Genomic DNA, 71,296 nt, shown 5'->3' with positions numbered 1-71,296 from the left:
TTAATTTCTGTCAGCCTGTGTACTTTGATCTATGTAAATAAATTTTTCACTGAATATTGCAGCTCAAATAGCTGGAACCACACAGGATCACTTGCAAATATTTAATATTGAGGCTAAGACTAAAGTTAAGTCACACCAGATGCCTGAACAGGTAAAATACTAGATTATTCTACATTATTTCTATTTTTTGTTTAAATGACAATGTATAATTCTACTCAATGCGTTACCATTCATGTCTTCTCTTCCCCAATTACAGGTTGTGTTTTGGAAATGGATCACACCAAAGTTGTTGGGTTTGGTTACACAGACATCTGTTTATCACTGGTCAATTGAAGGTTATTCTTTGACAAATCACAGTTATTGTCTGTTTAAGTACTTCTAGGTTCCAGCTTTGCATGATTTGGCTGCTACGTATACAAAACCAAGATAATCATTGGTTTCTTTTGTTGGAATGCAGGAGATTCTGAGCCAGTTAAGATGTTTGATAGGACAGCTAATTTGGCCAATAATCAGATTATCAACTATCGATGTGATCCAGCGGAGAAGTGGCTTGTGCTTATTGGAATTGCACCTGGTGCTCCAGAGGTATGCTTGTAATGGACATTTTTAATACATATCAAAACATAGTTCATCGCTGTGGTCACACTTGAATGCACTATGAAGACCCTAATTCTTTTTGCGCCCCTTCTTTCTATTCTTTATTCTATTTATTTGATAATTTTGACCAGTCTTGGTGTCTAAGAATATAACTTGCGTATTTGCATAATTCTAAGCAAATCTACCATGGTGATTTATGACAGCATTTCTTTGTAGGAACTTATTAAATGATACCTTGCCATATCTGCTTCTCATATTGACGAGCTTTCCTTTTCACCTATCAGAGGCCGCAGCTGGTGAAGGGAAATATGCAACTTTTTTCTGTGGATCAGCAGCGTAGCCAAGCACTTGAAGCCCATGCTGCTTCTTTTGCAACATTCAAGGTGCTTTTCAGTTATTTAGTGCTGCTTATATAGTTTATCTTCTAGTGTTTAACAACTGTGCTTGGTTTTCTTATCCAGGTTCCTGGCAACGAGAACCCATCCACCCTCATCTGTTTTGCTTCGAAGGCATCTAATGCTGGAACAATTACTTCGAAGCTACATATTATTGAACTGGGCGCCCAGCCAGGTTTGTCTTTTGAACCCTGAAGTTCTACTTTCGATTATATTATTTTTTCCATTTGATTTCTTACTAGAGCAAACTTGGGACAACTAGCATGGCATAACAACAACTGAATGTCTTTATCCACGATATGAGTCCCATCATATTTAGCTACTGAAAAATGGTCTTGTACATCTTATCCTCGTAGGCTTTCTCCAAAGTGTGTTGCACTGTCATTTAAAGCACGTTTAAAAGAATTCATTCCCCTGTTTGTACTTCTGTTGCTGATTCATTTCTTGCAGGGAAACCTGGCTTTTCCAAGAAGCAAGCCGATCTCTTCTTCCCACCAGATTTCCAGGATGATTTTCCTGTAGCAATGCAGGTATTGTTACAAGTCTAAGGTATTGATACCTTGTTAGTTACCACATAGATCTAATTCGTTTTTATCTTCTTTTGATTACAGATCTCTCAAAAGTATGGCCTTGTCTATGTAATCACGAAGCTTGGGCTTTTGTTTGTGTATGACTTGGAAACTGCCAGTGCAGTTTATAGGAATAGAATCAGCCCAGATCCCATATTCTTGACTGCAGAGTCTTCTACTACTGGTGGATTTTATGCTATTAACAGAAGAGGGCAGGTTTTGCATGCCACTGTTAATGATGCAACCGTTGTACCATTTGTCAGCGGTCAAGTATGTTGTTCTGCTTTCTTCTATTACTTTGCTGGAGCGTATGTTGGATAATCCTTTTAAAACTTCAATATATCCTTGTTCCTGCAGTTAAACAACCTTGAACTAGCCGTGAATCTTGCCAAAAGAGCCAATCTCCCAGGGGCAGAGAACTTGGTAAGATCCATAGCTAATATTCTTTCACAAATGATGGTTTTACATTTGCATAACTTCCTCATTTTTCTTTATCTATGCTTATATTTTTTGCATCATTATTTAGTACAGAGTTTTGTTAGTTATTTGTTTCTTTCTAGATTTTTTTAGCTATTCACTGCTAATTTTGTCGTGCTCCATAGGAATTCTGTAGCTGATGTGTTTCAGTCTTGTACATTTTGGCACTTCATTGTGAATGAGCACTATAGCCTTCCAAAGTTGTTTACATAATCACTTCTTAGCGTACTTCTATTCCATAAAAGTTCATGTCGTTAATCATTTTAGCAGTTACCAGTAATTTTTCTCTAGATGGCAATTATCATTTTCTGCCAGAAACTGGAGTTCTTACCCCTGCCCTAGCAGTCATGAAGATGTTAAGCCCTTTACTGGCTGTAGCATTTAAGATGTTTATTTGGAATCAATATTCCTATGTCTCATTTTTATATGTGGAGACTAAGTGTTGAATTTTCTGAATTGCAGGTTGTGCAAAGATTCCAGGAACTGTTCGCGCAGACAAAATACAAGGAAGCAGCAGAGCTGGCTGCAGAATCTCCTCAGGGTCTTCTGAGGACTCCTGAGACTGTTGCCAAATTCCAGGTGCCTTTCTTTTCATGGTGCATATGAAGTTCTCAATGCTTATATACTCAGTGTTTTGTTGAGCTTTTGTTTACAATGTCTGATAAACTCTTGGTTGTTATCATTTTTTTAGAGTATTATTGGATATGAAATGTTCACTTAAGAAAGAAAATATTATCTTGTTTGCACTGGTTAATCTGCTTAAAGTGTTTACTTGCCTATTCCGTATTTGAAATTATTACCTGTTCAAAGAAATAATATTACTAAAAAAAATGTATCATATCTATCTTAAAGTATCTACAGTTAGTCTGCTTAAAGTGTAGGTTTGTTTGGCTGATTTTCTGTTCGTGTTGTTCAAATGCAGAGTGTTCCTGTTCAAGCTGGGCAAACACCTCCACTCTTGCAGTACTTTGGCACACTGCTTACTCGAGGGAAACTGAATGCCTATGAATCTCTCGAATTATCTCGCCTTGTTGTCAATCAGAACAAGAAGAACCTTTTGGAAAATTGGTTGGCAGAAGACAAGTTAGAGTGCAGCGAAGAACTTGGAGATCTTGTCAAGGTAAAATAGTGTTCTGCCATGCTCCTCGGTTGCAGAGTTTGTTGTTTTTCTATCAATTTTGTTCACTGTTGTGTCTAGAATGCTCACTCAGTGTTATGTTATTGCAGACGGTAGACAATGATCTTGCGCTGAAGATATACATAAAGGCTAGGGCAACCCCTAAAGTCGTCGCCGCTTTTGCTGAGAGGAGGGAGTTTGACAAGATCCTTATATACTCAAAGCAGGTATAGTGCTTCGGTACTTCAAATTCTTGTTTTCAGTTGTTAGACCTGTGTCCAGCTTGGATATTAAATGTCGACCTAATACTTTTGTTATTCCAGGTCGGATACACTCCTGACTACCTCTTCCTCCTTCAGACCATCTTACGTACAGACCCACAGGTAAATAGGTGGTTTAAGAAAAACTGTGCTGGTGAAACTTTTTGTGCTTGTTGGTTGGCTGCCTGATTTGCATAAATCCTTGCCTAACTGTATGTCATATATATTTGTGATCAGGGAGCTGTCAACTTTGCTCTCATGATGTCACAAATGGAGGGTGGTTGTCCGCTAGATTATAATACAATAACTGATCTCTTCCTTCAGGTAGCTTTTTTTCTTCATACCATGCTTAATATGCTTTTGTTTTTTTTGTTTTTTGCACATCTAACTACGGAATTTGGCCTTGCCTTATGCGTTTCTGTTGACAGAGAAATATGATACGTGAGGCAACAGCTTTTCTGTTGGATGTACTGAAACCAAATTTGGAAGAGCATGCTTTCCTTCAAACCAAGGTTGGCATCTCTGTTTTTCTTTGAATATAGATGGTTTACATACATTCTTCGTTACTCAGTAGCTTCTGTCTGAATCCATTTAGGTTTTGGAGATCAACTTGGTGACCTACCCAAATGTTGCTGATGCCATTCTTGCTAATGGTATGTTCACTCATTACGACCGGCCTCGTATTGCTCAGCTGTGTGAAAAAGCTGGCTTGTACTTGCGGGCCCTCCAGGTCAGTCTTTTTTGCATGCTTTTGGTTGATTCTCTTTTGCTCTCTGCTTAATTATTCTTATATCGCGCGATGCAGCACTACGCAGAGTTACCTGATATCAAGCGTGTTATCGTGAATACACATGCTATTGAGCCACAGGTTTGTTCTTTTCAGTTGTGATCGGTTATCAGTCTATTATTTCCAGTCCATTTATAACTTTCTTGCACAGGCACTTGTTGAGTTCTTTGGAACCCTTTCTAAAGAATGGGCATTAGAATGCATGAAGGACCTTCTACTGGTCAACTTGAGAGGAAATCTTCAAATTGTTGTGCAGGTAATCCTACCGAGTTTCATTTTAACTTTTCTTTCCCGTTGCTCTTTTTTCTCTCTATTCTAATTATCAGAAAACCTGTGGCACGTCTGCAGGCTGCCAAAGAATACGCTGAGCAGCTTGGAGTTGACGCCTGCATAAAACTATTTGAACAATTTAAATCATATGAAGGCCTCTACTTCTTTTTAGGATCCTATTTGAGCTCAAGGTAGTTACTCCTGACATTGATATGTTTCATTTGGCCTTTTCTTACTGTGTCCTCACCCTTTAATATTTGACTTCGTCACTTGCAACAGTGAGGATCCTGAAATTCATTTCAAATACATAGAATCAGCTGCAAGGACTGGACAGATTAAAGAAGTTGAGCGAGTTACCAGAGAGTCTAACTTTTATGATGCTGAGAAGACGAAGAACTTCTTGATGGAAACAAAATTACCTGATGCCCGCCCACTCATAAATGTTTGCGACCGCTTTGGTTTTGTTCCAGATCTTACTCACTATCTCTATACAAATAATATGCTCCGGTATATCGAAGGCTATGTACAGAAAGTATGTAACTCTTGTAATTCAGTTTTATTTGACTTATCACTTCGAATATGTTGAGTATATGAATGGCTTTTTTCCCCTCCTTTTTGTAGGTGAACCCTGGAAATGCTCCATTGGTAGTAGGGCAGCTACTTGATGATGAGTGCCCAGAAGATTTTATCAAGGGTTTGATCTTGTCGGTCCGTTCTCTTCTCCCTGTTGAGCCACTGGTTGATGAATGCGAGAAGAGGTTTGATTGTTAGCTCTTATCCTGGATGCACATGTACACCTGCCTTTTTTCTTGGTCTTATTTGTTTGATATTTTAATCAGGAATCGACTACGGTTACTTACACAATTCCTAGAGCACTTGGTGAGCGAGGGTAGTCAAGATGTGCATGTCCACAATGCTCTTGGAAAAATTATCATTGATAGCAACAACAATCCTGAGCATTTCCTGACTACCAACCCGTTCTATGACTCCCGTGTGGTGGGTAAATACTGTGAAAAGAGGGATCCTACGCTTGCCGTTGTTGCTTACAGACGTGGACAGTGCGATGAAGAACTTATCAACGTTACCAACAAAAATTCGTTGTTCAAGCTGCAAGCTAGGTATGTAAAAGTTATTTGTACTTCTGATGCCATATTGTTGGTCTGAATCTTTTTCTTTGTTGGCTGTTTTTCTTACATGATTTGAGTTGACTTATCAGGTATGTGGTTGAAAGAATGGATGGTGATCTGTGGGATAAAGTTCTACAGCCTGAAAATGAATATAGAAGGCAATTCATTGACCAAGTGGTGTCTACCGCATTGCCAGAAAGCAAGAGTCCTGAACAAGTTTCTGCTGCTGTTAAGGCTTTCATGACAGCTGACCTCCCTCATGAACTGATAGAACTTCTTGAAAAGATTGTCCTTCAGAACTCTGCGTTCAGTGGAAACTTTAATCTTCAGAATCTGCTCATCTTGACAGCCATCAAGGCAGACTCATCTAGAGTCATGGACTATGTTAACAGACTTGATAACTTTGATGGTCCTGCTGTCGGAGAAGTGGCTGTTGAAGCACAACTCTATGAGGAGGCCTTTGCCATATTCAAGAAGTTCAACTTGAATGTGCAGGCTGTCAATGTTCTGTTGGATAACATCCGAAGCATTGAAAGAGCTGAAGAGTTCGCTTTCCGTGTTGAAGAAGATGCTGTTTGGAGCCAGGTTGCCAAGGCCCAGCTGCGTGAAGGTCTAGTTAGCGAAGCAATTGAATCATTCATCCGTGCAGATGACGTGACGCACTTCCTTGATGTCATTCGTGCTGCTGAGGAAGCAAATGTTTACCATGATTTAGTTAAGTACTTGCTGATGGTAAGGCAAAAGGCAAGGGAGCCCAAAGTCGATGGTGAACTCATCTTTGCATATGCTAAGACTGATAGGCTCAGTGACATTGAAGAGTTCATTCTGATGCCAAATGTCGCGAATCTCCAAAATGTTGGTGACCGTTTGTTTGACGAAGAGCTTTACGAAGCCGCAAAGATCATCTATGCCTTCATCTCAAACTGGGCCAAGCTGGCTGTCACCCTGGTCAGGCTGAAGCAGTTCCAAAGTGCTGTAGATGCTGCCCGTAAAGCTAACAGTGCTAAAACATGGAAGGAAGTCTGCTTTGCTTGCGTTGATGCTGAGGAGTTCCGTCTGGCACAAATCTGTGGCCTCAATATTATCGTCCAGGTATGTAAGCAGGGACATCGTTTTGTATCTATAACATTTGCTAAATGTATGTTCCTTTCAGATTATCCTTTTCCATGTCATCCTTTCTGACATGCCTTCTATTCTTTAGGTTGATGACTTGGAGGAAGTCAGCGAATACTACCAGAACAGAGGGTGCTTCAATGAGCTTATTTCCCTTATGGAGAGTGGTCTTGGACTTGAACGGGCACATATGGGCATCTTTACAGAACTGGGAGTTCTCTATGCTAGATACCGCCCTGAAAAGCTCATGGAACACATCAAACTGTTCTCCACCCGTCTCAACATACCTAAGCTTATCCGTGCTTGTGATGAACAGCAGCACTGGAAAGAGCTTACATACCTATACATCCAATATGATGAATTTGACAATGCTGCCACAACTATCATGAACCACTCACCAGATGCGTGGGAACATATGCAATTTAAGGATGTTTGTGTTAAGATTGCTAACGTTGAGATATATTACAAGGCAGTGCACTTCTATTTGCAAGAACACCCTGATCTCATCAATGATCTTCTCAATGTGCTTGCGCTTCGTTTGGATCATACAAGAGTTGTAGACATAATGCGCAAGGTTCGTATCTAATGGTGGCCTTTATTCTTATACGGCAAGGGCCTTCTGTTGGTGTCCCTGTTTTATATACCATGGCGAAAGTTTGAATTGTTCTGTTATTTTTTATGCAGGCTGGTCAGTTGCATCTTGTGAAACCGTACATGGTTGCAGTTCAGAGTAACAATGTCTCTGCCGTCAATGAGGCTTTGAATGAGCTTTATGTCGAAGAGGAGGACTACGAGAGGCTCCGTGAATCTGTGGACATGCATGATAACTTTGATCAGATTGGTCTTGCCCAGAAGGTAAAAGTAGATGAATATGGAATGATTCTTTATGGTGTTACTGTTTTGTAACCAGTGTCTTTAATTCTTGATCAGCTTGAGAAGCATGAATTGCTTGAGATGAGGAGGATAGCTGCCTACATTTACAAGAAGGCTGGCAGATGGAAGCAATCAATTGCATTGTCGAAGAAAGATAACATGTACAAGGATTGCATGGAGACATGCTCACAGTCTGGTGATCGTGAGCTCTCGGAGGACTTGCTTGTCTATTTTATCGAGCAGGTTTGAATTCTTTTCGAATTGAGTTATGCCTTTTATTCTGCTTGTTTTAGCAGCATGAAATTCCATTATGGAATTTTCAACTTTGTCCTTTTGTGGCATGACGTCCCCATCTGGTTTCTTTAGTCAGCATACTAACCAAGAATATATAACTCTTTAGGGTGCAGGAGTTGTCTGCGTAATATTGCAATTCTTATCACTAAACATCTCTGGTTTTGCTGCAGGGAAAGAAAGAATGTTTTGCTTCCTGCCTCTTCATTTGCTACGACTTGATTCGTGCGGATGTTGCTCTTGAGCTTGCATGGACGAATAACATGCTTGACTTCGCTTTCCCCTATCTGTTACAGGTATTTATATATTTCCATGTGAATGTTTGGAAGTGTTCTTTATATGTACAATTTGCTATAACAATATCCTCTATGCATGCAGTTCATCCGTGAGTACACTAGCAAGGTAGATGATTTAGTGAAGGACAGGATTGAATCACAGAAGGAAGAAAAGGCCAAGGAGAGCGAAGAGAAGGAACTAGTTGCTCAGCAGGTAATCTTGAAGTGCCTTTCTTTTGGTTGAAGGGCTTATTAATCAATGCTTAAGCAGCCAGTATGACAAGTTGCATTATGTTTTGCAGAACATGTACGCTCAATTGCTTCCTCTCGCCTTGCCTGCTCCGCCCGGTATGATGGGTGGTCCACCTCCAATGGGTGGTATGGGCATGCCTCCGATGGGTGGAATGGGTATGCCGCCTATGGGTCCTGGTCCGATGCCAGCATATGGGATGCCTCCAATGGGAAGCTACTGAGTGGCTCCATTGGCTTTTGAAGAGCATAGAAGGATGTCAAATATTTCAGTTCACCCAGAGACAGATGAGGTTTGATCCCAAGCGAAATTGGTTCGTTGGAACTGTTAGATCTGCGTCATTGGTTGTTCCAGTTAATATTCTTTCGGTACCATGACAATTTTGGAGAGCGAAATCTCTAGCCGAGTTTGAGTTAATTACAGGTTGCTATATATATTACGATCGGATAGGATCAGCAGCATGACTGTGGTTAGACCCAGTTGAGTTGGGAATTGCAAGACTGGTACCATTTGTATAGGTGTTTATGTAATGAAAGTTTGTAGATCTCCATGTACACTTGCCAGCGTTGGTGTTGCAAGCCAGCCATAAACACAAACAAATACTGTGTGTATGTTACCTGTTAGGCTTTACGATCTCATGTCCAGTGGTTTGATTTCTTACCTGAAAAAGAACACCTTTTTGAACTACACTGCCTATTTTGAATTTGTTGATGGTCTATATTTTTTTCCACGGTTGCAATTTCACGCCTTTCTGCTACTGCAGAACAAGAGCACCTTCGGCGAAACTAGTGTCATTATCATCTTTGTTGGAAAGAAGATGTTAGAAGCTAGTTAGGCGTGAATTTCCAGAATCGTTTACTAAACTGGACGAGCTGCGTTCTGACACAATTCTAGAATCGTCGTTATATACTGTACCCAGTACTATATTCTTGGAAGGTATGACTAGTTCTGTTAGTGGTAACCATTGAAACTAGCGTGTTCCTTTTCAGCAAACCAGTTGCGTTCCTCAGTCTGAGCTCACAATTTCAGGAAATTCGGTACCCCTCCCTACTTAAACTGGGCAAGCAAGGAAGGGGAAGTAAGCTTGGAGGGTTTTACCTGTGTGCGGCATTTAACAACATTTGTAAGTTACTTTCGTTCCAGCTTTCCAAAAAACCCTGTCTCGCAGAGCACCAATTAACTCTTTTAGGCCAGTCTCAGTAGTTTATTTATTTGAGCCTCTGTCTCGGATAAGATTAGTGCGAGCCACATCCAAATACCTCGGTCAAGTCCTCGGTTCGAATCTGATAGAATACTTTATCTACTAAAATTCATTCACTTTTTTCTTTGTTTTTGAAACTTTCTCCATTTTTTATAGAATTTTATGACTTAGTGCGGGATGCATTCATTTTGGGTCTGAACATTAAATAAAGCAAAAAAAAAAAGAAAAGAAATTGTACTCTTTTTCATCTTAGATCAATCAAATAACTACCTGTACTGAACTAATACTAATATAGATATAGAATCCCTCCTATTTCATAATCCATTCTTATTCTATAACCCTTTCAATAAATTTCCCTAAAAAGTAGGGGATGGTCCATGAATTAATCTAACCATCAACTAAAAAAAACATAACGGAAAAGTAGGAAAAACTCTTTGCTTTGGATCTAGTTATACTTTGCGAGTATATTGACAATTCCAAAAAACAGATCTGCTAAAGATTTTGATGCCTCAGTCCTTGAAAAACAGAGTCCTAAAAAAGGAAGTGGGTTGGGCTCATCTTAAGTGGGATGTTCGGCCATTGGTTTCAGCACTGACCGTAAGTCTGAATCCTGATGAAACTTAAGTGCCTTTTACTTTGGTTCGAAAGATGACCGTCCCATTAGCCAGCTCATATTAGATATACTAAATTCAGCAGTGGTCGATTGAAATTGAGAGAATAAGCTAAATTTGACTTTCTTTTTTTGATTCTGAAATCATCTTCAGCAACTAGTACTCCTGTGAAATAATAGATTAGATACATTGACTTTCTATTCAAAAAATATTTGTTGATTCAATTAAAAGAAAACTCGCTATACCCGGCTCTGCATATTCATGCATTTATGCTCGTAGCCTATATCTGCATCCATTCCATAGTGGTTTTCATTTGTGTGTAGAAAGAGCCTGCCTTGCACATCAAGATGTGCCTTTCTTTCTCGGAAATTCGCGTTTGATCTTTCTTTCTCCTTTTTATATCATAAAATTAAAAATCCTTTGTCTCGCCCGGCTTCGCAAGCAAGGGAAAAAAGCTGTCTAAACGTGGGCGGTTCTTCTAAAACGACAACAATTCGACTTTTGCGTCGAAGCATGTAGTATAAACAACCAACTCAAACTGTTGTAAAAGATAAACTCAAACCCGTGGCACACATTTAGACAACCTTTGTCCTTGCTTTTAGGCGACTGGTTTATTTTCTTTCAGAATCATAGTCAACTTTGAACCATTGGATCACCACGTTTCTTCTTCCCTAGTCAAACTCTCAAGACTCAACCCATAAGGTCTTCTCCCCTGCTCTTGTAGCCTGCTCCATTTCTTTGGCTCCATCCCATGACCCGAACAATGTTTTACCCCTGGCCCTAAATATATGTTATAGGTTAAATGAATCATTTAGGGTCGGAGGGAGTAGTTCATCTTTGCTTCGCTAATTTCAACCACAGCCGAACCATTAATGATCCAACCAATATCTTCTAGCAGTTGCTGCGTCGATGTCTTCTAGTTTTGACTCTTGTAGAGACTCGGTGGCTGCGTCGATGTCTTCTAGTTTCAACTCCTGTAGAAACGTCAATTGCCAAGTTGCAATTTCCACATGGCTCAGGTGATCATCCTCCGCTCGGATGTGGCACAAGATGCGTCGATGTCTTCTAGTTTCAACTCCTGTAGAAAAGTCAATTGCCAAGTTGCAATTTCCACATGGCTCACGTGATCATCCTCCGCTTGGATGTGGCAGAAGATTTTAGGCCTCTCTTGCTCGAGGAATGTGAGTTGCGCAAAATACTCAAAATGAGAGTGATAATTTTGGTGGTGCTTGAGAGGTCAATAAAAAACAATGTGCCCTCATAAATAACTTGCGAGTTGTAGAAATGCTTTCTTTGGAACAATTCAAACAACTTGCATACGGACACGGAATTGAGAGAGAGGGAGTTGTAGAAATGCTTTCTTTGGAACAATTCATGTATGACTCAACTATACAAATCAAACAACTTGCATACGGAAATTTTCTAAGATTTCTATCATTTAAAATTCGTATAAAAATTGTTTGTATTAAAAGGGCACTGAACATGCGAGCCTCAACTTTTCTCCATAAAAAAAATTGTAAAAAGAAGAATAAAAAACAAGCCAGACTCTCACACCGTACCAAGATGCAACATATACAAATGAAATATCTCTATAAACAGATGAAACCCGAAAATAAAGAATTAAAAAATGAATCCAAACCCGATAAAATTCCGTCATTTACGCATTTCCCATCATCATGACCATGAACTCATCAAAGGAGAGGACGCCATCGCCGTCGAGGTCGAACCTGCAGATCATGGCCCGGCACTCCTCCAACTCCATTTTCTCAGCCGACGACTCCAACAGCTTGCCCAGCATTCGCATCAGGCTCGCTGGTGTGATCCTTGCGCCCTCGTCGCCGCCCTCCGCCGCGTACATCGTGAACGCCTCCTTGAGGCACCGGCGCCTCACCTCGTCGTCACCGGCCTCGTCCCCGTGCGCTCCTCCATGTGAGGCGGCGGCGCCTAGTTTGGAGAACTCCTCCTGGTCCAGCAGCCCGTCGCCATCGGCGTCCACCGTAGCCAGGATCGCCGCGGCCTCCTCCTCGGACACATCCTCGCCCAGCGCCACCGTCATGCTGCCGCGAAGCTCGGCGGCGGACACCTTGCCGTCGCCGTCCTTGTCGAAGGCGGCGAACACGGACGATGCCTGCAGCACGGCCTCGGCCACCATGAGTGAATGCTCAACCTTGCTTGCTGCTTCTCTGTAGATAGGAAATGAAACGGAGCTAGCTGATCACAACTTTGCGAAGCCGGCTTGACATGGAGTGGCGTCTCTGTGTGCGGGTGCAATATATATACACGAAGGAACGTACGGACCCGTCGGGCATATTCTGGTACTATGTACGGCCGTGGTATACCGGCAAAGGGTTCGAAAGATCGAGAAGCTTCTGTGGCAATGCGTCAGCAGTGCTATCTTACTTGACATCCATGTGTAAAATTGCTACCGTCATGCAGTGGCGAAGCTAGAGCACATTGTTATTGGGTTCAGCTCTTTTGCTTATGGTAAAATCTATCATTAAAATTCAACCACAGTACTAATTTATTGAAGATTTGGCAAAAATCATTGGGTTCATTTGCACCCAATCTTTCTACACCAGCTCCGCCACTGCCGTCATGGCTATCTTACTACACACTATTGCTACCATCATGGCTACCTCACCTCCGAATGTGACGTTCAGACGGGTTTACTTGGACAAAGGCTAACAGCATGGAATACTCTAGTTCAACGGTTGGGTGATATTCAATTATCCCATGAACCGGATGAATTTAGATGGAATCTTCATGTAGATGGTTCTTTCTCAGTTAAATCTTTATACGATGCAATCCTCCATTCTGATTTACCAGTCGATAACAATAAGAAAATTTGGAAGATGAAGATAACATTAAAAATCAAGATTTTTGGATGGTACCTTCGTCGAGGAGTTATTCTTACTAAAGATAATCTTGTTAAGCGGAATTGGCACGGAAATACACGGTGTGTTTTCTGTCATCACGACGAAACCATCAAACACCTTTTCTTCCAGTGTAGTTTTGCGAAATCTATATGGTCAGTCATCCAAGTAGCGTCTACCCTGTATCCCCCGACTAGTGTGGTAAATGTCTTTGGCAATTGGCTTCATGGTGTCGATGCAAGGTTTAAGTTGCTTCTTAGGGTGGGGGCGCTTGCAGTTATCTGGGCGCTATGGCTATGTAGAAATGACAAGATTTTTAACGATAAAAACTGTTCTTTGTTGCAGGTCATCTACAGATGTACAGGTATTCTCCGTTCATGGTTACCTCTTCAACGGGCGGAGAACCAAGACCTATTTACGGAGGTCTGTACACGGTTGGAGGCTACGGCGAGGGATACTTTTTCCCGACATGGGTGGCAGCATAGTCTACGGATTGAAGCTCCACACTTGCCTTAGGCGTTATATAGTTTATCGTCTCGATATGTATTTCGCCTTTTTTTCTTTTAATGCTCGTTATGGACTGTTGAAACAGCTGTGTGCATCCTGATTATGCAGAGGCTGGATGTAATTGCTTATCAAAGTAATAAAACATCCTTTATCGAAAAAAAATGTGTAAAATTGAAAAGGTTTCTGCTATCAGCCTATCACGCGTCCTTCGTCCTGTGCGCGTGACAAACCCATCGAGGAAGCTTCCTTTTTTCCTTCAATTTGTTCAATTTTATATGGAAGTGTCTAATTCCTAGTCAAATGAGAATTACTTAATTTTCAGTCGAGTGTCCTCATCCAATCTTAATTCTAACTCATAACCGACATGAATCACAAAACAATCTAACAGTTCGAACGGAGAAACTGCGTATTTTTTTCCTTCTCATTTGCTATCTAAGAGCATCTCTAGTCGCGTTCCCCAAAGCGTCCCCCAAACCGCGCCGGATCGAGCGTTTGTGGGACGTGTTTTGTTCGTGCCGCGTTTGGGGCACGTCGCTCCCCAGCCGCGTCCCCCAAACGCCTCCCCCAAATGAATATTGGTGCACAAAAATAAAGGTTTTCATTCAATTTTGATTATATATTACAAAATTTGAATGAAAACACGGCTAGATTTCATCTAAACCTAGACTACTGACCGCCCGGCGGTGCGTTCGACGGCCCCGCCCCGTCGTCGCCTCCCCTACGCCGCACCTCCTCCTGCGCGCGCCTCCTCTCCTTGCGTTGGGCGGTGGCCAGACGCCGCCGCTCCAGCCGCGCGTCCTCCTCCGCCCTCCCCTGCTGCGCCGCCTGGAGGGAGAGCTCGACGGCGCGACGAATCTGCGCCTCTTCGCGGGCACGGGCGTCGTCCTGGAGCTTCTTCTCCGACTCGAAGGACTCGACGAGCGCGCGTTGCTGATCGGTCGTCTCGTCCGGGTGCGGCCCGTCGTCGTCGGACCACTCGAACTCGTCGTCGTCCTCCACCTCGGTCTCCTCCGCCTCAGACTCCTCCTCCTCCACATCTGTTGGCGCCTCCATCATCGCCGCCGCCAACACGTCGGCCTCCGCCGCCAACTGGTCTGCCCGCCTCCCCCAGATCGCCGCCAGCGCCGCCTCCCGCTGCTGACGCTCCTCCACCGCCAGCTGCTGCTGGCTCTCGATCGACTCCCGCCGCCGGCGCTCGATCGACTCCCGCCGTTCATGGTACAGCGCATCCCGCTCAACGCGCTGGCGCCGGTGCTCGTCAACCCACCACTGCTCCATCTCCTCCCGGTACCGGCGCCGTCGCGCCTCTTCTCCCGTCGAGGCGTCGAACGCCGCAACGGTGTCGCACTGCTACTCGTGCCACGCTGCTGCCGCCGTGGCCTCGTCAGCAGCGGGGCCATGGGCGCAGAACGCCGCTAGATCCGCCGCCTGCGCCGCCTCACGGTGCTGGCGGGCCTGCTGCTCCATTGCCTCCCGCCGCTACTGACGGTGTGCACGCCACCGCTCTTCCCGGGCCGCAGGGTCGGTGTCGACCTGCGATTTTGGGACTGCAAGTGGAGGAGACGGCGGTGGAGGGAAGTGGCCAGCGCCGGGGCGGTTCGCCATTGCCACTGGTGGTGGAGGAGACGGCGGTGGAGCGACGAGGGCTGTGTTTGTTGCCGGCGGGGTGTGGTGGCTACCATTGAGCCGGGAGACCTTTTATAGACGTCGGCGTCGGGAAGAAAGCGCGGGAACAGGCGAGAAGAGGCGGGAAGATCGTGCGGGAACGGGTGGTGGCGTGCGAATGCCGGCGACGCGTGGAGGCTGCGCAGCACCGACGAGACGTCTCGTCTGCCCCTCCGTCGCCATTAAGGCAAAGATGCCGCCGTGTGTCACTGCGCGCGAATAACTTCCGTCGCGAGGTAGGCGACGGTTAGGTTAAAATTAAATGTGCCGCTGACGGGTCGGCCCCGCCACTCCCCGCCTCGCTTTTCGTTGTGTCCGGCGTGCCTGGAGCGTCCGCTGTGGGACGGGGACTGGCTCGGGACGCCGGACACCGTATCGGGACGCGCCGGACAAAATTCGGGTTTGGGGAACGCGGCTGGAACGGTTTTTTGGTCCGGCGCGCCCCAAATTGCTTTGGGGGACGCTTTGGGGGACGCGGCTGGAGATGCTCTAAGTTGCAACTCATGACTTGCAAACTAACGTTCTAGAAATCGACTGAGAATTAAGCCAATTCCAAGTTAATTAAGAATTACAAAATCCATTTTATATCTAGCGAAAGTCAAAGCAACATTTCATCAAACTAAATGAAAAAACAAGCGTGATATTTTGCATGCAAATCATAGATTCACAAGTGCATTCAGGAACATAAGAACTTTATTACCAATATATTATAACACGTTACAAATTAATAACTTCAATATCATTACATTACCAATTGTAACAAGTTACCAATTAGAAACTTTCATACCAATACAATGGCAACTTCATAAATCCTCGGATGGCAACTTTAAAGGCGATTTTCTTGTTGAAACATATGGGGTATAGTATTGAAGCTTTCATTGAAACAGACATGACTATGAAGACATATCGTAAATAGGGTTCATGTTTTGAGAGCTAATCATTTTGAATTCTCAAGTTATAAGAATCTCTTTCTACATGCACACAAATATCTCATATTTTTTCTTAGTACATCGTCGCACTCTAAAACCTACACGGACAATCACGTGGTAATCTTGTTCTTTTATTTCCATTCCATGTGTTTTAGGGAACATTTCATGCATGCCATAGATTTGTTTATAATGGTCATATTGTGATATTTTATTTCTCTTAATATAGATTAGGATATATGTTCAAGTTTATATCCTTTCAAGATGTACATATAATTTTGTTGCAATAGATCATTTGTTCATATAACCTAGATATATTGAGCTAGAGATTCACAAAATCACCAGAAACACTTTGCTTATTATAGAAGTGATTCACATATAATAATCTCTACATTGATAGGACTAGAAGAATGATTTATTTCTCCTTAGAGTTCCATTTTTTCTTATGTTGTTATACTATGTGAGTGCCTTGCTTGACGATGATGGGGAAAGAAGGAGTGCCAAAGCCTAGTTTAGTAGAAAACAACCACCCTTGCCTCCGGGGCTTACACTTGGGTATTACCAGGATACACAAATTTCAAATATTTCTCGTAGAACACCATGCGAAGCAGAATTTTGAGGTTCATAATTCGACGTTCTTACTTGGATTTGCACTTAGGTGTAACTATTTTAGAGCTCTTATTATGTAGTAACTGCAATTACTTCCAGGACAAATTCAACCAGCTTCGGAGCTACGATGCACCATTGACGTGCTACACCAGGGTCCAGGCGAATAATACATGCTTAATTACAAGAGACCTTGGATCATGTCCCCCCCCCCCCCCCCCAAAACTAAAAATTCTAGCCTCACAAGAGAGGCCACCCCACCTTGACCAACCGTGCTCTCTACTCCCAAAATTGATGCGAAACTAAACCCGACAAATCTCACTCTCACCCATTGGTCATCTATTAATAAACCACCCTCACAACTATGATCAACACTGTAAGTCCACGCAGATTTCTATTCAGACACCTGGGTTTTGATATGCTATGCAATTCGGAGTATGTTGTCCTGCCACGGCCCTATTACACCATAGACAGGCTACTCTCACGCCCGAGATTAACCAAAACACATATGTAACATAAACATGTGACCCCTCCTATCCTATTAAGAAAGATGACCCATGACCTCTTATGAATAGTGTTGCTTTATAATAGCTTATGGACGTGCCGACACATTAGTTTAGGAGCTATGTGGGACAATAAGGATCGGAGCGTTGGTTTCGCTGGCCCAAGATCGTGTAAGACCTAGCATATGGACACACTCACAATCTTGCTCATGCTTATCTATAAACATGGGCAGGCATCTGTGTCTCCTAGCAGTGCAGTGCACGGTGAGCTATAGCTTGTATACCCTTCAACCTTATAATACTAGAAAGCTTTACATGTCGCACAGGTGTAGTTTAAGGTTTAACTTCGTCTATGAATTCACCAACAAAACATGGGTCATGCGCTAAAAAATTCTAGCTACAGACCATTGCGATTGTATTCATAAAAGCTTTGCAATGGCCCAATTTTCATGCCGTATATAATAGAGGAGGCTGCTTACCAAAAATATCGACCACACGATCAGGTAAATATAAACAATTAAATGAAAGCAATTCAACTAGAGATAGCTTAGTCTCCGTGTTGTAGTATACTACATCTACTTCTTGCTCGAAGAAACTGGCAAATTCTAAGGGAGGATGTGTGTTTGATCCTAATCCAAGCGCCGCCTCAGTGACTAAGCCAATAAAGTCTCCGTGTTCAATATTCTTTTACTATAAATATAAGGAAGATGATCAACAGACGAGAAACTGCACTAAGTACCTAGCATACAAAGCTAAGGGTGAGAGTATGACTTTCGACTCAGCTACACTTGTGTTAAATGTTGTAGACATTTTTTTGGTCGACACTCCTAACAGTACTTGGGTACATAATAGTGGATCAGTTACTAACATATGCAACTTGATGCAAGAACTGATAAGGTCTAGGAGCATGGCGAGAGATGAGGCTGACATTCGAGTCGACAACAAAGAAAGAGCCACCACGTTAGCAGTCGGCACAATTCAAATTCATTACCTACAGTTATACCTATGTAATTTATTTGCTCCGCGTGTCATACGCGTATCAAGTTCCCTTAATTGCATCAACTAAGCAGAGCGAGTTAATAATAATTGTGAATAGTTAATTATCGAGGAAGGGTCTAGCTAGAGACACATATATCATGCTCCATATATGTGAAAGCAAATGAAGCTATTAACTATTGAGGAAGGTTAGAGGAAAAAGTCATGCACAGTGCACGTTAATATCAGGATGACATGGTTGACGAATAAATTAATTCTATATACATGTTAGCTAAGATATGAGCATCTCAGATGTCAAATAATGTGGTCCTTGTTCAGCAAGATTTGAGGTCGTCTTCTTTTGTGGTTCTTGTGGTGCAGATTGGTCCAGGTCGAACCAGAAGAACTTGTTCACAGAGATATAGTAGAAGGTAATCATGCAAAAAATAAAAAAAGATAGAGGGAAACTAACAAGGCAACAACAACACTAAAATCAGAATGAAGAAACAGTCAAAGATTGATTGTACCGGAATGGATGGAATAATTCAGTCAACCAAAGAATTTGTAGAATTGTAAAGATATGGCTAATTAAGCGGCAGTGATCCATCACTGCGTATGCACAAATGGCATGCACGAGTCATACATGCATCGTCAACGGCGGCATGAACATTGCCCATCTTCATTAGCATCAGTAAAATTGTATCCTTTAGTTAGTAGATTAATTAGTTTAAGCACGATAGGTTCAAATGCCTCAATTATAAATAGACTAGGAGGGTCAAATGCTACCACCTCATGTACCTCGCAAAAAAAGCTAGCTCATGACAAGCCTGACCGATCGAAGAAATAACACTATAGGAATCGAGCTAGACGCCGACGGCAGCCCTCGGCGTATCGCCTCGGCGTCCAGGTCCCTCGGCACATGGCACCATGCCGTCGGCGTAGGCGCGGCTGTCGGCGTACGCGCTGACGGTGCTCGTTCACCCGTGGGACCTACATATGCCATCTACGAATTTTTAAAAAATAGAACCATTTTGACATAATTCACACTAGTAAATAAATAATAGAAATATAATATAAAGTAATATGAGAGAGAAAAATAAAGAAAAAAAAACGCTATATGCCGACTGCCGAGGGTGGCCGTCGGCATAGGAGGGGCATGCCCTATGCCGAGGGTGCCCCTCGGCGCTGGCTAACGCCGTGAGCGGGCGGTGACGGTGCGGGCTGGAGCAGGGGCGATGCCGGTACTACGCCGAGGGCCAGGTAGACGCCGACGGCTGCCCTCGGCGTATCCACCTCTACGCCGACTGTAAGTATACGCCGACGGTCGGCGTTCTGAGCGCCGACGGCCCCGACATTTGGCCGTCGGCGTACGCTCTGGCCGTCGGCATATATTGCCATTCCTGTAGTGTAACAAGATAAAAAAAAATTACAGGATATGAAAGAAAAACATAGTACAATGTCATGTTTATTCCTATCATACATGCTTTTATTTGCACCAAAGTTTGTTTAATGCGGCATAGGGAAAACAAAATATTTTTACCAAGAGAATTTATTAGATATTAAATTCTTTATGTAGCCTACTCCCACGTCCCCGGTTCACAGGGCTCATATGATTTTGCATCATGACCAATGCAAAAATTTGATTGGACGTTAAAACTCTGGCCAACGCTTACCTCTCTCCAATCAGGTATACTCTCTATTTAATAGGAATGCTAACAGTCTTGTGCTAAACTGGAATAGACCTACCACGTTGCATGGAATCCAATCTCACGCGAGCTGTGCAGGCATGCATAGGCCAGTTTTGTTTCTTCTTTGGTTTCCCACCCCACCCGCATGCACTAGCTTGTTTTAGTCAGCTAAAAAAGGAGAAAAAAAGATGGAAAGTAATTAGAGGGGGTTACTACTTCTAATTAAATGCATGCATGCTTTAGGCTGCTCATAGTGGGAGTAACATAGATAGTAACATCACACACCCCAAAGCATTTTGGTGACATGGCATATCAATAAATGAAGAAAGAGAGTGGGGTGGTAACTAGCTATGTTACAATAACATCACACTTCTCAAGACAAGATGAGTCTACAATCTAATAAATATAGCATGCATGACACCATATATATGTAACAACCCACTATGAAGGTAGTAACATAGGGTAGTAACATACACCATGTTACTACTTTATGTTACTCCCCACTATGACTAGTCTAAGTAGAAAGGTATTATGAGACAAATATTTTTTTAGATTAGGCCCTGTGAACCAGACGGAGGGAGTAGGAAATATGATTTTTTTTTTCTCCAAATGGGGAACAATCTCGAAGGATGGAAAACTTACATTAGTAACCGTAGGCGGAGTTACAATTTACAAGGACTTCAAAGAAAAAGAACGTTACAACCATGTCATGATAGTTCGCGTAGAGAACCTTAGACCTAATTTACACAATGCAACAAGTCATGTTCCATTTTCACCAAGCTTCAGCCTAGGCACGTACATTCGGGGAACAAGCCACTTGAGGCACAGCAACGGGAGCAAAAACATTCCTGATCTTAAGGGCCTTAGACATGGCACTTCGGCCTGGAGGTTGTAGACCTTTCGGGGCAATCAGATGGCAGCAACAAGGGGAGCAGCTACTTTTCAGCCATGATAGTCGACAACGGATTCGCTTTCGAGAAATCGCCCCCAGGCACCGAAGCTTCGAATTCTGAATGAATCAAATCTCCCCAAGTAGGATTCGAACCTACGACCAGTCAGTTAACAGCCGACCGCTCTACCACTGAGCTACTGAGGAAGAACGGACTTAAGGAAGCTGACTCTCGTTCTTTGGACCAACCAACCGCAGACCGAAAATCCAAAAAGTTCGTCACTTTTTCTCTTTCACATACACCGGGAGAAAGGGTGACGATAGCAATCCCCTTTGCCTCCCCGGCCGGGGAGCCTCCAGGACAGGCAGTCGGTGGATGACAAAGACCTTGGGCATGATCCTAATAAAAGGTCTTACTGCGGTGGGCGATAAACAACAGCTAGGGCAACAGAGTGCGATGAGTCTGTGGACTGCAAAGAACACGAGTGGGACTCGACCACTGGTTGATAATAAACTTTCTCCTTTGCAATCAGAACGAGAGGAAGAAAACTCCGATTTAGCTTTCAAAAGCGTAAACAGATAGAGATTTATGCCTCTCACCCTCCTCCTACGGGTCGAATTGCTCTCCTCGCCTTTCTCAAAAAGAGTTAGATTCATAGCGTCATGAACACTTCCCCACCAGACTCCAAACTTGTAGATGTAGAGTTACTCTGCTTCTTCCCCTCGTCACCAAGGCCAGTTGGAAAGAACTTCACAACACCACACCACATAATGAGAAGGTGGTCAGGACCACCACTATTTGAGGGACTTCTGGCCTCTGTAACTCTTCCGCCAACCTTTACCTGAGGAGCTCGCCACGGAAACTTGAGGACGGCCAACCAGTATCGGGCGGCAGCACTAGAAGGAGCAAGCCCAAACCCCAAAGGTCTTTCTTCTCTAGCTTCGCAAGATGCCGCACGTACTGCAATTCTCCTCTCCCTCAACACAATGGCTAGCCACGAGAAAAAGCACATAGGCAAAACTCCAGGGTGACGGATCCCGCTATGAAATGTCTCCTTGTCACATCAGACTCCAACCGATGGAGCAATGCAGCAAGAAAGACCACTGAGTAGCGCCAGATCTGGCTGAGGGAGACCCATGTTTTACTCCAAAAGTTCAAATAAAGGGCATAAAGCCTACTAGCAGGATCACGCCGAACACCAGGAAAGCAAGAGAAACTATAAGCCTAACCCTACTACTATATCTACTTGGGGAGCCAATCACCTAAGTAGCTGAGCCTCCGGAGAGAAAGAGGGAGATGGGCAGAGACGGAGCTCTCGAGAAGCTTAGCGGCCACCTATCTATATTGATTTCTTGATTATTCATATACGAGTATGATTCAATTTTACGGATCAAACAACTCACATATGGATATTTTCTAAGGATATCAATTCTCTAAAATTCGTACAAAAACCCATTGCATCAAAGAGGCTCTATGAATGCGACCATCAAAATTTTCTCCACAAAAAAGAAATGTAGAAGAAGGAAAAGGAACAAACAGCCTTCTTACACCAAAAATCAACATACAAATGAAATGTCTATATGAACAACTTGAAACCGAAAGAAGATTTTTCCTAAAAGAATCTGAAACCGATGAAAATACGTCCTTTACACATTGCCCATCATCATGACCATGAACTCATCGAAGGAGAGGACGCCATCGCCATTGAGGTCGAACCTGCAGATCATGGCCCGGCACTCCTCCAACTCCATTTTCTCTGTCGACGACTCCAACAGCTTGTCCAACATCCGCATCAGGCTCGCTGGTGTGATCCTCGCGCCCTCATCACCGCCCTCCGTCGCATACATCGCGAACGCCTCCTTCAGGCACCGGCGCCTCACCTCGTCGTCGTCGGCCTCGTCCCCGGCGACGCCCTCCGCTCCTTCTTGCGAGGCGGTGGCACCTAGCCTAGAGAACTCCTCCTGGTCCAGCAGCCCGTCGCCGTCGGCGTCCACCGTAGCTAGGATCGCCGCGGCCTCCTCCTCGGAGACTTCCTCGCCCAGCGCCGCCGTCATGCTGCCGCGAAGCTCATCGGCTGATACCTTGCCGTCGCCGTCCTTGTCAAAGGCGGCGAACACCGACGATGCCTGCACCACGGCCGCGGTTGCCATCGGTGAATGCTCAATCTTGCCTGCTGCTCTAGCTTCTCTGTAACCTCCGTGTGCTATGCGGGTAAATTGCTGACAATTTTGCGTGGCATGTGGGTGCGCTATATATATAGGTACGGCTTTGTACGGTAAACGGGATTAGGAAGCTTCCCTAACCTGCCCGTGGCAACACGTCAGCATACATCGTGCATCCTTCATTCCCCTGCATTAATTATTAAGTATTATCAGCGCCCGAAGTAAGCTTTAGTTTCTCTGTCATTCGATGTCATTGTGCAGAACATCAATCTTAATTTATTTATGCGGAAAACAAACTTTCTTTGTTCTCTAAACTATTGGCAGAGATGGACGACATAGCATCCAAGTCATCCAAAAAAGATACGAACTTAAAATAATTAGGAAAACCAAGAAAACCAATTACTCCCTTCGATTTGTATTCTCGAAAAAAATTACTCCCTTTCATTCATAAATATTATTTGCCACTAGTATGGATGTACCTACAACTAAAATATGTCTAGATACATCTATATTAGTGGCAACTAATATGGGTCGGATGGAGTACATTCTTTTGGGATTTTTTTGACACATATTTTTCATTCGCTAAAAATTACAGGGATCTGAAGGTAAATTTTGGAAAATCCAAAGTAAACATAAAGGAGATGTAGGAACATAAAAAAATAGAAATGGCTATTTCACCACTGCTCTGGAATAATTTTTGAGATTTCACGAAATTTATAGATTTTACAGAATAATTCCTATTTTACATTGTAATGTTCGTTTCTATTATCATATTTTTTGGTTAACTTATTTGAAAATATTTTTATTTGCTAATAACAAACCATTTTATTTTTTCTAATTTAAGTTTTCTTTATAAAAGTTTGAATTATTTAAATATACATTTCTTTAAGATTTTAATTTTAAGATTCTTGGGTTTTACCTTTACATCTATTTGAATACCACAAACGTGAAATCAATGATTATATATATGAGGGACATCTCTCGAACGCTAGCTCACAAGCGTTCGCTCAATAGCCTTTCGAAGTGACACTTTTTTTACACACGCCATCCCTCTCCGGCTTCCGAATTTTTCTTTTTAAAATTAAGGAGCTCGTCAGGCCCTGAATTTCTTTTCCCAATAAAAATGTAACACATTCACATGTCACAAAATGGAAGGAGCACCCGCCATGGTACACCACAGTGTCACAACGCGCTAAAATCATATGTACTTCTTTTACATTGGACAACTCTAGGTCAACCTCGCCGCCATGCCCTTGATCTTCCAAAACCACCAGCATGGCATCCTTCGGCGAACCTCCTTCCTACAGCACAGTGTTGATTCACTAGTCAGCCCCCTCTCACACCCCTCATCCTCCCTCATTGTCCTCTCCTGACTAGTAAGAAATGTTTTTTTCCTATCAACTTGCCAATGGACGGACTACGTTTGAGTTTATAAGCCGCCCTTGACTTTTATAGTCAAACTAAGAAAATAATAATTTTTATATGATAAAAAATATACCGATTCGTATTTGAAAATTTTCAGTGGGATAATATGTGCGACATAGAACACATATTTTGTTGCTCGAAATCATGGTAGAAGTTGGCCTCGAAATTTGAGGAGGACTTATAAACCCAAACAGAAGGAGTTTATCGATATCTTTTTGTAAACTTGGTCAAACTTCAAACATCTGACTTAAGAAAAAATATGTATGAGAGTAATTAACAATACTAAAAAAAACTAGCCTAAATGAGATCACAATGTCAAAAAAACGTTGACCAACGGGGGAATGATCCCTCCCTTGGCTATACGTTGTTAGGTAGGATGAGACTTTCCCGGTTTATTCGCCCCTGCTGCGAAATTACCGCGCATGAGGATTCGAACCCGGGTGGGCTGGCTGCACACTCGCTTGCCTTGCCACTGAGCTAGAGCTCAGTTCTCGAGATCACAATGTCAAAGATCTCGGACTGACTGCAGGAAATAATCAGTAGATTATATATGACCAGTTAAACGCCAGGTCGATCCATGGCTGGGGTGTACACAAATGGCATGCACGACGCATGAATATACATTGCCAGCGGCGGCGTGAACTGTGCCGATCTGTAATATTATCCTCTGAATTAATCAAATTGGTTGAGCCCGAGACTTCGAGTTTTCAACTCTAGGTAGGTCACGATCGAGGAAATGGTAAGCTGCGCGTACGTCAATGCCGGCACCGCCTGGCTACCCTGAATCCCTGATCCGACATGTTGACGCCGACACGCCGCTAAGCTGGACATGGCCACTCTGACTACCCTGTGGAGCTTAATCTACCCCTAGAAAGACAATTAATCCAAGTTAAGTTGTGCGGTGCAGACCTCACAATTTTTTTTACTATTATCTTTTCTTCACTAGGCTCCCCAAAAACGGGACTGATCATCATTTAACATAACAACGGAACAACAAGAAAAGTTCAGACATTCATGTGCAAACTGAGAAGTAAACTACAGCGCGAAAGTTAACGTTTCGGGAGAGAGAGGGGGTTATCTACTAGTTTAAGCACAAGCAAACCAAACAAAAGAGACCATCCCTACCTAACCAGCCAAAACAGACTATTACAACAAGCAAGCCGCGAAATGATCTGGAGGAAATTTGCAGATGCTATCGGCACCGAACGCTTACTTCCCAGCACAGCATCCCAGTTTTTTAAACTGCGGCAATCCAGGTCTCTTCACACCAGCTACTTCAGTGACCTTCTTTCTTTCTTTTTTAAAAGCGGGGCAAAAGATTTTCCACTATTCATTAATTAAGGAGAAGTATCTTGACAAGACAAAAGCAAAGATAAAAAGTTTATAATGCGAATTACTCTCCCAAAAGTACAATACTCAAGTGCTTGGCGCCCGCGGCCACCCAAAGACTTGCCTCATCCTTGCCTTAAGAAGTAGCGTTGTTGGGGCGGATTTATTTCGGAAGACCCTCGCTTTCCTTTCATTACAAATAGTCCAAGAAGTGAGCATAGTGATGGAGGCCATGGCCTTGTGGTTTGGAGAGTTATAGGTCGACATGCTTGCCCACCAAGCGTGAATGGAAAGATCCGGCGTCCACGAGTTGGTGTCGATAGGCTCATTCCCAATCCAACCTTTGATCATACCCCAAAGCATTTTTGTGCACGTAGAGACAATGTGAGAAAAGGTGTGATGTCGTTTCTTGAGATTGCTTACAAAGAGGGCAAAGGCCACAATTTGTCCGTCCCCTTCTCTCAGGCCTATCCGCTGTCCAAAGCCTATTTTGGATAGCCAATCAAGCAAAAAAAATAATCTTGGGCGGCGCCTAAATCTTCCAAACCATCTTGTTCATGAGGGTGTTAGTGGCACCAAAGAATTGGGACTTACAGGCGGAGGTTGTTGTGTATTCACCGCTTTTCGTTAAGTTCCAAACAATCGAATTGTCGACGTCTTCACTAAGGTTCACATCTTGGAGCTCCCTCCGATCCAAAGGGAGATGAATTCACGAATATGAGGGATTGTCAACTTTCCATCCATCTTGATCTTGGAGATTGTTGGATAACTGTTGGTGTATCTGTTAGTCTATCTTCTTGTTCTCTGTTGTGGTCCATCTAGCCCAGCCCAGTCCTGACCTATATAAGGTGCCTCTATCTCTGTAACCCTAAGCTGAGAGAGTTCCTCCCTGCAGCCACCTTCTACCTCAGGTTAGGCCCTCACCTGTGCCCACATGGTATCAGAGCAAGGGGCAGTGAGGGCAACGACGGGAAAGACTGCCGATCTGGAAGCCTAGGCTGCTGTGGTGGCTGGGAGGAAGAGGAAGGGAGCAGGCTGCTGCGGCGGCAAGGAGGGGAAGGCAGTGACGAGTAAGGAGACGAAGAGGGCATCCTGCGGGTAAGCCCTTTGGTGTTTCTGAGAGGTTAGTTTGGTGTCAAGCATGGGGGACAACGGGGATTTGGCCAAGGCTCTGGAGAAGCTGGCAGAACTTATCACTACCAAAGGAGATGGAGGAGGAGGATCTGCTAGAGGGGGAGCAATCGTTCCCCATACCAACATCGGTCAGAAACTTGAGCTGCCAGCGAATGATATCAAATTGGAAGGAGTGACCAACTATCTCCGGTGGTCAAGGAGGGCGCTGCTGATTTTAAACTCGAAAGGGCTGGATGAACGTGTGAGTGGTGAAGTTGCAGAACCAGCAGACAAGGCCAGTCCGGAATGGAAACAGTGGAATGCCATAAATTATTTTATTGTGGCATGGTTGCTTAATTCTTTGGTTCATAACATTGCTGCTTCTGTAGAGGCACTCACAAAAGCTTCAGAGGTATGGGACACCCTATTAAATCTCTATTCTGGAAAGGGGAACATTATGTTGATTGCTGAGATTGAGGATAAAGTGCATGACTTGCAACAAGGAAACAAAACTGTGATGACATATGTGGCTGAGTTGCAGCATCTTTGGGGAGATTTAGATCATGTTGATCCTCTGGAACTTGCCCATGGGGAATGTGTGAGTGCTGCTGCTAGCTGGATTGAACGTCGGTGAGTCATGAAGTTCTTGAAAGGTCTTAATCAAGATTTTGAGGGGAGAAAGGCCGCTTTACTGCATCAAACCACTACTCCTTCTCTCAAAGCAGCCATTGCAGCTATGTCCAGAGAGGAAGTACGTCTGAATATGACAAAGGGAAGTGATTCTGTCCCTCATCCGACCTTCTACACTACCGAGAGACAAGAGATGAGAGACTGCTATACTTATGGACAGAAGGGACACTTGAAGCATGAGTGTACCTCCTTTGCTACACCCAGTAGGGGGAGAGGAGGATACACACATGGCAGAGGAAGCTACAGAGGAAGAGGTGATGGCAGAGGTGGTGGACAACCATATGGACAACAGTATGGAAGAGGTGGTGGACAGCAGTATGGCAGAGGTGGTGGGCAGCCATATGGACATCAGTATGGCAGAGGTGGTGGACATCAGTATGACAGAAGTGGTGGACAGCAGCACGCTATATCACCCAAGGCACATATGGCAGTAGCTTGAGAGCCAACTACTAGTACCTCTCAGGGACAATCAAAGGAAGAAGGACAAAGTGAAGCAACCTTTGGGAACTTTGCTCACTATGTCTACAAAGATGAAGGTAATATTGATCGAGTTTCTATAGCCACTCATAATGCTAATTTAGATTGGATTCTTGATTCTGGAGCATCCAAACATGTTACTGGGAATATTAGTGAGTTTGAATCTTATACTCAGTATCCTTCCACACATAGAGGCACTATCCAAACAGCAGATGGCACAACACAATCTATAAAAGGGGAGGGGTCGGTGCAATGTACACCCAACATAAAATTGTCATTAGTTCTACATGTATAATAGTTGATAGATATATGTGTTTAATTCAGGAAAGGGAGAGCAGCAAGAAGATTGGGACTGCAACCAGGCATAGAGGTCTTTGGCACATAGATCGTGACAAGATGGGGCATGATGCTAGTTCTGTGCTTGCTGCGATTGTTGGAGGAAAGGAGAGTATGTCACTAGTTCATCATTGTCGAATGGGCCACATGGCGTTTGATAAAATGTTTCGAGTTTTTCCTGATATAATGAATGGAGTGGACAAAACCAAATTATGTTGTGATGCATGCGAATATGCTAAGCATACTCGAACCTCTTATGTTAGTAGAGGGATCAGAAGTGTATCCCCATTTGTGTTAGTGCACTCTGATGTATGGACGTGTCCTGTTGTGTCAGTAAGTGGCATGAAGTACTTTGTGACTTTTATTGACTGCTATTTCAGAATGACTTGGATTTATCTTATGTGTCACAAAGATGAAGTGTTCACTTCTTTTCAGAGTTTTTGTGCCTATGTGAAAAACCAATTCAATGTTCAGGTGCAAGTGATCAGAACTGATAATGGTACTGAATATATCAACAAACCTTTTGCTGCTTTCTTATCTTCGCAAGGTATACTGCACCAGACTTCATGTCCTGACACTCCTCCCCAGAATGGAGTTGCTGAGCGGAAGAATAGGAACATTCTTGAAGTGGCTCGATCTCTTATGTTTACCATGAATGTTCCCAAATTCTTATGGAGTGAGGCAGTTATGACTGCTACGTATTTGATCAACAGAATGCCTTCAAAGATTCTAGGTATGCAGTCTCCTTGCCAACTCCTTCTAAATAACAATGACTTTGTTGTACCACCCAAACTCTTTGGTTGTACAGGTTTTGTAAGGGATCACAGACCATCTGTTGGCAAGCTAGATCATCGGGCTATCAAATGTATCTTTATTGGCTATTCCTCCGCATTTAAGGGTTACAAGTGTTGGAGTCCCACTGACAGGAGGACATTTGTAAGCATGGATGTTACGTTTCGTGAGTCAGAACCATTTTATGACGGTGAGAGTGATCTTAGTGGCTTGTTCCAGGGGCTTGAAAATCTTGGTGATGCTCAAGAGGGGGAGCAACATCAAGGTGGTGATCAAGAGCAGCAAGATGGTGACCAACAACAACATCAACAAATCCCTATTGTTGTGGAGATTCCTGCAATTCCTGGTACACCTACACCACCTAGACCCGACCAACACAAAGATGGCTGCAGAATCCTCTTGTATACTCTAGAAGACAAGTACAAAGGGAACAAGTAGATGCACTAGAGGAACAATAAGACCAGGGGCAGGGGGAGCAACCCATTGGACATGAAAATCAAGGAAGCACAAGTGTAGATTCTGCTGAGGAGAATCAATCTCAGACTGAGTCCAATAATATCCTAGACTTGCCAATTGCAATAAGGAAAGGGATAAGGAAAGTTGGGCCCCCAAAGCGACTGAGTTATGATGACTATGACGTAGGAAATTATATTTCTTACGAGGCATTGTCACCCTCTTCGGGCTTTTGTTGCTTCACTGCAAACTGTATCTGTTCCTAAGGATTGGAAGTCAGCCAGGTTGGACCCGAGATGGTGCAATGCTATGATGGAAGAATTAGAGGCCTTGAAGAAGAATAAAACATGGGAGTTGACAGATCTCCCTAAAGGAAAGAACACAGTAGGCTGTAAGTGGATCTACTCTATAAAACAAAATGCAGAAGGAAAAGTGGAGAGATATAAGGCAAGACTTGTGGCAAGAGGATATAGTCAGACTTATGGCATTGACTATGATGAGACGTTTGCACCACTGTCAGAATATTGACCTCTTGTGCAGCAAATTTTGGATGGCCCTTGCATCAACTTGATGTCAAAAATGCATTTCTGCATGGTGATCTTCAACAGGAGGTGTATATGGAGATGCCACCAGGATTTGCCAGACCTGAAACTAAAGGGAAGGTATGTAGACTGAAGAAATCTCTATATGGTCTCAAACAATCTCCACGGGCCTGGTTTGATAGGTTTAGACAAGTGGTGTGTGGGATGGGATATGGTCAATGCAATGGAGACCATACCGTATTTTACAGACATTATGAGCAGAAAATCACTATCATTGTTGTGTATGTTGATGATATTATTATCACGGGAGATGATGATGCGGAAATCGAAAAACTGAAAGGATGCTTGAGTCAAGCCTTTGAGGTGAAAGATTTGGGAAAACTTAAATACTTCCTTGGAATAGAAGTTGCAAGATCGTCAAAAGGGATATCACTATCTCAAAGAAAGTATACATTGGATCTCTTAGATGATATGGGCATGCTGGGGTGCAAAGTGGCTTCAACACCTATTGACCAAAATAATAAAATCACAGCAGAGTCTGGAGAACCCATACACAAGGAGAAATATCAAATACTTGTTGGAAGACTAGTATACTTATGCCACACGAGACCAGATATATCATTTGCAGTGAGTGTAGTGAGTCGCTATATGCATGATCCGAGGGTTGGACACTTGGAAGCAGCTCAAAGAATCTTGAGATACTTGAAGGGCACTCCGAGAAAAGGATTGTGGTTTAAAAGTAATGGACACCTAAATGTAGATGGATATTGTGATGCAGATTGGGCTAGCTGCTTAGATGATCGAAGATCCACCTCAGGGTATTGTGTTTTTGTTGGAGGAAATTTGGTGTCATGGAGAAGTAAGAAACAATCTGTTGTCTCGAAATCAACAGCCGAAGCAGAGTATAGAGCTATGTCACAGGGCCTGGGTGAAATGTTGTGGGTACGGAACCTTCTAAGAGAGCTGAAAATTTTAAGGCAAGGAAGCTTGAAAGTGTGGTGTGATAATATGTCTGCCATAAACATAGCAAACAATCCTGTCCAGCATGAGCGAACTAAACATGTGGAGATAGACAGATTCTTTATTAAATAAAAGATTGATGCAGGGATTATCTCATTGGCTTAGTGAGATCAGGACAACAAGTGGCAGATTGTTTAACAAAAGGGCTAGGATCGAAGGAGTGTAATCTTACCAGTGCCAAGATGGGGATGATTGACATTTATCACCCATCTTGAGGGGGAGTGTTGGATAACTGTTGGTGTATATGTTGGTCTGTCTTCTTGTTCTCTGTTGTGGCCCATCTGGCCCAGCCCATTCCTAACCTATATAAGGTGCTGATACGTCTCCGACGTATCGATAATTTCTTATGTTCCATGCCATATTATTGATGATACCTACATGTTTTATGCACACTTTATGTCATATTCGTGCATTTTCTGGAACTAACCTATTAACAAGATGCCGAAGAGCCAGTTGCTGTTTTCTGCTGTTTTTGGTTTCAGAAATCCTAGTAACGAAATATTCTCGGAATTGGACGAAATCAACGCCCAGGGTCCTATTTTGCCACGAAGCTTCCGGAAGACCGAAGAGGAGTCGAAGTGGGGCCACGAGGAGCCGCCACCATAGGGCGGCGCGGCCCAGGCCCTGGCCGCGCCGACCTATGGTGTGGGGCCCTCGTGTGGCCCCCCACGTTGCCCTTCCGCCTACTTAAAGCCTCCGTCGCGAAACCCCGCATCGAGAGCCACGATACGGAAAACCTTCCAGAGACGCCGCCGCCGCCAATCCCATCTCGGGGGATTCTGGAGATCTCCTCCGGCATCCTGCCGGAGAGGGGATTCATCTCCCGGAGGACTCTTCACCGCCATGGTCGCCTCCGGAGTGATGAGTGAGTAGTTCACCCCTGGACTATGGGTCCATAGCAGTAGCTAGATGGTTGTCTTCTCCTCATTGTGCTTCATTGTTGGATCTTGTGAGCTGCCTAACATGATCAAGATCATCTATCTTTAATGCTATATGTTGTGTTTGTCGGGATCCGATGGATAGAGAATACCATGTTATGTTAATTATCAAGTTATTACCTATGTGTTGTTTATGATCTTGCATGCTCTCCGTTATTAGTAGAGGCTCTGGCCAAGTTGATGCTAGTAACTCCAAGAGGGAGTATTTATGCTCGATAGTGGGTTCATGTCTCCGTGAATCTGGGGGAGTGACAGAAACCCCTAAGGTTATGGATGTGCTGTTGCCACTAGGGATAAAACATTGATGCTATGTCCGAGGATGTAGTTATTGATTACATTACGCGCAATACTTAATGCAATTGTCTGTTGTTAGCAACTTAACACTGGAGGGGGTTCGGATGATAACCTGAAGGTGGACTTTTTAGGCATAGATGCAGTTGGATGGCGGTCTATGTACTTTGTCGTAATGCCCAATTAAATCTCACTGTACTTATCATGACATGTATGTGCATTGTTATGCCCTCTCTATTTGTCAATTGCCCGACTGTAATTTGTTCACCCAACATGCTTTTATCTTATGGGAGAGACACCTCTAGTGAACTGTGGACCCCGGTCCATTCTTTTATACTGAAATACAAATCTGCTGCAATACTTGTTCTTTACTGTTTTCTTGCAAACAATCATCTTCCACACAATACGGTTAACCCTTTGTTACAGCAAGCCGGTGAGATTGACAACCTCACTGTTTCGTTGGGGCAAAGTACTTTGGTTGTGTTGTGCAGGTTCCACGTTGGCGCCGGAATCTCTGGTGTTGCGCCGCACTACATCCCGCCGCCATCAACCTTCAACGTGCTTCTTGACTCCTACTGGTTCGATTAAACCTTGGTTTCTAACTGAGGGAAACTTGCCGCTGTGCGCATCACACCTTCCTCTTGGGGTTCCCAACGGACGTGTCAATTACACGCATCAGGTGCCTCTATCTCTGTAACCCTAAGCTGAGAGAGTTCCTCCCTGCAGCCACCTTCTACCTCAGGTTAGGCCCTCACCTCTGCCCACAGAGATCCAAGCGCCTCCATGGGTAGCCTGCTCGACATTTCACTTCTTCCTAGGGGAGGCATGGAAGATAAGTGGAGCGATGTCCTTCGGCTTTCTTCCATTGAGCCGAGGGGATTCCCAAAAAGGCGCGATCTTCCCATTGCCAACGTAGATGGTGGTAGAAGCGTAGAAAAGGGCCATGTCAACTTCATTGCAAGGGGTTCCGGAGCCTACCCAAAGCTTCTTGGGTTGTTTCCATTCATACCAAGGCCATCTCAAGCGAAGTGCACAAGCAAATTTATCGATGTGGAGGATGCCAAGCCCTCCAAGGTTTGTAGGTCTACACACCGCCTCCCAATTAATCTTGCATTTCCCTCCGGAAACCTCTTTCGTATCGGCCCAAAGAAAGGCACGCTCAATCTTGTTCATACTAGTTATGCACCCTGGAGGAATAGTGAGCGGTGTGAGGTGAAAGATGGCTTGCGAGGTAAGGACATATTTGATGACGGTTCCCCGTCCGGCAATGTTGATGTTCTTGCCATCCCAAGTAAATAATTTTGTTACCCATATTATCTTCAAGCGGTTGGAAAACAACTCTCTTAAGTTTGCGAATAGATAGCGGTAGACCAAGGTATTTCATGGGAAATGATGCCCGAACAGCCGGCATATCAAGAAAGACGTCGTCAATGTCAACCTCTTAGTAACAAATGGGAGCCACCATGCTCTTTTGGAAGTTAGTCTCAAGCCCGGTGGCGTTCCCGAACAAAGCAAGAATATTGGAAAGATTTTGAATGTCCTCCTTGAAAGGGGCGAAGAAGGCCGCCGCATCATCCGCATAAAGGGAGGTTCTAAGGGCGGTTTCCCTCCCTCTAATCTTGTGAAGCAACCGGTGATCCAATCACGGAATATAGGTGGGAAACCATGCCTCTTAAGTAGCTCAATAATATACTCCCATCTCACGGAGTCGAAGGCTTTGCGAATGTCCAGCTTGAAAAGTAGTTTCGGGATTTTACTTTTGTGGAGTCTTCTAGCGAGGTTGCGCACATACAAGAAGTTGTCATGGATGCTTCTCCTCTTGAAGAAGGCACTTTGCGCATTGGAAACTAGGTCGTTCATGAGAGGGGAAATACGGGTGGCAAGCATCTTCGCAATAATCTTTGCAATGGCGTGGATGAGACTAATAGGCCTAAAGTCGGAAATGTCCTCGGCCCCCTCCTTCTTCAGAATCAACACAATATTCGCCAAGTTCACCCATTGGAAATGCGCCATATGGAGGTTGTTGAAGTGTTGGACGGCACTCATGACATCGTCCTTAATGATTTCCCAACACTTTTTAAAGAAAGACCCGGTGAAGCCGTGTGGACCGGGTGCTTTGTCGGAAGGCATTTGGTTTACCACGCGAAGGACCTCCTCCACGGAGAATTGTGCATCAATTCCCTCCAAGTCTGTGCCCCCAAAATGAATACCCTCCGAATTGAAGTCAAGGTTCGTAGGTGGCCCTCTTCCCATGACCGAGGAGAAGTGGTTATGGATGACCTCTTCCTTTTGGTCATGCTCGGTGACCCGCCCATTGTTTTTCTTGAGCTGGTGCATGTAGTTTTTCCTTCTCCATGAATTCACCCTCAAGTGGAAGAATTTCGTGTTCACGTCTCGACCATCTTCATCTATATCATCATCATCTTGTTGGGAGTTAGAACCAGTGTTACCCAGTTTTTTTTTTTAAGAAGCAAAAGAATTGCATCATTTCATTAATTAAGAAGTGTCATGGCATGACAATGTACTGTACTTAAGTTACACCAAAAGGAATTACTCTCTGGGCTTTCATTATTCTCTTATTCAACAAAGATCTGACAAGGATCATACATCAAAAAACCCGAAGCCATCACACAATACCTACCAACACGATAATGAGAGAAAATTATACCAACAGGGACTTTTTCATGAAAATATACTCAGCCAAAAGATCTGTAACAGATACTCTGGCTCACATTGATGCGTGATCGTTTCCATGGGCTAACCATCCTCGAGAGATTCTTTTTGGCACAAGGAGTAAATAAACCAAACCTGTTCAGACTTTACATGCACAATCATCCCCGATTCTTCAGAAACCTGATGCAAAAAATAACAAAGCAAATTGCAAACAGAGAATTCATTGCCAAGTGCCATCATGCATCTCCTTGTATGCTTGGTCTATTCTCGGACTGCTGCTTGCTCGACAGCCCTCCTCTTCTGGATCCAACAGAGCATAGAAGTCAGTTAGGTCTCGCTTCTTGATTTCTGATTTCCTCCGAAAGCACCATGTTCTGTTCCTGCACCGTGCTGATTGCATTCGGTCAATGAAACAACATGTACTACTAGTTAAGACTGCACACAGTTATCTCCTAGAGATACAAAACAAAAGTTTCCACTAGTATATTAGTAGCAAGGGACTCTGCTCTGTTGTTCAACCAAGTGAGTTTTTCAGTGAGTGTTCAGGCTACGAATTGTAATACAGGCCATTATTTGCCACAGTTTCAGCACGCTGTTAGCAGGCCAGCAGCAGGCTAACCAAAGCTGGGTGCCTGACAAACCCAGGGCAGCTTTTCATTGATCATTATTAGAGGGAAAAAAGAGTTTTACAAGCGCTCTCGGACATAGCTCAACGATGATACAAACAGCTACTAGTTGTCAAAACAAAAAAAAAAGATAGAAACAGCTATTCCATGCGATCAGGAAAAATCACGGTGAAAACTACATGTCTAACTAAATTCAGTCCCGCTCTCAGGATGTGTCTATCAGCTTCCTGGTTCTGTTGCATCTGACCTGATGCCACATTGATAGCTCCTCTATGATTTTGGGCAAACACCTAGAGAAATAGCCTTGCTTCTGAACACCAACTCTCATTACGCTCCTTCCATGTTGACCAAGCCAGACAATGAGGCTCTGGAAGGGAGTAGGCTGAGTCAGACCGTTGATCCAGAAGATTGACGTCGTTGTTTGCTCGCATGGCTGACATTGCCAGGTGGCAGTGACCCAGAGCTCTGATGAAGGAGCACTCAGCAAGGAGGTGAACTGAAGTCTCAGGCACAATTCTCCAAACTGAGCATACGGGATTGCAAGTCCAGCCTTTGCTTCAGTGGGTTATCTGCTGTCAAACACTTGCCACGGACGGCGAGCCATGAGAAAATCTGGAACCCGATTACCCAGCTAAGGACTGAAAAATGAAAACTGCAGCAGGTTGCACCGTCGAACTGAATTGCGCACGCAAAAGCAACCGAAAAGGATCCATCATCCGTCCACTTCTAAGTCACCAAGTCGGGGGCATCAGTGTTCGGCTGAATATGCCAGCAGAGTCCAAATCTCAGTGAACTGGGTGATTGCATTGCCAGAGTGTTCCTGGTATAATGAACATCCACAAGGACTTCTCTGACCAATTGCGTCTTCCTGGTACAATGAGCAGGCAGCAGCAGCAGATGAGGAGGAGGTAGAAGCTGGCAAAGCTGCACAAGAAGCATTTGTTCAGTTTTAGATAATCAGACGTATCCTCAAATAAGAGAAAAAAGCTAAACGACTAGTGCATGCTTCAACCCTTGCATATCATCATTTAGCACTGAAAGTTCTACTGAACCACTAACAATCTATAACTGTAGGAATTGATCTGTTTTCCCCTTTCGAAATGTTGACTGAATAAATTGACGGATTCGCTGGAAGAAATGCAAAGTTAAAACTTAGCTGAAGATCAAACTTACCACGATCTGAAGAAGCCGCCTAACCAAGGTCCCCTAAAACCAGGACCACCTGGAAATCAAGGCCCCCACCAGGTCCTTCAGGCCAATGCAGAGCAGCTGCTGAATGCTAACCACAACTTTGGAAGAACTCAACAAGGACACAATCCATCTTCTGATGGATGAAGCAATAGTTCGTCGAGGTGATGAATTGATATATGTATGTACAGTGAGAACTAGTAGCTGTGCATTCAAGTGCCGTTCCATGGATCACCTGCTACTCTCACCCAGTGGCCTATGTTTCAACCAGGGTCACTAACCAGGTCGATGTCCAGCTACTAGTCTGAATTTTCTGCCTACTCTAAACTCACAACAGGTTCCTAACCTAGCTCAGTAAATCTGGATGATGGTTTTACTTTAGAAATTCTACATTTTTTTCTTTTCGGAATGGGTTGCCCCAACCTCTGCATCAAATATACGTCCGATTACAAATTCTACATGCTGAAGCAAATAATTAGAATGACTATCAACTTATCGTCACACAAGAGGCCTGGTGATTGCCCTGTTTAAGACATGAACCAACATGGGACCTGAGCTAGACGATGTCAAGCATTTCTTGTGCCTAAGAGTAAAAGTTTTGTTTCTAGAATTTACATTCAGATGCATCATAGTTAAACAGTTAGCAGGAAGTAAATAATAAGAAAACAGAAGTCTTCTTTGATAGCAGTAGGAATGGTACCTCTTTATTTGCAAGAATATGATACAATTAATTGCAATTGAGATGTAACCAGAACTTTCTTGTTGCAACCTCTAACTGTACAAATGGTGTTCCTTTACCTGTAATGCACCTGACCATTATTTCCTAAATCCAACATAATGAAAGAGAATGAAATCTAGAGAATGGATAGTTAGGGTGGTGGATAGAAAGACAACAAAAAACCAAGAAAGAAATAGAATGAAAAATAACATTCATCTTGAACCTACATAGCTACTGGCCACCAGGACAATCACCTAATCCCCACTCTCCTAAATATTAACTAACCATATTTTGTAGGTGCTTTGACCGTAAAAAAAACAACTAGATGAACACCTAGATACAGATCTATGAACTGCAGTTGTTAATCAATTAAAATGGAACATGCTAGCATTCATTTATTTCAGGTTAAAGGTGATTCGTGTAACACTAATCTGCGGACAAAAGTCTAAAAAAATCTAAAAACTAAAACAGAAAAAGAACAGTCTCACGAGTTACCCAGTACTACTCAGCGGAATGGGTGTCAAGCTGGAGTTCAGACCTTGACGAGGCGAGGGACATGAGCAAACAAGTGCGCAGTATAAATTGTGTTCACCGGCCCATCATCATATTTCGTTAGCTAATTAATATTATAAATGATCTAACCCACAAACTGTCAATCAAGTTATTAACAATTGTGATCACATCATGTCACTACTGCACCAGTCGAATTTATTCCACTCACATTTTAGAGTGCGAATACAAGGAGGTATTTTGTGTTTGGGAAATGCACTACACCAAGATTACATGCGGAAATATGTGTAATAAATAAATAAAATATAGGAGAATTGTTCTATGGAGGAGACGGGGAGTGGATAATCACATTGAGGAGATTGTGGCCTCTGGATAAATATGTGAAATTTACAGCGGATAACTCCCTAGAAAATGCCACTCAGAGACCACAGAGTGGATAATCACATTGAGGAGATTGTGGCCTCTGGATAAATATGTGAAATTTACAGCGGATAACTCCCTAGAAAATGCCACTCAGAGACCACAGAATGAACCTCCAAGTCTCCTATATTATCTAAAAAAGGCATTCCTACTGAATCAAAACACTGAGTCAGAGCTTCTCTGAGAGCAGCATGCTACTTTGCAGTTCTATGCTTTTACTTCCTACTTTTTATTTGAGGGCACTGTACGTGCACTTTTTCTTCAAGATGAAATAGATTTCAGAAAGTTGAAAGGGAAATCAAAATAGTACCGTGATTGAGGAGAAATTAGGATGTAATAACTTATGAGGTGCTTAAAATGATAACACTATTACATATAGCTAGAGTGATTGCTAAGAAGCGAAACAAGTATATTGCTGTGACATTAAGCCTAACCGGAGTAAAAACGATCTTTTATTAAAAAATAATAAGCATGCTACTCATCTCTATATATCCAGTGATCGGATTCTTAGATCAATATAATTCATGTGTAAATAATTATCACATTGCAAGGCTACAAAACAACCAACTTTCAGCTGCAACAAAAGTTTTCTGTTGTAATTAATCATGAGCAGGAAGCATATATGCCACTATATGATCAGATCTACGATAGCTAGAGAAAAACAACTTATATGACCAGCTTTGAAAGAAAACAAGCTGTACATCTGCAAGCACACTCATCAGGGTACAAATCTGCGTATTAAACATTAGGAATATTGATCCATCTCTGCATGGAAAACTAACCTTAAGCATAATAATCCAATAATAAATCACTACTCAATAAAGAGCCCACCTCAAAGGGTATGATCAGATCCCGATCAAAGGTAGTATGCCCTAACCGAAACTCGCAGTTCATCAAAGAAGAGGGCCCTGCTGATGCCCTGTCCCGGAAGCTGAATTTTACACAGATTGATCAAAATATCCCCATCGCAACCACTATTCTTAAATTGGACACCATGGATCGCAAAGTAAATGATGTGAAGTCAGCGCAAACCCTCAAGAAGTAAGCAGAATCAGGTAATCACACAGACCAAATTGCATGGAAGAAACAGGTCTTTTATTCTCTTACCATCCTCGCTTGCCAGAGCTAGAGTCGATGTAGGCAACGGATACGACTTCGGTAGTTCAGGACCGAAGATGCAGTGCGAGATATGAGGTATGAGGGGTGAGGTCTTTATCGCTTTGGCCTTGCTGCCATGGCCAGCCAGCTTGTGAAGTGACCTGTAATCTGCACATATCAAAGCACAACAAAGTCATAGCAAAGGAAAAGAAATAAAGCTTAAAGAGTTCTGTATCTATACGAAATGACTAAACTGCAAAAATTTGCAAAGAAATTAGTGCATAAGACTTCTTCACTAATTAAAGATACTTGCTGGAAGCATTTAAATATTAATATATGGGTTTACAAATCTATTAGAATTACCAAACTATCTTTAGATCTTTTTCACCAATGAAAGGTAGCATTTAGATGTCAATTAACAGAAAAGGATAAATGTGCTTTGGATCCACCTGATTTGAGCAGTGGCTGCTCGATATGGTCAGCCATGACCATCAGTGGTAGCATCCAAGTAATCCCACTTTTAACTTTGGTCAGCAATTATTTAATTTTAATCAGGAACTGATGAAAATTAGAAGACAAATGTTGCTCGATGTTGAAGAATTTCGCGGAGAAGAAGGATCATAATTAAATCAAACCTTCTATTAATATCAATAATTCAGACACCAATTACATAGGATAGCTAATTGAGCTAAGCCATAGGTTTCGGTGGCTAGATCACCGTAAGAATGAACTAAGCTAATGCTAGCTGGGCCACATTTGATTCCAGTGACCAAACCAGACCAAGCTAATATCTAGACTGAGCCTGAAGTCACAATCGGTGGCGCAACTAATTCAGTTGGTCCACAAGAAGTAGGGGCAGACGGCTCCCATGGTGGGCGTCCAGTTGCCACACCCCCAGAAGCACCTCCCCTGTGTCGGCCCTGGCACCGCTACAACGCCTCCTCGGCTCGCCACTCCGCAGTAGCAGGCGCCCCCGCACAGACTTGTGTGAGGCTGCTGCTCCTTCTCCTCCTTGTACTGGATCGGCGGCGACGCCAAGGAGCCGGTAATGGCGATCTTGGCGCCCCTGCGCATGATCTCGACAAGAAGACGAGCGGTATTGCGAGCGTCATCGAGACCGCAGTGCAGCCGACCCTCCCAGTTTAACCCCGCGGCCCGGACGGCCTCCTGCAGGTTGACGCGCCCTCCGCCCCCGAGCACCGCCTGGAAGGGAACCCTGAGGTTGACCCAGCGATCGAAGTACGCCGGCTTCTCGATCCCCTTGAAAACGCACTCCGATTCGAGCATAGTCCGGCAGTCCCAGTCCCCCCACGTGACGACGGCCAAGCTGCCGCCTTTCCTGGCCCCCGCCGTCGCCGCCTGCAGCCAGCGGTGGTGCAGCAGGAGCGCCTCCCTGAGATCCACCCCTCCATCGACGTCCTCCTGCCGGATCCCTGTGAGGTCCCTGCAAAACGGGGTCAGCACGGGATGGTACTTAGGGCGGACGTACCTGCGGAAGGCGGATTGGATGCGGCCGGTGGCGCCGTCGACGAGCACGGAGGGGAACTCGATTATCTCTTGCGGGTAAATCCGCTTGTCCTTCTCGCATGTCGCCTCGAAATCCACGACCAGGAAGAACTCGAACTCCTGCAGAAGGTGAGGCGCCGCGCTCGACATCGTCGTCCGCCGCAGAGGGAAGCACGCGCGCGCGATCACCGGGAAACGGAGCGCTGAGAAGCTAGGGTTTGTCGAGAGCTGGATCAGATCGCGATCTCGGGAGGAGGGAGCTAGGGTTTCGATCCGGCGGGCGAATCGCGGGCTTAAATCCACCGGAAGGGTCTCCGTCTCCGACATGAATTCTAATTCAGATTGCGTGGAATTTACGCGGGATTCAGATCTCGGTCGCGTTGACGCGGGTTATGCTCGGCCCGACATCGTTTTTTCTTTCTGAATTGGTGCCTAATATTTCGGCTCAAGCCCAACCCATCGCTGCAAATACCCATCGGGCCTTAGCCGGGCCTCTTCCCTATTTGCCATATTTCTCAAGCCCAGGACCGGCCCGGCCCGACCATCGGGCCTAAATCTTTAGCCTAGGCCCAGCCCACAGGCATGCTCCCAAGCCCAGAAATTTCGGGCAGGACCGGGCCGGTCGGGCCAGGCTTCCCATGGCCAGGTATAGTTATTAGTGTTCCAAGATGACATCGAGGAAGCCACATCTACTGCCACCGCCACTCCATATGAAGCCGCACCTACTGCCACCACCACTTCATAGGGTGCGAAAAAGGCAGTATTGCATCGTCGCTCCACCGAGAGCCATTGCATCTCAAACCGACTAGTAGAAAATTCCCGCAAGAAAAACTAGACAGTAGAAATACAAGATTAGAAATATAGATGTTTTATTGGGACGGGGATTCAGTGACTTGCAAACAACAAGTGACGTCGTAACTGGACCCCTCCCATCCACTCTCCATTCCACATCCAACGGCCCACACAAAGCAAAGGCAAAAAAGATATAGGCGTACAACCAGAGCTGTCAGATAGAGATCAAGGACAACATGATTTGGAGCTTCGCGGGTGTTCTCGTGCTCGTTCCCACCGTGTCGGTGCTGAGGAGAAACTGGCCGTCGCCGGCGGGGAGGACGAGCGCCCTCGCTGGTGGCCTGGTGGGGAGGAAGGGGAACACCACAGAGGAGTTGTGGGAGTCGCGCCGCTGCAGAGGAGGAAGGAAGGTCGCAACGGGCGAGCAGTGTCGCCGCGGAGGAGTAGGGGGAAAACTGTCGGCGCCGAACAGGATGGCCTCCGCGCCACCGCGGAGGACGGCCAACGTCGCCGCGGTCGTCCCAGCTAGTGATCTCCAGGACGGATAACTGCCTTGAACAAGCACTCAGAATCAGTACGGGCACGTTTGGTAGCCTACAACAGTTTCCTGCACCACTAGCGTAGTGGGAAGAAGGCCCCTGCGCGTCGTAGGCGGGCCATGGGCCATACAAGCCACGTTGTTTGGTGGTTTGCACAGAGTTTTTTTGGCCCCGTAAAGATTTGGGCTCTGCACGTTTGGTAGATCGGTTTCAGGCCTAGTAGCAGCCCAGAACGGCGCCCGTGTTGTTTGGTTGCAACCCATAATCTACTTCTGCTTACCTCTTCCCTTCAGTGGTGAGGTTACCAGCGATCAACAACCGAAGCAAGAACACAATCATAGTTCAGGCAAACTTAGCACTGGTCATAGACGACACAAGTAGACGACACAACATTGTTCAAACACGGTCATAGTTCAGGACACAGCAGAGACGATCATAGTTCAACACACGACACGAACAACAACTAGACATAGACATGGTAGCAGCGACACAGAACCAGGTAAGCTTCAGACATGACTTTCAAAGACGACACACCTGGTGGCATCGCCATGGTAACGACACCTGGTCATCACCTCAGTGCAGGTGTGATCGACAATGACCACACTGTACTCGAAGGAGGACACCTTTTTGAAGATGAGGAACTGGCCTACCTGCAGCTGATGAGCGACGGCAAACCCGCCCACCCCTGGTCGATGTATGCATCATCGCCTTCTCTCACCGTAGTCATCCCCAGTTGCAGCCAGTGTTCGTGGTGACAATGATGTTCGAAGCGATTTCTCCGAACCACCTGACGAAATCTTGAGGGATCCGGAGCCGGCTGAAGGTGGGCCTGAAGACGATGCGCAGGAATCGGTCCAACCCTACATCCGGCTGGAAGTGGCCGATGTTAGCCGTCCTTTGCTTCTTCGACGGTCCCTCGTCGGGGGTCTCAGTAGGTGACGCAATGTAATATCCCAGGATTCGAGACGATTGCGGTGTAGATTTTAGAAAGGGATGTGCATTGCATCGTAAAATCTGGGGAAATTTCGCGCTTTATTACAAACTACATATTAGGGGGGACAAGTTTCTCTCTCGACACCAGACCGGGTTAGGGTTTCGAGAGTGCGATAAACTTGGATGATCTCGTTGGATGGGGACACAACATGGAAAAAGGACCCAAAAGGATGTCCCGACCTCTGCGTGGCAAACTCCCAGTCGTCATTCCAAAAGGGAAGACTATGCCTGAGTCAGCTTTCATCGCTGCAAAGTTTGCCAGAGAATGCAACAACGTAGTCAGGAATCATGTGCCTGTGCATTCACATTGGAATCACTACAAAGATGATACTGGGCTTCTCGCTGACTATTACGGTGAAGTTGCGGTATGTACGTACTGATGCCCTTTTCTCCCCTGTAATATTTATATTAAGGGCTCCTTTGATTCATAGGAATAGTGTAGGAATTGTATAGGATTTAGATCCTATAGGATTTTTTACCAACACTAGTTGTTTGATTCATAGGAATATATCCTATAGGAATAGTCCTATAGGAATTTTGTAGTGCAAATCCTATAGGAAATAAACATGCGGTCATACCTCATGAAAAATTCCTTTTGCATAATTAAAGAGAGCTCATCTTCCTATAGGATTCAACTAGGCATGACATAGCAATTGTATGTTTTTCCTATCCCTATGATTTTCCTATCCTATGAATCAAAGGAGCCCTAAGATTCTAATTTTTGGAGATATCACTCTTATATTCATGTTCTTTCATGTCACTAGTCCAAGTTTGTTGTGGACATAACTGTGTCAGTGGTAAAAACGGCCTGTACAAAGCTTCTTCAGAAAGGCCTACGGCAATGTAGGTACCTCCTAAAAAAGGAGTACTTTTACAACATGGATCATCCCACCCCGGAAGAAAACCCCGTTGCATCGATGAGTAACGATGAATGGAAAGCGCTTGTGGACCACTAGAATAAACCCCAAACGGAGGTCAGTTCCTTTTCTAAAACCAATTCTTTGCATTGTACATGATTATGTCTACAGTTACTAGTTCTACCATTCGTGCAGAAGATATGTGCTAACAACAAAAAAAAACCGTGCAATGGTCCAGTTTCATCAAGCAACTGGATCGCGCAGCTATGCAGTGCATCTACATAATTTGGTAAGCCAAAACCTGTCTGAACGGAATGCTATGATGGATCTTTCAAGTTTGCATTGCTGGATAATTCTACGTTGATCACATTCATTGCGCTACAATGGTATTAAGCTTTTTGTACCATTTCCATTACATGATGTTTTTGCCAGCTTCATGTGGTTTCTATTTAATTATTTCATGGACAGCTGCAGGCCGATTGAACTAAAATCCTATATGAGCTTTTGTGCACATTGTACCCTTGTAACAGGTCCACATAGAACCTGTAAGCTTGCTTCATGTATGTCTATTATTTCAGGGAGACCCGGACAATAATAAAGAACCCACTCCTTTGGAAATATTCAAGGAGTGCCACTTCAGCCGGAAAAATGGCTTCTCCACCACAGTACAAGATGCAATTGTAAGTAAGCTTTTACCTCCATGTAAGTTGAATGTTGTATCCTGCCGCTTTTGATAACCTTTGATTTTCTTAATTGCAAACCAAGGCTGAAATGGAAAAGCAGCTCTCTGAACCTACGGCAGATGGAGGACAAAAGAGTGAGGCCCAGGTTGTATCTGAGGTCCTCAAGGAATACAGCCAAACCTAGTTTTCTTCGAAATGCAGGGCACGTGTGTTCCTCTGGATCAAAGATTAGCAACCTGGTTGTAGGTCTGGAGATAGAGAAGAGGGGAAGCGCAGAGCTGCTGGATATTGTGAGCAGTCAGGGTGATCAAATGGATGAGCTTAGTAGCAAGGTAGAAGAAGGAGAAAAGAATCGTGTCATTATGGAGGCAAGGATTGAGCAGTTAATGATAAGGGCTAAGCCCAAGGATGTGCCCGATCTTCACGGATTTGGGTGGAATTCGTGGGGGAGGTGGAGGAACGCGATGAACACGAAGAACGCGGAGGGAAATCGTGGGGATACAACACACACACACACACACACACACACACACACACACACACACAAATCGGTTTTCCCTCGTTGGCCCGAACCACCAACTCAATAGAGGTTGCAGGAAAAGACCTTCCGGTAGAAGTCCCGCAAAGAGATCGACGAATCGAATCCCGAGAGATCTAGAAGGGTGAAAAGACCGGAAGGTTGATATAAGTGCAAGCAAAAGACCAAATAGGTAGAAGTGCAAGCGAAAGACCAACAAACGGTAGAAGTCACCAAAGAGATCTTCACGAGTCGATAAGGAGCCCGGGTGGGTACAAGATCAAAGATCTAGGTAGGGTTCCCACAAGGGTGAGCAAAGCTCAGGTTTAATTTCACATCAAGTCTAATCTCAGATCTGAGCCAACAAGGCTATTTATAGTGGTGGGGCGAAGGGGTAAGTTACACGCTGAAAAGTGCTGTTGTGCTGAAGTTCGATAGGGCGGAAGTTCCGGTCGTCCTGGGCGGAAGTTCCGGTCACGGGCGGAAGTTCCGGTCTTGTTGGCCGGAAGTTCCGGTCGGGCCGGAAGTTCCGGCCAACTTCCGGCCTAGTTCCAGAAATGGCCAATTTCCTTGCAGTAACATCCAGGGGCGTTTTGGCGCAATTTCGGAACTAGGGCGGAACTTGGGCGGAAGTTCCGGTCCCTCGGGGCGGAAGTTCCGGCTGGATCCTTTTCTCTGGGCGCTGGAAGGCATCTGGAAGGCATCTGGCCGGAAGTTCCGGTCCTGGGGGGCGGAAGTTCCGGCCTGGGCGCTGTAGCTCCATCTTCATCATTTCCACCTCCCTCTCCATTGGCTTGGTCTCCATGGCTCGCGTCTTGGTCGATGTACCTGATTGAACATAGGGTATTTGCATGAAGTAGCACGCCATCCAAAGGGGTGTCAAATGTATACGTAGATAGGAGCGAATTCACCTCTTGGTGTAGGGCTTTGGCTCGAGCTCGTGTCATTGGACCACGAGGAGGGCTTGTCGGTCTTGATGTAGTGTCAACCTTGGGTAGGGCTACATCATCTCCCCCCCCTTGGGAAAGAGTCGTCCTCGACTCTATGGTCTTTTCATCTTCATGATATGGTGAGAGGTCGGACACATTGAATGTGTTGCTCACCAAGTACTTGGATGTTGGTATGTCGATGACGTAGGCGTTGTCGTTGATGCGCTTGAGGACCTTGAAGGGACCATCGCCTCGGGGCTTGAGCTTGGAGTTTCTTTCTTGAGGGAAACGGTCCTTGCGAAGGTGTATCCACACTAGGTCTCCTTCATTGAAGATCCGAGCCTTTTTCTTCATGTTGAGTCTAGTGGCTTGACGAAGAACTTGTTGCTCGATTGTTGCCCTTGTATCTTCATGTAGCTTCTTCATGTATTGTGCTCGCTTGTCGATGTTCATGTTTACTTGCTCATGTAGCGGGAGAGGAAGGAGGTCAATCGCCGTAGGTGGTTCAAACCCGTATACGACCATGAATGGACTTCTCATTGTTGTAGAATGTTTGGCGCGATTGTAGGAAAACTCCGCATGCGGGATGCAATCTTCCCATGACTTCAAATTCTTCTTGACAAGCACTCGTAGTAGTGTGGAGAGGCTTCGGTTCACCACTTCGGTTTGCCCATCGGTTTGTGGATGTGAGGAAGAGGAGAACAAAAGCTTGACGTTGAACTTGGCCATTAGTGCCTTCCAAAGGTAGCTCATGAATTTGACATCTCGGTCCGAAACAATGCTTCTTGGTACGCCATGGAGTCTCACAATTTCCCTAAAAAACAAGGAGGCAATATGTGAAGCATCATCCGTTCGGGAGCATGGTGAAATGAGCCATTTTAGAGAATCGATCAACCACTACAAAAATTGAATCATGTCCATATTTGGTTCTAGGCAACCCTAGTATGAAACCATGCTTATATCGGACCAAGGAGCATAAGGAATAGGCAACGGTGTGTAAAGACCATAAGAGTTTGATGTAGACTTAGCTTGTAAGCATGTCGTGCAACGGTTGCATAGGCGCTCCACGTCTCGCTTTATTCTTGGCCAATAGTAATGGGTAGATAGCATGGAGAGCGTCTTGTCTCGCCCAAAGTGTCCCATAAGACCACCGCCATGTGACTCTTGCAAAAGCAACTTACGAAGAGAAGACTCGTGTATACAAAGTTTGTTAGCTTTAAACAAGAATCCTTGGTGCAAATAGATATCATCGATGCCCTTAACACTAGAACACTTTGCAAAGATTGGGCCAAAGAAAGTATCGGAAGCATATAGGTCTTTGATTTTATCAAGACCCAAAACATGGAAATCCAAGCGAGTGAGTAATAGGGTGAGTTTGCGGGAAAGAGCATCCACAACTACATTGTCCTTGCCCTTTTTGTATTTGATTACATATGGAAAGGAGTCAATGAACTCAACCCATTTTGCATGCTTTTGTTCAAATTGTGTTGACTTTTCAAATACTTCAAAGACTCATGGTCGGAGTAAATGACAAACTCTTTTGGCCAAAGATAATGTTGCCAAACTTCAAGAACACGAACCAAAGCATAAAGTTCCTTGTCATATATAGGATAGTTGAGGCGTGCGCCATCCAACTTCTCACTATAGTATGCCACGGGTTTTCCATTTTGCATAAGAACACCACCAATTCCAAGTCCACTTGCATCACATTCTATCTCAAAAGTTTTTGTAAAATCGGGAAGGACGAGGAGTGGTGCCTCGGTGAGTTTCTTTTTCAATTCATCAAAAGCGTGTTGTTGTGCTTTGCCCCAACAAACGGAACATTCTTTTTTGTAAGCTCATTCAAAGGGCAAGCAATGGTGCTAAAATCTTTCACAAAGCGTCTATAGAAACCGGCAAGTCCATGAAAACTTTGAACTTGACCAACATTGGTAGGAGTGGGCCAATTGTGGATGGCCTCAACCTTGGAGGAATCAACTTCAATCCCATTGGCGGAAACCACAAATCCAAGAAAAACCAACTTGCTTTGTGCAAAGGTGCACTTGGGAAGATTTGCAAAAATCTTTTCACGGCGCAAGATGCATAAGACTTCTCTCACATGTTGTACATGGTGCTCGAGATTTTTGCTATGAATGAGAATATCATCGAAATAGACAACCACGCTCTTGCCAATGAGAGGTCGCAAGATGTGATTCATGAGACGCATGAAAGTAGATGGAGCATTTGAAAGACCAAATGGCATGACAAGCCATTCATAGAGACCAAGTTTGGTCTTGAATGCCGTCTTCCATTCATCACCTATTGCCATGCGGATTTGGTGGTAGCCACTACGCAAATCAATCTTAGAGAAAATCGTGGAACCACACAATTCATCAAGCATGTCATCTAAACGCGGAATGGGATGGCGATATCGAACGGTAATGGCATTGATGGGGCAACAATCCATACACATTCGTTGCGACTCATCTGGTTTAGGAACGAGAATCACGGGAACCGCACAAGGGCTTAAGCTTTCACGAACATACCCTTTTTCGAGGAGGTCTTGTATTTGGCGTTGAATATCCTTTGTGTCTTCGGGGTTGGTGCGGTAGGCGGCGCGGTTTGGTAGAGGGGCGCCGGGTATGAGGTCGATGCGGTGCTCGATTCCTCTAAGCGGTGGGAGTCCATGAGGAAGCTCGTCGGGGAAGACATCTTGGAACTCCTTCAAAAGAGACAACAAAGACGAAGGAAGTGTTGTTAAGTTGTTAGTCTCCGAGGATGGCCCCTTGCAAATGAGCACATAGTGCAATTTGGTGGATGGGTTGTGGTGCACTTCTCTCATCTCACTCTTGGTAGCTATGAGGACACTCTTCATCTCACTCACATATGGCTTGTGGCGCTCACTTTCTTTTTGGGGGGTCACTCTCTCACCGCTCATCTCACTAGTGATAGTAGCTTCCTTAGCCCTCGCTAAAGCCTTTGCATTGTCCGCAATTACTTGGCTAGGAGTCATTGGGCGTAGGATGAATGTCTTGTCGCCAACCTTGAAGATATAAGCATTTGTGTAGCCATCATGGTTTGCTCTTTTTTCATATTGCCAAGGGCAACCAAGTAGCATGTGACACACCGTCATGGGCACGACATCACAATCAACGGTATCTTCATAGGCGCCCATCTTGAAGGATATGGTGACGGTGTGTTGTATGATACGTCTCCGACGTATCGATAATTTCTTATGTTCCATGCCACATTATTGATGTTATCTACATGTTTTATGCACACTTTATGTCATATTCGTGCATTTTCTGGAACTAACCTATTAACAAGATGCCGAAGTGCCAGTTCCTGTTTTCTGCTGTTTTTGGTTTCAGAAATCCTAGTAACGAAATATTCTCGGAATCGGACGAAATCAACGCCCAGGTTCCTATTTTCACCGGAAGCATCCAGAACACCCGAGAGCCACCAGGGAGGGGGCACAGGCCCACCAAACCACATGGCGGCGCGGCCAGGGGGGGGCCCGCGCCACCCTATGGTGTGGGCACCCCTTCGACCCTCTGGCGCCGCCTCTTCGCCTATATAAAGCCCCTGGATCGAAAACCCTGATGCGTTCGACGAAAACCACAGAAACCTTCCAGAGCCGCCGCCATCGCGACGCCAAGATCTGGGGGACAGGAGTCTCTGTTCCGGCACGCTGCCGGAGCGGGGAAGTGCCCCCGGAAGGCTTCTCCATCGACACCGCTGCCATCTCCACCGCCATCTTCATCACCGCTGCTGCTCCCATGAGGAGGGAGTAGTTCTCCATCGAGGCTCGGGGCTGTACCGGTAGCTATGTGGTTCATCTCTCTCCCATGTACCTCAATACAATGATCTCATGAGCTGCTTTACATGATTGAGATTCATATGAGTTTGTATCACAATTTATCTATGTGCTACTCTAGCAAAGTTATTAAAGTAGTTCTATTCCTCCTGCACGTGTGTAAAGGTGACAGTGTGTGCACCGTGTTAGTACTTGGTTTATGCTATGATCATGATCTCTTGTAGATTGCGAAGTTAACTATTGCTATGATAATATTGATGTGATCTATTCCTCCTACATATGCATGAAGGTGACAGTGTGCATGCTATGTTAGTACTTGGTTTAGTCTTTTGATCTATCTTACACTATAAGGTTACCAAAACATGAGCATTATTGTGGAGCTTGTTAACTCCGGCATTGAGGGTTCGTGTAATCCTACGCAATGTGTTCATCATCCAACAAAAGTGTAGAGTATGCATTTATCTATTCTGTTATGTGATCAATGTTGAGAGTGTCCACTAGTGAAAGTGTAATCCCTAGGCCTTGTTCCTAAATACTGCTGCGTTACTACTGTTTGTTTACTGTTTTACTGCGTTACTACTGCTGCAATACTACCACCATCAACTACACGCCAGCAAGCTATTTTCTGGCACCGTTGCTACTGCTCATATATATTCATACCACCTGTATTTCACTATCTCTTCGCCGAACTAGTGCACCTATTGGGTGTGTTGGGGACACAAGAGACTTCTTGCTTTGTGGTTGTAGGGTTGCATGAGAGGGATATCTTTGACCTCTTCCTCCCTGAGTTCGATAAACCTTGGGTGATCCACTTAAGGGAAAACTTGCTGCTGTTCTACAAACCTCTGCTCTTGGAGGCCCAACACTGTCTACAGGAAAGGAGGGGGAACGTAGACATCAAGCTATTTTCTGGCGCCGTTGCCGGAGAGGAAAGGTAAAAGGTACTCACACTCCGGATCTCGGCTACTAAGCTATTTCCCGGCGCCGTAAGTACTCGAAGCTATTTCCTTTAGATCCTGCAATTGCATCTTTTTGTTTCTTGTTTACACTAGTTTGGCATAATGGACAAGAATGATCTTCTTATTCTATTTCCTGATTTAAAACATGGATTGTTTGATGCGAAAATTAAAAAACCTATGGAATCTTATTTGCATGCTGGTAGTAATATTAGTATGAACGCTTTGAACACCATTGTTGATAATAATATAGAAAGTTCTAAGCTTGGGGAAGCTGGCTTTGATGAGCATGATATTTTTAGTCCCCCAAGCATTGAGGAGAAAATTTTCTTTGATGATACTTTGCCTCCTATTTATGATGATTATAATGATATTGGTCTTTTAGTACCACCTACTATGGAGAGTAAATTTTGTTGTGATTATACTATGCCTCCTACACTTGATGAGAATAATAATGATAGCTACTTTGTTGAATTTGCTCCCACTACAACTAATAAAATTGATTATGCCTATGTGGAGAGTAATAATTTTATGCATGAGACTCATGATAAGAATGCTTTATGTGATACTTATATTGTTGAGTTTGTTCATGATGCCTCTGAAAGTTATTATGAGAGAGGAAAATATGGTTGTAGAAATTTTCATGTTGCTAAAATGCCTCTCTATGTGCTTAAATTTTTGAAGCTATACTTGTTTTATCTTCCTATGCTTGTTACTTTGCTCTTCATGAACTTGTTTATTTACAAGATTCCTATGCATAGGAAGCATGTTAGACTTAAATGTGTTTTGAATTTACCTCTTGATGCTCTCTTTTGCTTCAAATATTATTTCTTGCGAGTGCATCATTAAAACTGCTGAGCCCATCTTAATGGCTATAAAGAAAGAACTTCTTGGGAGATAACCCATGTGTTATTTTGCTACAGTACTTTGTTTTTATTTTGTGTCTTGGAAGTTGTTTACTACTGTAGCAACCTCTCCTTATCTTAGTTTTGTGTTTTGTTGTGCCAAGTAAAGTCTTTGATAGTAAAGTTCATACTAGATTTGGATTACTGCGCAGAAACAGATTTCTTTGCTGTCACGAATCTGGGCAAAATTCTCTGTAGGTAACTCAGAAAATTATGCCAATTTACGTGAGTGATCCTCAGATATGTACGCAACTTTCATTCAATTTGAGCATTTTCATCTGAGCAAGTCTGGTGCCATTTTAAAATTCGTCTTTACGGACTGTTCTGTTTTGACAGATTCTGCCTTTTATTTCGCATTGCTTCTTTCGCTGTGTTGGGTGGATTTCTTTGTTCCATTACCTTCCAGTAGCTTTATGCAATGTCCAGAAGTGTTAAGAATGATTGTGTCACCTCTGAATATGTTAATTTTTATTATGCACTAACCCTCTAATGAGTTGTTTCGAGTTTGGTGTGGAGGAAGTTTTCAAGGGTCAAGAGAGGAGGATGATATACTATGATCAAGAAGAGTGAAGAGTCTAAGCTTGGGGATGCCCCGGTGGTTCATCCCTGCATATTTCAAGAAGACTCAAGCATCTAAGCTTGGGGATGCCCAAGGCATCCCCTTCTTCATCGACAAATTATCAGGTTCCTTCTCTTGAAACTATATTTTTATTCGGTCACATCTTATGTGCTTTACTTGGAGCGTCTGTTTGTTTTTGCTTTTGTTTGTGTTTGAATAAATTGGATTACATCATGCTTGTGTGGGAGAGAGACACGCTCCGCTGGTTCGTATGAACACATGTGTTCTTAGCTCATAATATTCATGGCGAAGTTTCCTCTTCGTTAAATTGTTATATGGTTGGAATTGGAAAATGATACATGTAGTAATTGCTATTAATGTCTTGGGTAATGTGATACTTGGCAATTGTTGTGCTCATGATTAAGCTCTTGCATCATATACTTTGCACCTATTAATGAAGAAATACATAGAGCTTGCTATAATTTGGTTTGCATAATTGGTCTCTCTAAGGTCTAGATAATTTCTAGTATTGAGTTTGAACAACAAGGAAGACGGTGTAGAGTCTTATAATGTTTACAATATGTCTTTTATGTGAGTTTTGCTGCACCGGTTCATCCTTGTGTTTGTTTCAAATAACCTTGCTAGCCTAAACCTTGTATCGAGAGGGATTACTTCTCATGCATCCAAAATACTTGAGCCAACCACTATGCCATTTGTGTCCACCATACCTACCTACTACATGGTATTTTCCGCCATTCCAAAGTAAATTGCTTGAGTGCTACCTTTAAACAATTCAAAATTTATCACCTCTGATTTGTGTCAATGTTTTATAGCTCATGAGGAAGTATGTGGTGTTTATCTTTCAATCTTGTTGGGCAACTTTCACCAATGGACTAGTGGCTTCATCCGCTTATCCAATAATTTTGCAAAAAGAGCTGGCAATGGGATTCCCAGTCCCAAATTAATTAACAAAAATAGACACTCCTCCATGGTATGTGATTGTTGGATGGCACCCGAAGGATTCGGTTAGCCATGGCTTGTGTAAGCAAAGGTTGGGAGGAGTGTCATCATAATAAAACTAAAATAAAAAGGCACTCCTTCATGGTATGAGATTGTTGGCAGGCACCCGAGGATTCGGTTAGCCATGGTTTGTGAAAGAAAGGTTGGAAGGAGTGCCATCCAAAAATAAAATAAAATGGGAGCCGCTCTTTGAAGGTTTGTCTGGCAAGGGGGTTAGAGTACCCGCTACCATTCGTTGACAACAACATACACCTCTCAAAACTTTATTTTTATGCTCTCTTTATGTTTTCAAAATAAAAAGCTCTAGCACAAATATAGCAATCGATGCTTTCCTCTTTGAAGGACCATTCTTTTACTTTCATTGTTGAGTCAGTTCACCTATTTCTCTCCACCTCAAGAAGCAAACATTTGTGTGAACTGTGCATTGATTCCTACATATTTGCATATTGCACTTGTTATATTACTCTATGTTGACAATATCCATGAGATATACATGTTACAAGTTGAAAGCAACCGCTGAAACTTAATCTTCTTTTGTGTTGCTTCAATGCCTTTACTTTGAATTATTACTTTATGAGTTAACTCTTATGCAAGACTTATTGATGCTTGTCTTGAAAGTGCTATTCATGAAAAGTCTTTGCTATATGATTCACTTGTTTACTCATGTCATATACATTGTTTTGATCGCTGCATTCACTACATATGCTTTACAAACAATATGATCAAGTTTATGATGGCATGTCACTTCAGAAATTATCTTTGTTTATCGTTTACCTGCTCGGGACGAGCAGAAACTAAGCTTGGGGATGCTGATACGTCTCCGACGTATCGATAATTTCTTATGTTCCATGCCACATTATTGATGTTATCTACATGTTTTATGCACACTTTATGTCATATTCGTGCATTTTCTGGAACTAACCTATTAACAAGATGCCGAAGTGCCGCCTCTGTTTTCTGCTGTTTTTGGTTTCAGAAATCCTAGTAACGAAATATTCTCGGAATCGGACGAAATCAACGCCCAGGTTCCTATTTTCACCGGAAGCATCCAGAACACCCGAGAGCCACCAGGGAGGGGGCACAGGCCCACCAAACCACATGGCGGCGCGGCCAGGGGGGGGGGGCCGCGCCACCCTATGGTGTGGGCACCCCTTCGACCCTCTGGCGCCGCCTCTTCGCCTATATAAAGCCCCTGGATCGAAAACCCTGATGCGTTCGACGAAAACCACAGAAACCTTCCAGAGCCGCCGCCATCGCGACGCCAAGATCTGGGGGACAGGAGTCTCTGTTCCGGCACGCTGCCGGAGCGGGGAAGTGCCCCCGGAAGGCTTCTCCATCGACACCGCTGCCATCTCCACCGCCATCTTCATCACCGCTGCTGCTCCCATGAGGAGGGAGTAGTTCTCCATCGAGGCTCAGGGCTGTACCGGTAGCTATGTGGTTCATCTCTCTCCCATGTACCTCAATACAATGATCTCATGAGCTGCTTTACATGATTGAGATTCATATGAGTTTGTATCACAATTTATCTATGTGCTACTCTAGCAAAGTTATTAAAGTAGTTCTATTCCTCCTGCACGTGTGTAAAGGTGACAGTGTGTGCACCGTGTTAGTACTTGGTTTATGCTATGATCATGATCTCTTGTAGATTGCGAAGTTAACTATTGCTATGATAATATTGATGTGATCTATTCCTCCTACATATGCATGAAGGTGACAGTGTGCATGCTATGTTAGTACTTGGTTTAGTCTTTTGATCTATCTTACACTATAAGGTTACCAAAACATGAGCATTATTGTGGAGCTTGTTAACTCCGGCATTGAGGGTTCGTGTAATCCTACGCAATGTGTTCATCATCCAACAAAAGTGTAGAGTATGCATTTATCTATTCTGTTATGTGATCAATGTTGAGAGTGTCCACTAGTGAAAGTGTAATCCCTAGGCCTTGTTCCTAAATACTGCTGCGTTACTACTGTTTGTTTACTGTTTCTTTATCACGTTACTACTGCTGCAATACTACCACCATCAACTACACGCCAGCAAGCTATTTTCTGGCACCGTTGCTACTGCTCATATATATTCATACCACCTGTATTTCACTATCTCTTCGCCGAACTAGTGCACCTATTGGGTGTGTTGGGGACACAAGAGACTTCTTGCTTTGTGGTTGCAGGGTTGCATGAGAGGGATATCTTTGACCTCTTCCTCCCTGAGTTCGATAAACCTTGGGTGATCCACTTAAGGGAAAACTTGCTGCTGTTCTACAAACCTCTGCTCTTGGAGGCCCAACACTGTCTACAGGAAAGGAGGGGGAACGTAGACATCATTGTATCTTGACGTTTCCATTGTCACTTAGCCATTGCACATGGTAAGGGTGGGGGTGTTTCCGGAGTGTGAGGTTGAGCTTGGAACATAGTTCGGTGCTTGCAAGATTGTGGCAACTCCCTCCATCGATGATAACCTTTATTGACTTGCCATTGATTCCGGATCTTGTTTGGAAGATGTTGCACCTTTGATCTTCATTGGGGAGGACATGGGTTGTCAACACTTTGTTCACCACAAGTGATGGGCTTGCATCATGCACACATAGGACTTGCTCTTGGTCTTCCAAGTCATCATCTTCATGAGTGGTTGCGGCTTGTACCAAGGCTTCATATTCACCTTCACTCAAGTATTCCACATCTCCATCATCCCGAGTTATCATAACTCTTGTGTTCTTGCATTCAAAGGATTTATGTCCTTGAGCACCACACTTGAAGCAAGTGATGTTACTAGATCCGGTTGAAGCTTTGGAGGACATAGTTGATTGCTCCGGCTTGAAGCTTGTTGTCTTGAAGGCACTCTTCGTTTGCTTGGGAGGATCCTTGGAGGCAATAGCACTTGCGTTTTTGATGCTTGAGGAGGTGTTTGTTGCATTTCTTGCGGCGAAGAAGGACTTTGTCTTTGCACTTGCTAAGTCTTCTCGCACTTGGCGCTCGGCTCTTGTAACTTGATGAAGCAACTCAACCATGTTGGTGTAAGGCAAGAACTCCACTATCCTCTTGACGGGAATGTTCAATCCATTCAAGAATCTTGCCATTGTTTGCTCTTCTCGCTCATCCACATTGGCACTCATCATGGTCATGTGCATCTCCTTGTAATACTCCTCAACGGACTTGAAGCTTTGCTTGAGTTGAGTAAGCTTGTTGAAGAGGTCGCGTTTGTGGTGGTTGGGCACAAAGCGTTTGTGCATGACTTCTTGCATCTCTTCCCATGTGTCAATGAGCTCTAAGTCTTCCTTGTCACGCTTCTTGTTCACTTCTTCCCACCAAACATTTGCATATCCTTCAAACTCAAGTGATGCCATGGCCACTTTATTTGCTTCGGAGAAGTTGTGTATGCGGAAGATTTTTTCAACCTTGAGTACCCAAGACAAGCATGCATCGGGGTCTTCCTCTCCTTGGAACTTGGGCATGGTGAACTTGAGCTTCCCATAGATTTCTTCCTCATTACGGTCATTGCGTCTAGGAGGTGGTCTTTGTTCACCAAAGTCTTGACGTTGTTGAGGTAGATGTTGTGGACCTTGAGCATCTCTATTGTTGTTGCTATGTTGTGGACGAGGAGGTGGTCTTCCATGACCTTACTCTTGATCATCATTGTTGTGGGATGATGGCATGTAAGACACACGTCCGTTGGGAACCCCAAGAGGAAGGTGTGATGTGTACAGCGACAAGTTTTCCCTCAGTAAGAAACCAAGGTTATCGAACCAGTAGGAGTCAAGGAACACGTGAAGGTTGTTGGTGGCGGAGTGTAGTGCGGCGCAACACCAGGGATTCCGGCGCCAACGTGGAACCTGCACAACACAATCAAAGTACTTTGCCCCAACGTAACAGTGAGGTTGTCAATCTCACCGGCTTGCTGAAAACAAAGGATTAGATGTATAGTGTGGAAGATGATGTTTGTTTGCGAAGAACAGTAAAGAACAAGTATTGCAGTAGATTGTATTTCAGATGTAAAGAATGGACCGGGATCCACAGTTCACTAGTGGTGTCTCTCCGATAAGAAATAGCATGTTGGGTGAACAAATTACAGTTGGGCAATTGACAAATAAAGAAGGCATAACAATGCACATACATATATCATGATGAGTACTATGAGATTTAATCAGGGCATTACGACAAAGTACATAGACCGCTATCCAGCATGCATCTATGCCTAAAAAGTCCACCTTCAGGTTATCATCCGAACCCCTTCCAGTATTAAGTTGCAAACAACAAACAATTGCATTAAGTATGGTGCGTAATGTAATCAACACAAATATCCTTAGACAAAGCATCGATGTTTTATCCCTAGTGGCAACAGCACATCCACAACCTTAGAACTTTCACACATCGTCCTGCATTCAGTGGAGGCATGAACCCACTATCGAGCATAAATACTCCCTCTTGGAGTTACAAGTATCAACTTGGCCAGAGCCTCTACTAGCAACGGAGAGCATGCAAGAACATAAACAACATATATGATAGATTGATAATCAACTTGACATAGTATTCCATATTCATCGGATCCCAACAAACACAACATGTAGCATTACAAACAGATGATCCTGATCATGATAGGCAGCTCACAAGATCTAACATGATAGCACAATGAGGAGAAGACAACCATCTAGCTACTGCTATGGACCCATAGTCCAGGGGTGAACTACTCACACATCGATCCGGAGGCGATCATGGTGATGAAGAGACCTCCGGGAGATGATTCCCCTCTCCGGCAGGGTGCCGGAGGCGATTTCCTGAATCCCCCGAGATGGGATTGGCGGCGGCGGCGTCTCTGGAAGGTTTTCCGTATCGTGGCTCTCGGTACTGGGGTTTTTGCGACGAAGGCTTTAAGTAGGCGGAAGGGCGGAGTCGGAGGGCTAACGGGGGGCCCACACCATAGGGCGGCGCGGGCCCCTCCCTGGCCGCGCCGGCCTATGGGTACGGGCCCTCGTGGCCCCACTTCGTATCCCCTCCGGTCTTCTGGAAGCTTCGTGGAAAAATAAGACCCTGGGCGTTGATTTCGTCCAATTCCGAGAATATTTCCTTTGTAGGATTTCTGAAACCAAAAACAGCAGAAAACAGCAACTGGCTCTTCGGCATCTCGTCAATAGGTTAGTGCCGGAAAATGCATAAATATAACATAAAGTGTGTATAAAACATGTGAGTATCATCATAAAAGTAGCATGGAACATAAGAAATTATGGATACGTTTGAGACGTATCAAGCATCCCCAAGCTTAGTTCCTACTCGCCCTCGAGTAGGTAAACGATAACAAGGATAATTTCTGAAGTGACATGCTATCATAATCTTGATCAATACTATTGTAAAGCATATGAGATGAATGCAGCGATTCGAAGCAATGGTAAAGACAATGAGTAAACAACTGAATCATATAGCAAAGACTTTTCATGAATAATACTTTCAAGGCAAGCATCAATAAGACTTGCATAAGAGTTAACTCATAAAGCAATAAATTCTTAGTAGAAAGCTTTGAAACAACACAAAGGAAGATATAAGTTTCAGCGGTTGCTTTCAACTTCAACATATATATCTCATGGATAATTGTCAACACAAAGTAATATAACAAGTGCAATAGGTAAACATATAAGAATCAATGCACACAGTTGATACAAGTGTTTGCTTCTGGGATAGAAAGAATAGGTAAACTGACTCAACAATAAAGTAAAAGAATGGCCCTTCGCAGAGGGAAGCATGGATTACTATTTTTGTGTTAGAGCTTTTCATTTTGAAAACATAGAAACAATTTTGTCAACGGTAGTAATAAATCATATGTGTTATGTATAAGATATCCTATAAGTTGCAAGCCTCATGCATAGTATACCAATAGTGCTCGCACCTTGTCCTAATTAGCTTGGATTAACATGGATTATCATTGCATAACATATGTTTCAACCAAGTGTCACAAAGGGGTACCTCTATGCCGCCTGTACAAAGGTCTAAGGAGAAAGATCGCATTTGATTTCTCGTTTTTGATTATTCTCAACTTAGACATCCATACCGGGACAACATAGACAACAGATAATGGACTCCTCTTTTAATGCATAAGCATTCAACAACAGATAAAATTCTCATAAGAGATTGAGGATTAATTGTCCAAACTGAAACTTCCACCATGATTCATGGCTTTAGTTAGCGGCCCAATGCTCTTCTCTAACAATATGCATACTCAAACCATTTGATCATGAAAATCGCCCTTACTTCAGACAAGACGAACATGCATAGCAACTCACATGATATTCAACAAAGGTGTAATAGTTGATGGCATCCCCAGAAGCATGGTTACCGCTCAACAAGCAACTTATTAAGAAATAAGATACATAGCTACATATTCTTCACCACAATAGTTTTTAAGGCTATTTTTCCCATGAGCTATATATTGCAAAGACAAAGGATAGAATTTTTAAAGGTAGCACTCAAGTAATTTACTTTGGAATGGCAGAGAAATACCATGTAGTAGGTAGGTATGGTGGACACAAATGGCACGGTTTTTGGCTCAAGGATTTGGATGCATGAGAAAAATTCCTCTCAATACAAGGCTAGGCTAGCAAGGTTGTTTGAAGCAAACTCAGGTATAAAACGGTACAGCAAAACTCACATATGAACATATTGCAAGCATTATAAGACTTTACATCGTCTCCTTGTTGTACAAACACCTTAACCAGAAAATATCTAGACTCTAGAGACCAATCATGCAAACCAAATTTTAACAAGCTCTATGTAGTTCTTCATTAATGGGTGCAAAGTACATGATGCAAGAGCTTAAACATGATCTATATGAGCACAACAATTGCCAAGTATCAAATTATTCAAGACATTATACCAATTACCACATGCAGTTTCTGTTTCCAATCATATAACAATGAACGAAGCAGTTTCAACCTTCGCCATGAACATTAAGAATAAAGCTAAGAACATATGTGTTCATACGAAACAGTGGAGCGTGTCTCTCGCCCAAACTAAGAATGCTAGGATCCGATTTTATTCAAACAAAAACAAAAATAAAAACAAACAGACGCTCCAAGTAAAGCACATAAGATGTGACAGAATAAAAATATAGTTTCACTAGAGGTGACCTGATAAGTTGTCGATGAAGAAGGGATGCCTTGGGCATCCCCAAGCTTAGACGCTTGAGTCTTCTTAAAATATGGAGGGGTGAACCACGGGGGCATCCCCAAGCTTTGACTTTTCACTCTTCTTGATCATATTGTATCATCCTCTTCTCTTGACCCTTGAAAACTTCCTCCACACCAAACTCGAAACAAACTCATTAGAGGGTCAGTGCATAATTCATATATTCATATTGTATCATCCTCCTCTCTTGACCCTTGAAAACTTCCTCCACACCAAACTCAAAACAAACTCGTTAGAGGGTTAGTGCATAATTGAAAATTCATATATTCAGAGGTGACATAATCATTCTTAACACTTTTGGACATTCCACAAAGCTGCTGAAAGATAATGGAACAAAGAAATCCATCAAACATAGCAAAACAGGCAATGCGAAATAAATGGCAGAATCTGTCAAAACAGAACAGTCCGTAAAAACGAATTTTTCAGGGGCACTTAACTTCCTCAGATGAAAATGCCCAAATTGAATGAAAGTTGCGTACATATCTGAGGATCACATACGTAAATTGGCAGATTTTTCTAAATTTCCTACAGAAGGGGCTGCTCAATTTCGTGACAGTAAGAAATCTGTTTCTGCGCAGTAATCCAAATCTAGTATTGACTTTACTATCAAAGACTTTACTTGGCACAACAATGCAATAAAATAAAGATAAGGAGAGGTTGCTACAGTAGTAACAACTTCCAAGACTCAAATATAAAACAAAAGTGCTGAAGTAAAATAATGGGTTGTCTCCCATAAGCGCTTTTCTTTAACGCCTTTCAGCTAGGCGCAGAAAGTGTGAATCAAGTATTATCAAGAGATGAAGCATTAACATTCTTACCAGGGGCTTTGCGCTTACCCTTCTTACTCTTTGGTTTAGGGAATACATGACCGCATCCGGGCGTAGAGGTAAAATTTAGAGTGCCTTTCCCCACATCTATGATTGCCCCCACGAGTTTCAGCAGGGACCTTCCAAGTGTGATTTGTCATGTCCCTACACATTCAACAACGAGATAATCAGTGGATACCGTTCTTCCAAGAAAGGTTGTGAACACACCTTCAGATATACCCTTAGGAATTATAATAGATTTATCAGTAAGAGTTATTCCTTCTCCTCTTTCAGTAAGTTCCCAAAGTGTCAAAGATTCATAAATTCTTTCAGGCATAAGGCAAAACTCAGACATAATATCACAACGGGCATGAAAAGTTTCACCACAAATAGCAACTTTAATAGTAGGCACCCACATTGAAGGTTCAAAGCTTACTGGAACATAATCATAATACTCACGAATCTGGTTGCACCCTTCTTTTAAACAAGATATATTCGTTTCGAGAGTGTTTAATCTATTATGAATGCTAGCAAGAGATGAATCAAAATTATTAGCGGAGCTAGATGATGCAACCAATTTTTTTATGGCATTATAAGCTTGATCCCCATCACAATGTAGGAAATCTCCTCCCACTACAGCATCTAAGGCATATCTATAGCGAAGAATAAGCCCAAAATAAAAGTTACTAAGAAGCAAACTTAGAGTCATTTTAGGTTCAGTTTTACTATTAGAATCAAAAATTCTAGACCAAGATTCTTTAAAACTCTCTTCACCACCTTGTTTAAAAGTAAAGATCGATTCCTCAGGTGATAGAGTAACAATTACGGGACTAGTCATGATAACAAAATAAGGTAAATGCAAGTAACTAATTTTTTTGTGTTTTCAATATAGAGAGTGCAAACGAGACAGTAAATAAAGTAAATCTAGCAACTAATTTTTTTTTTGTATTTTTGATATAGAGAACAAACAAAGCAGTAAATAAAATAAAGTAAAGCAAGACAAAAACAAAGTAAAGAGATTGGATGTGGGAGACTCCCCTTGCAGCGTGTCTTGATCTCCCTGGCAACGGCGCCAGAAAACTGTCTTGATCTCCCCGGCAACGGCGCCAGAAAACTGTCTTGATGGCGTGTAAGACACACATCCGTTGGGAACCCCAAGAGGAAGGTGTGATGTGTACAGCGACAAGTTTTCCCTCAGTAAGAAACCAAGGTTATCGAACCAGTAGGAGTCAAGGAACACGTGAAGGTTGTTGGTGGCGGAGTGTAGTGCGGCGCAACACCAGGGATTCCGGCGCCAACGTGGAACCTGCACAACACAATCAAAGTACTTTGCCCCAACATAACAGTGAGGTTGTCAATCTCACCGGCTTGCTGAAAACAAAGGATTAGATGTATAGTGTGGAAGATGATGTTTGTTTGCGAAGAACAGTAAAGAACAAGTATTGCAGTAGATTGTATTTCAGATGTAAAGAATGGACCGGGATCCACAGTTCACTAGTGGTGTCTCTCCGATAAGAAATAGCATGTTGGGTGAACAAATTACAGTTGGGCAATTGACAAATAAAGAAGGCATAACAATGCACATACATATATCATGATGAGTACTATGAGATTTAATCAGGGCATTACGACAAAGTACATAGACCGCTATCCAGCATGCATCTATGCCTAAAAAGTCCACCTTCAGGTTATCATCCGAACCCCTTCCAGTATTAAGTTGCAAACAACAGACAATTGCATTAAGTATGGTGCGTAATGTAATCAACAAAAATATCCTTAGACAAAGCATCGATGTTTTATCCCTAGTGGCAACAGCACATCCACAACCTTAGAACTTTTCATCCTTTGTCCAAGATTCAATGGAGGCATGAACCCACTATCGAGCATAAATACTCCCTCTTGGAGTTACAAGTATCAACTTGGCCAGAGCCTCTACTAGCAACGGAGAGCATGCAAGAACATAAACAACATATATGATAGATTGATAATCAACTTGACATAGTATTCCATATTCATCGGATCCCAACAAACACAACATGTAGCATTACAAATAGATGATCCTGATCATGATAGGCAGCTCACAAGATCTAACATGATAGCACAATGAGGAGAAGACAACCATCTAGCTACTGCTATGGACCCATAGTCCAGGGGTGAACTACTCACACATCGATCCGGAGGCGATCATGGTGATGAAGAGACCTCCGGGAGACGATTCCCCTCTCCGGCAGGGTGCCGGAGGCGATCTCCTGAATCCCCCGAGATGGGATTGGCGGCGGCAGCGTCTCTGGAAGGTTTTCCGTATCGTGGCTCTCGGTACTGGGGGTTTTCGCGACGAAGGCTTTAAGTAGGCGGAAGGGCGGAGTCGGAGGGCTGACGGGGGGCCCACACCATAGGGCAGCGCGGGCCCCTCCCTGGCCGCGCCGGCCTATGGGTACGGGCCCTCGTGGCCCCACTTCGTATCCCCTCCGGTCTTCTGGAAGCTTCGTGGAAAAATAAGACCCTGGGCGTTGATTTCGTCCAATTCCGAGAATATTTCTTTTGTAGGATTTCTGAAACCAAAAACAGCAGAAAACAACAACTGGCTCTTCGGCATCTCGTCAATAGGTTAGTGCCGGAAAATGCATAAATATAACATAAAGTGTGTATAAAACATGTGAGTATCATCATAAAAGTAGCATGGAACATAAGAAATTATGGATACGTTTGAGACGTATCATGGGAGTGTCGAGGCATCACACTTTCTTCACTTGATGCTTGGTGATGACTTGATTCTTCATGTCTCGCCCTTGGAGGTGGTCTTCTAGCATGAGGTCGATCATCATGATGGCGGCGATTATCTTGACCTTGAGGACGTTGCGGTTGAACAACATTGATGATTTGGTGCTCTTGGTGCGCTTGCCTTCTTTCCTCTTCATGAAGGCGTTGTCTTCTAGCTTGAGCTTCTTGTACTTGTCGTTGCCGTTCTTGTTCTTCAAGTGCTTGTTGTTCATTGCAGATACGCTCTTGTTCCCTTGCACGAACTAGCTCTTGATCATGTCGAAGGCGTTCTTGCTCTTGTTGGAATTGAGCATGGAGATTCTCTTGTTGAAGGCGCTCTTCTTCAAGGCGTTGACGTTCTTGGGCAAGTCGAAGTCGAGCTTGCTCCGCTTCTTGAGCTTGTTGGTGAAGCACTTGAACATCCACATTATGGTGGCGTGGGTCTTCATTTGAATCATGGTGAGACGGTGTAGGAGCTCGTGACCTTGAACTATGAGAGCGCGAAGACCTTGAGTGGTGTCTTCTATTTTCTTGACGGTTGAGTGTATGAAGGATATTGTCCAACGCCGTCTTCATTTCTCTTGTCTCTTGACCTTGTATGGCGAGTGTTTCCTTCACCTCGTTGCCTTGAGCTTCAATCTTCTCATTGAGGTCTTGAACTTGGTTGTTGAGGTCTATCCTTTGCACTTGAGCTCGTTCTTCATAGCGTGCGACGGTCTCATCGATCCTTGCCGTGATGTCATGGATGCTCTTGTTGACGGCTTGAGTAGCTATCCAATGTTGGTGACGCATCATCGGTAGTTGGTTCCCTTCTCTATTAGACATGGTTACAACTAAAACAAGAACTATGTGGTGGGTGGTTAGGAAAGACTACCAAAAGTGTCAAAACTTGCAAACCAAAATCGAAAAGGTGTTTCAAGTCGGAGGACAACTGATATGAATGCACACACACAAAACAAAAACTCTATATGGTGTTAGGTATGTATGTGGAAAGCCAAATGGAAGAACCAAACGAAAAGTCTATTGTCAAAAGTGGGTAAGATCCAAAAGTGACAAGTCAAAGGCGGTGATCACAAAAGGCATACACAAGGTGGAACACACGCGTGGGACAAAATGGGGTTAGCGCGACTTGAAAAATGAGCACGAACAAAATTGGTCCTAGCGAAGACTACTAGCTCGGTGTCACGCTAATGCAAGAGAGACCGTGGCTTGGTTGCAAAATTGAGAAGCAACAAGATCTGCGCAAGACGCCTCTCTTCTCTTTTCTCTCTTTTGCTTATAAGCTTTGGACTCTTTTGTGTATAGGTAACTCACACTCTTTTTCTTTTTGTATTTTTCTTTCTTTTTCTCACTATGCAAGGATACTACTATTTATGTAAGTATGTCACACTTCTTTTGCTTATCTTTTCACACGAGCTTGCTTCGTAGCTTTGCTCAACACACGCACACCCTCACGGTCGGGACGCTTGCGCAATGCTTCGCAACACTAGAAAGCCACTCTCGATAGGAAAGGTACGCAAAAGAGGCTAGGGCTACAAGTTAGTAGGCAAGTTATACCACTTGATGATGGTGGCCGACGACCTTGAACTTGCTATGGTGGTGGAGGTGTCAAATGAACCGCTTGGATCCTCGGGGTGCCATCGTCGTTGTCGATCTTGCGGAAGCTTTGTGGTAGCTGAAATGGCACGCAAACCGAAGTCCAAACACAAGGAGTTAGTGCCAAAACGAAAAACGAAGGTTGCTGTCAAAAATTCGGCCAGCCGGAACTTCCGGTCCTGAGGGGCGGTACTTCCGGTTCTGCCGGGCGGAACTTCCGGTCGCAATCAGATCTGCGGGCTGTTCTTCGATTTGGGCGGAAATCCGGGGCGAAAATCTTCGAATTCGAGGAAAATTTGGCACTAGAAGCTGTGGGAAGGTGGGGGAATTGCAGATCAACACCAAAGACAAGTTTCTATTGGACCAAAACAACCAAAAACTCAACAAATCGCGAGATCCAACCAAGGCCAATTTGGGGCTATTTTTTGGGAAAAAAATTTGGGAATTTTTTTTGGGCGAAATTGGTGGAATTGGGGGGTTGTGGGGGTCAAATCCGTGGCAACCAAAGAGCTTCTGATACCATATGATAAGGGCTAAGCCCAAGGATGTGCCCGATCTTCATGGATTTGGGTGGAATTCGTGGGGGAGGTGGAGGAACGCGATGAACACGAAGAACACGGAGGGAAATCGTGGGGATACAACACACACACGCACACAAATCGGTTTTCCCTCGTTGGCCAGAACCACCAACTCGATAGAGGTTGCAGGAAAAGACCTTCCGGTAGAAGTCCCGCAAAGAGATCGACGAATCGAATCCCGAGAGATCTAGAAGGGTGAAAAGACTGGAAGGTTGATAGGACTGCAAGCAAAAGACCAAACAGGTAGAAGTGCAAGCAAAAGACCAACAAACGGTAGAAGTCACCAAAGAGATCTTCACGAGTCGATAAGGAGCCCGGGTGGGTACAAGATCAAAGATCTAGGTAGGGTTCCCACAAGGGTGAGCAAAGCTCAGGTTTAATTTCACATCAAGTCTAATCTCAGATCTGAGCCAACAAGGCTATTTATAGTGGTGGGGAGAAGGGGTAAGTTACACGCTGAAAAGTGCTGTTGTGCTGAAGTTCGATAGGGCGGAAGTTCCGGTCTTGTTGGCCGGAAGTTCCGACCAACTTCCGGCCTAGTTCCGGAAATGGCCAATTTCGTTGCAGTAATATCCAGGGGCGTTTTGGCGCAATTTCGGAACTAGGGCGGAACTTGGGCGGAAGTTTCGGTGGGCGGAAGTTCCGGTCCCTCGGGGCGGAAGTTCCGGCTGGATCCTTTTCTCTGGGCGCTGGAAGGCATCTAGAAGGCATCTGGCCGGAAGTTCCGGTCCTGGGGGGCGGAAGTTCCGGCCTGGGCGCTGTAGCTCCAGCTTCATCATTTCCAGCTCCCTCTCCATTGGTTTGGTCTCCATGGATCGCGTCTTGGTCGATGTACCTGATTGAACATAGGGTATTTGCATGAAGTAGCACGTCATCTAAAGGGGTGTCAAATGTATACGTAGAAAGGAGCGAATTCACCTCTTGGTGTAGGGCTTTGGCTCGAGCTCGTGTCATTGGACCACGAGGAGGGCTTGTCGGTCTTGATGTAGTGTCGACCTTGGGTAGGGCTACATCAGTTAAGCCAGATAATGTTCACGCAAAGTTAGAAATTCTAACCCAGGTAACGTGGTGACCTGGTGGTGTAGTGTTCGACGGTTGAACTGTTTAGTGATGCGGTGGTGCTAACTGAACTGTCGTTCCGGTGCTGCTAATTGGACAAAGATTGTACTATATTATAGATACAATGCGAATTTTACATGTAATAATTTGTAGGCGCCTGTATTTTTATCCTGTAGCGTTCTGATCTGTAGGTTTGTGCGAGCCACTATTGGGCTCGAATGTTTATCGGCCGATTTGTTCTACCCAGGTGGGCCGCTAGAGACACTGTTAACATGCTCTGATAATTAGTAGAGCCGAATTTTGTAAAGTGGCCTTCTTTGTCTGGGTTTTTTGTATATCCTAAATGGAACGTCGTAGCCCATAACAGTGTAAATGAAATGGTCTGCCATCCTCCTGTGGGCAATAATCAATTTTTATCAAGGTTTAAAATAGCGCGCTATTTCTTCGCTAATACCACGCAATAGCATATTTGGAGGGTCTACGCTAAATTTTAGTAATTTTTCTCGCTATGGCGCTTTTTGTGAAATAGCATGATATATCGTGCTAAAACTTCATAGCGTTAGCGCGCTATTTTTTCAAACTAAGTTGCTTTCACTTTTCGGTGGTAATGAACTGCAATATGGTGATTCCTCTTGTAGATTAGAACTTAATATCGTTAATGCCGATGATTCTTAATAAAGAATTTATAATATGTTGTTGCCTTATGGAATACTGATGTTAGCCTTCTGAAAAATTGCAGATCTATTTGTTGCATGTGGTTATGTATGCATGATTCGGTTATTTTTGGACTAAATATCTAACCTTTTTAGCGAAATCTTATATTTTTAGACTATATTTAATATTTTTTTCAATATGTTATTTGAAATATAGCACGCAATTAGCACGATATAGCGGCCATAGCGTTTGAAGGAGACCGACGCTATTTCATTTAGCACGCTATTTTAAACCTTGATTTTTATTGACGCCGGATGACTGGGCCTACTATATGGACCTTACTTTCTGTACAATTGGGCTTTTGTTCATGGGCTGCAGTAAGTCATCATGGGCCGTTCGTGATCACTCAGCGAAGGCCCAACGCAAGGGAAGTACAGGAGGGGCTGTAGTTTCTGCAAAATGGGCCAAACTAGACAGTGCAAACGGCCCAAATCAACTACCACGTGTCGGTTTTGGATTGGCCAACGTGTCGACATCAAATCAAAACGTGGCATGAGTGGCCATTCGACACGTGTGGAGCTAAAACATGGCACACGTAGACATTACGTGTCTGTTGCTTATTGGTCGGCATGGAAAGTACAAAGTTGCCACGTGTCCTTATGTAATTGGCAAACTACTGCCGAAAAAGTTGTCCCATATGGAAAATAGAAATTGGCCATGCGTGTGATGACATCACGCGACAAGACTGACACCTTAATCATTGGGCGACAACATAATCATTGGTCTGACACAGCCGACACTATGGTCTCCGCCAGGGGGTACCGCCCCTATGACGGATATCCGCTGTCACGACTATGCGAGCCGGCTGGGCTTTGGGCAGGTCGTCATGGATCCATGACGGGAAAATCTAACCGTCAGTATGGCTGATGTCTACGCACGCTTCTATTCCTGTAGACAGTGTTGGGCCTCCAAGAGCAGAGGTTTGTAGAACAGCAGCAAGTTTCCCTTAAGTAAATCACCCAAGGTTTATCGAACTCAGGGAGGTAGAGGTCAAAGATATCCCTCTCAAGCAACCCTGCAATTACGATACAAGAAGTCTCTTGTGTCCCCAACACACCTAATACACTTGTCAGATGTATAGATGCACTAGTTCGGCGAAGAGATAGTAAGATGCAAGTGATATGGATGAATATGAGTGGTAATAACAATCTGAAATAAATATGGCAGCAAGTAAACATGCAGTAGAACAGTAAATAAACGGCGATTCGATATTTCGAAACAAGGCCTAGGGATCATACTTTCACTAGTGGACACTCTCAACAATGATCACATAAATAAATAACTTCTCTTCACTTGTGCTACTTTGTCACACTGTCTTGTTGGATAACAAACACCATTCATTGTGTAGGGCTATAAAACCACACCTCAAGCCGGAGTAAACAAGCTCCACAACCTCCGGAGTTCATATTTAAGTAACCTCTAGAGTGCATAATAGACCATTGCAATTTAGACCGACTACTAACATAGCATACACACTGTCAACAATAGCTATGAAAGGGGGAATAGAACGCATCAATACTATCATAGTAATAGTTAACTTCATAATCTACAAGAGATTACAATCATAACCTACGCCAAGTACTACATGATGCACACACTGTCAACATTACATCATGGAGGAGGAATAGACTACTTTAATAACATCACTAGAGTAGCACATAGATTAATAGTGATACAAAGCTCATGATCACATAAAGATCACACCATGGGAGAGAGAGATGAACCACATAGCTACCGGTAGAGCCCTCAGCCTCGGGGGAGAACTACTCCATCCTCATCATGGGAGACAGCGATGGCGATGAAGATGGCGGTGGTGTCGATGGAGATGACTCCGGGGGCAATTCCCCGTCCCGGCGGCGTGCCGGAACAGAGACTTCTGTCCCCTGAAACGGAGTTTCGCGATGGCGGCGGCGTCCCTGGACTCTTTCTGGAGTTTCGTCAATTGGTGTCGGGTTTTTAGGTCACGAGGGATAATATAGGCGAAGAGGCGGCGCGAGGGGGTGCATGGGGGGCCCACCCCATAGGGCGGCGCCCCCCCCTCTAGGACGCGCCAGCCTATGGTTTGGAGGGCCTGGGCCTCCTCTCCGACTCCCCTTCGGTGTTCTGGTCCTTCTCGGTGAAATAGGATGTTTGGCTTTTGTTTCGTCAAATTCCGAGAATATTGCCCGAACAGCCTTTCTGGAACCAAAAACAGCAGAAAATAGGAACTGGCACTTCGGCATCTTGTTAATAGGTTAGTTCCGGAAAATGCATAAAAACATTATAAAGTGTGAGCAAAACATGTAGGTATTGTCATAAAACTAGCATGGAACATCAGAAATTATAGATACGTTGGAGACGTATCAATGGCCATCTGTAACGCGAGATCCGCCACGGTCCTGCAAACCTTCAGAAAGACCTCACCGTGACGGATTTTGCACATTCGCCGACGAACTAAAATCGTTATAGAAGACCCATATGTTACTAGTGAAACTCGAAAGCGCAATAGAAGATGCATGCGGATTCCGTTTTCGATGAACTTGGGCTTGTTGAAAAGCTAGCAACAAGCTCAAGAACCTCACATAGGGAAACACCAAGAAGCAATAGGGATAAGCAAAGTATGCAAAGGATTGAGCTCCCTAAGGCAATATGATTGATGTCTACGGGAGCTTCTATTCTTGTAGACAGTGTTGGGCCTCCAAGAGCAGAGGTTTGTAGAACAGCAGCAAGTTTTCCTTAAGTGGATCACCCAAGGTTTATCGAACTCAGGGAGGAAGAGGTCAAAGATATCCCTCTCATGCAACCCTGCAACCACAAAGCAAGAAGTCTCTTGTGTCCCCAACACACCTAATAGGTGCACTAGTTCGGCGAAGAGATAGTGAAATACAGGTGGTATGAATAAGTAGTAGCAACGGCACCAGAAAAGTGCTTT

The 71,296-nt window shown here is 44.0% G+C and overlaps 4 protein-coding genes and 1 non-coding gene across 5 annotated transcripts in view; 1 reads left to right on the top strand and 4 right to left on the bottom strand.

Annotated features, from left to right (window-relative positions):
* LOC127300163 (clathrin heavy chain 1) overlaps positions 1-9,085 on the top strand; it is an 11,003-nt gene extending 1,918 nt beyond the window's left edge. Inside the window, exons 3-30 of the mRNA XM_051330236.1 lie at positions 63-151; positions 257-335; positions 458-585; positions 882-980; positions 1,059-1,167; positions 1,443-1,522; positions 1,604-1,831; positions 1,919-1,984; positions 2,501-2,617; positions 2,961-3,158; positions 3,266-3,382; positions 3,479-3,538; positions 3,653-3,739; positions 3,844-3,927; positions 4,011-4,145; positions 4,221-4,283; positions 4,354-4,458; positions 4,551-4,663; positions 4,752-5,004; positions 5,094-5,230; positions 5,312-5,590; positions 5,689-6,691; positions 6,801-7,286; positions 7,397-7,567; positions 7,643-7,828; positions 8,050-8,172; positions 8,255-8,365; positions 8,454-9,085. Of these exons, the coding sequence (XP_051186196.1) occupies positions 63-151; positions 257-335; positions 458-585; positions 882-980; positions 1,059-1,167; positions 1,443-1,522; positions 1,604-1,831; positions 1,919-1,984; positions 2,501-2,617; positions 2,961-3,158; positions 3,266-3,382; positions 3,479-3,538; positions 3,653-3,739; positions 3,844-3,927; positions 4,011-4,145; positions 4,221-4,283; positions 4,354-4,458; positions 4,551-4,663; positions 4,752-5,004; positions 5,094-5,230; positions 5,312-5,590; positions 5,689-6,691; positions 6,801-7,286; positions 7,397-7,567; positions 7,643-7,828; positions 8,050-8,172; positions 8,255-8,365; positions 8,454-8,624 (4,877 nt within the window). The 3' untranslated portion in view covers positions 8,625-9,085. The remainder of the gene's footprint in view (positions 1-62; positions 152-256; positions 336-457; positions 586-881; positions 981-1,058; positions 1,168-1,442; positions 1,523-1,603; positions 1,832-1,918; positions 1,985-2,500; positions 2,618-2,960; positions 3,159-3,265; positions 3,383-3,478; positions 3,539-3,652; positions 3,740-3,843; positions 3,928-4,010; positions 4,146-4,220; positions 4,284-4,353; positions 4,459-4,550; positions 4,664-4,751; positions 5,005-5,093; positions 5,231-5,311; positions 5,591-5,688; positions 6,692-6,800; positions 7,287-7,396; positions 7,568-7,642; positions 7,829-8,049; positions 8,173-8,254; positions 8,366-8,453) is intronic.
* A 2,684-nt stretch (positions 9,086-11,769) lies between these two features.
* On the bottom strand, positions 11,770-12,484 carry LOC127300162 (putative calcium-binding protein CML19). Its single transcript, XM_051330235.2, has one exon. The coding sequence runs from the start codon at positions 12,363-12,365 to the stop codon at positions 11,871-11,873; it is 495 nt and encodes a 164-aa protein (XP_051186195.1). The 5' UTR covers positions 12,366-12,484; the 3' UTR covers positions 11,770-11,870.
* Positions 12,485-20,980: 8,496 nt separating this feature from the next.
* Positions 20,981-21,052, bottom strand: TRNAN-GUU (transfer RNA asparagine (anticodon GUU)). Its single transcript has one exon. It is a non-coding gene; the product is annotated as a tRNA-Asn (tRNA).
* Positions 21,053-22,375: 1,323 nt separating this feature from the next.
* Positions 22,376-23,050, bottom strand: LOC127304848 (probable calcium-binding protein CML25/26). Its single transcript, XM_051335421.2, has one exon. The coding sequence runs from the start codon at positions 22,994-22,996 to the stop codon at positions 22,493-22,495; it is 504 nt and encodes a 167-aa protein (XP_051191381.2). The 5' UTR covers positions 22,997-23,050; the 3' UTR covers positions 22,376-22,492.
* Positions 23,051-40,268: 17,218 nt separating this feature from the next.
* On the bottom strand, positions 40,269-41,550 carry LOC127300161 (uncharacterized). The gene has a single exon (XM_051330234.2). The coding sequence runs from the start codon at positions 41,478-41,480 to the stop codon at positions 40,479-40,481; it is 1,002 nt and encodes a 333-aa protein (XP_051186194.1). The 5' UTR covers positions 41,481-41,550; the 3' UTR covers positions 40,269-40,478.
* Positions 41,551-71,296: the final 29,746 nt, after the last annotated feature.

The sequence above is a fragment of the Lolium perenne genome, chromosome 5, assembly GCF_019359855.2.
Source record: "Lolium perenne isolate Kyuss_39 chromosome 5, Kyuss_2.0, whole genome shotgun sequence".
NCBI lineage: Eukaryota > Viridiplantae > Streptophyta > Magnoliopsida > Poales > Poaceae > Lolium > Lolium perenne.
Note: the sequence above shows the minus strand (reverse complement) of the source record. Positions and strands in the feature narration are given on the sequence as shown.

Excerpts from the sequence above, each read along its gene's own strand:
- LOC127300162 (XM_051330235.2), bottom strand. The coding sequence starts at position 12,365 with ATGGTGGCCGAGGCCGTGCTGCAGGCATCGTCCGTGTTCGCCGCCTTC.
- LOC127304848 (XM_051335421.2), bottom strand. The coding sequence starts at position 22,996 with ATGGCAACCGCGGCCGTGGTGCAGGCATCGTCGGTGTTCGCCGCCTTT.
- LOC127300161 (XM_051330234.2), bottom strand. The coding sequence starts at position 41,480 with ATGTCGGAGACGGAGACCCTTCCGGTGGATTTAAGCCCGCGATTCGCC.